The sequence below is a fragment of the Oncorhynchus clarkii genome, chromosome 7 (assembly GCF_045791955.1).
Source record: "Oncorhynchus clarkii lewisi isolate Uvic-CL-2024 chromosome 7, UVic_Ocla_1.0, whole genome shotgun sequence".
Taxonomy (NCBI): Eukaryota; Metazoa; Chordata; class Actinopteri; order Salmoniformes; family Salmonidae; genus Oncorhynchus; species Oncorhynchus clarkii.
Genome location: NC_092153.1, coordinates 57,805,111 through 57,877,199, shown reverse-complemented (window position 1 = coordinate 57,877,199; position 72,089 = coordinate 57,805,111). Strand labels below are relative to the sequence as shown.

At 42.5% G+C, this 72,089-nt stretch overlaps 2 protein-coding genes across 3 annotated transcripts; one reads left to right on the top strand and one right to left on the bottom strand.

Moving 5' to 3' along the window:
• Positions 1 to 13,125: 13,125 nt before the first annotated feature.
• On the bottom strand, positions 13,126 to 32,701 carry LOC139413543 (ras-related protein rab7-like). Of its 2 annotated transcripts, none has more exons than XM_071161042.1 (6): positions 32,386 to 32,701; positions 25,428 to 25,490; positions 24,255 to 24,381; positions 15,375 to 15,593; positions 15,024 to 15,152; positions 13,126 to 14,575 (listed from the first exon to the last, which is right to left on the bottom strand). In XM_071161042.1, exons 2-6 carry the CDS (start codon positions 25,478 to 25,480, stop codon positions 14,480 to 14,482), a joined length of 624 nt encoding a protein of 207 aa, XP_071017143.1. In that variant the 5' UTR covers positions 25,481 to 25,490; positions 32,386 to 32,701; the 3' UTR covers positions 13,126 to 14,479. The 2 variants fall into 2 exon arrangements, with proteins under 2 accessions (XP_071017143.1, XP_071017144.1); XM_071161043.1 differs by having other exon boundaries at positions 15,447 to 15,593; positions 32,386 to 32,693.
• A 1,105-nt stretch (positions 32,702 to 33,806) lies between these two features.
• LOC139413542 (fibroleukin) lies at positions 33,807 to 40,270 on the top strand. Its single transcript, XM_071161041.1, has 6 exons — positions 33,807 to 35,974; positions 36,800 to 36,995; positions 37,409 to 37,486; positions 37,674 to 37,786; positions 38,314 to 38,576; positions 39,412 to 40,270. Exons 1-6 carry the CDS (start codon positions 35,705 to 35,707, stop codon positions 39,740 to 39,742), a joined length of 1,251 nt encoding a protein of 416 aa, XP_071017142.1. The 5' UTR covers positions 33,807 to 35,704; the 3' UTR covers positions 39,743 to 40,270.
• Positions 40,271 to 72,089: the final 31,819 nt, after the last annotated feature.

Below are 72,089 nucleotides of genomic sequence, written 5' to 3'. Positions count from 1 at the left end.
GAGAGACGGAATCTAAAACAAAAATCCAGAAAATCACATTGTATGATTTTTAAGTAATTAATTAGCATTTTATTGCATGACATAAGTATTTGATACATCAGAAAAGCAGAACTTAATATTTGGTACAGAAACCTTTGTTTACAATTACAGAGATCATACGTTTCCTGTAGTTCTTGACCAGGTTTGCACACACTGCAGCAGGGATTTTGGCCCACTCCTCCATACAGACCTTCTCCAGATCCTTCAGGTTTCGGGGCTGTCGCTGGGCAATACGGACTTTCAGCTCCCTCCAAAGATTTTCTATTGGGTTCAGGTCTTGGAGACTGGCTAGGCCACTCCAGGACCTTGAGATGCTTCTTACGGAGACAGTCCTTATTTGCATGGCATATCTAACATTTCACAACGATACACACAAATCTAAAAGTAATACATAAATATATAAATATTAGATAAATATTAGATAGAGCAATGTAGGAGTGGCATTGATTAAAACACAGTAGAATAAACACAGAATATACATATGAGATGAGTAAAGCAGTATGTAGACATTATTTAAACATTATTTGGGAAAGGCGTGCCGCTAGCGGGACACCTCGACAACATCCGGTGAAATTGCAGAGCGCGAAATTCAAACGACAGTATTATAAATATTTAACTTTCATAAAATCACAAGTGTAATACATCAAAATAAAGCATAACTTCTTGTTAATCCAGCCGCTGTTTCAGATTTCAAAAAGGTTTTACGGTGAAAGCAAACCATGCGATTATCTGAGGACAGAGCCCCGCATACAAAACCATTGAAAACATGTTTCAACCGGGCAGGTGCGACACAAAAGTCACAAATAGCGATATAATAAAATGCTTACCTTTGATGATCTTCTTCTGTTGGCACTCCAAAAGGTCCCAGTTCCATCACAAATGGTCCTTTTGTTAGATAATGTCCTTCCTTATATTCACAAAAACTCAGTTTAGCTGGCGCGCTTCTGTCAATAATCCACCCAATTTCCCTCCATCAAAATGCATACAAAATGAATCCCAAACATTACTAATAAACTTTTCCAAACAAGTCAAACAACGTTTATAATCAAACCTTAGGTACCCTAATAGGTAAATAAACGATACAATTTAAGAAGGAGAATCGTTATTGTCTTTACCAGAGAAAAATACCAAAGAACGCGCTCTCCTCCACGCGCTTGGAAACACTACAGCTAAAATGGGAGCCACTTTGAGAAACTACAATTTCTGGCTCATTTTTCCAAAAACCAGCATGAAACTCTTTCTAAAAACTGTTGACATCCTTGGAACTGCAATCTGGGAGGACTTCACCTCAATAATAAAAGTGATAGCCATTGAAAATAGTGGTAAGCTGAATTTTTGTTTTTTGGGATGGTTTGTCCTCGGGGTTTCGCCTGCCATATCAGTTCTGTTATACTCACAGACATACATTTTTTTTTTTTTGTTGAATTTTTCCCCTTTTTTCATGGTATCCAATTGTTTTAGTAGCCACTATCTTGTCTCATCGCTACAACTCCCGTACGGGCTCGGGAGAGACGAAGGTTGAAAGTCATGCGTCCTCCGATACACAACCCAACCAAGCCGCACTGCTTCTTAACACAGCGCGCATCCAACCCGGAAGCCAGCCGTACCTATGTGTCGGAGGAAACACCTGGCCACCTTGGTTAGCGCGCACTGCGCCTGGCCCGCCACAGGAGTCGCTGGTGCGCGATGAGACAAGAACACCCCTACCGACCAAGCCCTCCCTAACCCGGACGACGCTAGGCCAATTGTGCGTCGCCCCACTGACCTCCCGGTCGCGGCCGGTTACGACAGAGCCTGGGCGCGAACCCAGGGACTCTGATGGCACAGCTGGCGCTGCAATACAGCACCCTTAACCACTGCGCCACCCGGGAGGCCCACAGACATAATTTTAACAGTTTTAGAAACCTTTGAGTATTTTCTATCCAAATCTACCAATCATATGCATATCCTAGCTTCTGGGACTGAGTAACAGGCAGTTTACTTTGGGCACCCTTTTCATCCGGACATCAAAATACTGCCCCCATTCCAAACAAGTTTTAAAGTGGCCAAGGCTATTTATATAGAGCAGCAGCCTCTAAGGTGCAGGGTTAGGAAACCAGCTGGAAGCCGGCTAGTGATGGCTATTTGACAGTCTGATGGCCTTCAACTTCAGCCCCCTGAGGTTGAAGCCAAGATTGTCTGTGATGTGTACGCCGAGGAACTTGAAGCTTTCCACCTTGTCCACTGCGGTCCCGTCGATGTGGAGAGGGGCGTGCTCCCTCTATTGTTTCCTGAAGTCCATGATCAACTCCTTTGTTTTGTTGATGTTGAGTGAGAGGTTGTTTTCCTGACACCACACTCACCTCACCTCACCTCCTCCCTGTAGGCTGTCTCGTCATTGTTTGTTATCAGGCCTACTCCTGTTGTGTCGTCTGCAAACTTGATGATTGAGTTGGAGGCGTGCGTGGTCACGCAGTCATGGGTGAACAGGGAGTACAGGAGGGGGCAGAGAACGCACCCTTGTGTGACCCCTCTGTTGAGGATCAGCGAGGGATGTTTCCTACCTTCACCACCTAGGGGCGGCCTGTCAAGAAGTCCAGGACCCAGTTGCACAGGGCAGGGTTCAGACCCAGGGCCCGATCTTAATGATGACCTTGGAGGGTACTATGGTGTTGAATGCTGAGCTATAGTCAATTAACAGAATTCTTACGTAGGTATTCCGCTTGTCCAGATGGGATAGGGCAGTGTGCAGTGCGATGGTGAATGCATCGTATGTGGATCTATTGGGTTGGTAAGAAAATTGAAGTGGGTCTAGGGTGTCAGGTAAGGTAGAGGTGATATGATCCTTAACTAGCCTCAAAGCACTTCATGATGACAGGAGTGAGTGTTATGTGGCCATAGTCATTTAGTTCAGTTACCTTTGCTTTCTTGAGTACAGGAACAATGGTGGAGATCTTGAAGCAAGTGCAGACAGCAGACTGGGATAAGGAGAGATTGAATATGTCCGTGAACACTTCAGCCAGCTGGTCTGAGCATGCTCTTCAGACGAGGCTAGGGATGCTGTCTTGGCCGGCAGCCTTGCGAGGGTTAACACAGTTAAATGTCTTACTCACATCGGCCACAGAGAAGGAGAGCCCACAGTCCTTGGTAGCGGGCCGCATCGGTGGCACTGTGTTATTCCTCAAAGCGGGCAAAGTTTTTGGTTGGTTTTTCCTTTATAGTCCGTGATTGTCTGTAGAACCTGCCATATATGTCTTGTGTCTGAGCCGTTGAATTATGTCTCCACTTTGTCTCTGTACTGAAGTTTCAGTTCAGCCATATTTCCAGTCGCCTTTCCACAGTTTCTGGTTTGGGTAGGTTTGAATAGTCATAGTGGATACAACATCTCCTATACACCTCCTGATGAAGTCGGTCACCGTATCCATGTATTCATTGATGTTATTCGTGATCAAAATAATCTTGAAGCATGAATTCCGATTGGTCAGACCATCATTGAATAGACCTTAGCACAGGTACTTCATGTTTGAGTTTCTGCCTATAAGAAGGGAGGAGCAAAACAGTGTCGTGATCTGATTTGCCGAATGGAGGGTGGGGGAGGGCCTTGTAGGCATTTCGAAAAGTTGAGTAGCAGTGGTCCAATGTTTTTCCAACACGAGTACTACAGTCAATGTGTTGGTAGTACTTCGGTAGCGTTTTCCTCAAATTTGCTATGTTAAAATACCCAGTTACAATAAATGCGGCCTCAGGATATCTGGTTTCCAGCTTGTATAAAGTCCAGTGTAGTTCTTTGAGGGCCATTGTGGTATCTGCTTGAGGGGAAATATACACAGCTGTGACTATAACCAAAGAGAATTATCTTCGGAGATAATACGGTCAGCATTTGATTGTGAGGTATTCTAGGTTGGGTGAACAAAAGGACTTGAGTTTACTTTATTATCCATGAGCTCGTCTACTTTATTATCCAGAGACTGAACATTAGCGAGTAATATACTCGGAAGCGGTGGATGTTATGTGTGCCTCCTGAGTCGGACTAGAAGTCTACTCCGAATACCTCTTCTCCACCGGCGGTGTTTTTGGAGCAGCCTCTGGAATAAGGTAAATTGCGCTGCTGGGTACGAACAAAGGTTCCAATTTGGGAAAGTCATATTCCTGCTCATAATGCTGGTGAGTTACCGCCGCTCTGATATCCAAAAGTTATTTCCGGCTGTATGTAATAACTCAAAACATTTCCTGAGCTAATAATGTAAGAAATAACACGCACAAAAACATAGTTGCTTAGGAGCTAGAAGCAGAGCAGCCATATATGTTGGAGCAAATGTTTACATACTGTTTTACCCATTTCATATGTACACAGTACCAGTCAAAATCTTGGACACACCTACTCATTCCAGGGTTTTTCTTTATTTTTGCTATTTTATACATTGTAGAATTGTCATGACTCTCTCCTGGGTGAGGATCAAAAGTGCCGGATCAGCTAGGCCAATGGCTGACAGATAGCCAAACCCTCTCTCCTGGGGGAGTTGGCCCGGTTTTATGACTTAACAACCAGATCGTAAATACCTTCCAGAAACTCTGCCCTTGGCTCTGAGTATTGAGAATGGAATGTCTGAGTGTTACACAGAGAGATTCGGGCTAAAAAAATTTAACATCAAATGACTGGACACTTGTACATTAGTTTTGAAATCCAGATGTTTGGAATGGTTGGTGGGGATCCAAACAATAATCATGTCATATAATTTAGTATTTTGTGATGTCATTACAGATGGTATAACTATAAATAACTGTATCTCTGAAGGTGTACGCATTCTAGTTATCAGGTTTGCATCTAAATGTTGTATAAAATAAATTATTACGTATAAGAATACTTTTGTTTATATAACAATGTGATTTTAGCCTTCTAAATTAGATAATTGTTGTCATATAAAGTTTTATCCAGTCAGTAACCACGCCCACGTGAGCACAGATATTATGCCGGCGTGATGGAATGCACCCTTTGAACCAGAGTGCTTAAAAAGCCCCAAAACGTGCAGGGTTGCTGCCAGTGTGTAAAGTGGTCCTAGCTGTATCCCGAATAAACAACCATTGAGGCCAGAGAATGTGAGGACCAGTCAACACATGTTGAAATTGTTTCAAACTACCAGACCAGAAAATGGTAAAATCCTCTGAAACTCTCAAGTGAAGAAGATACAGTGCCTTGCGAAAGTATTCGGCCCCCTTGAACTTTGCGACCTTTTGCCACATTTCAGGCTTCAAACATGAAGATATAAAACTGTATTTTTTTGTGAAGAATCAACAACAAGTGGGACACAATCATGAAGTGGAACGACATTTATTGGATATTTCAAACTTTTTTAACAAATCAAAAACTGAAAAATTGGGAGTGCAAAATTATTCGGCCCCCTTAAGTTAATACTTTGTAGCGCCACCTTTTGCTGCGATTACAGCTGTAAGTCACTTGGGGTATGTCTCTATCAGTTTTGCACATCGAGAGACTGACATTTTTCCCATTCCTCCTTGCAAAACAGCTCGAGCTCAGTGAGGTTGGATGGAGAGCATTTGTGAACAGCAGTTTTCAGTTCTTTCCACAGATTCTCGATTGGATTCAGGTCTGGACTTTGACTTGGCCATTCTAACACCTGGATATGTTTATTTTTGAACCATTCCATTGTAGATTTTGCTTTATGTTTTGGATCATTGTCTTGTTGGAAGACAAATCTCCGTCCCAGTCTCAGGTCTTTTGCAGACTCCATCAGGTTTTCTTCCAGAATGGTCCTGTGTTTGGCTCCATCCATCTTCCCATCAATTTGAACCATCTTCCCTGTCCCTGCTGAAGAAAAGCAGGCCCAAACCATGATGCTGCCACCACCATGTTTGACAATGGGGATGGTGTGTTCAGGGTGATGAGCTGTGTTGCTTTTACGCCAAACATAACGTTTTGCATTGTTGCCAAAAAGTTCAATTTTGGTTTCATCTGACCAGAGCACCTTCTTCCACATGTTTGGTGTGTCTCCCAGGTGGCTTGTGGCAAACTTTAAACGACACTTTTTATGGATATCTTTAAGAAATGGCTTTCTTCTTGCCACTCTTCCATAAAGGCCAGATTTGTGCAATATACGACTGATTGTTGTCCTATGGACAGAGTCTCCCACCTCAGCTGTAGATCTCTGCAGTTCATCCAGAGTGATCATGGGCCTCTTGGCTGCATCTCTGATCAGTCTTCTCCTTGTATGAGTTGAAAGTTTAGAGGGACGGCCAGGTCTTGGTAGATTTGCAGTGGTCTGATACTCCTTCCATTTCAATATTATCGCTTGCACAGTGCTCCTTGGGATGTTTAAAGCTTGGGAATTTTATTTGTATCCAAATCCGGCTTTAAACTTCTTCACAACAGTATCTCGGACCTGCCTGGTGTGTTCCTTGTTCTTCATGATGCTCTCTGCGCTTTTGACGGACCTCTGAGACTATCACAGTGCACGTGCATTCATACAGAGACTTGATTACACACAGGTGGATTGTATTTATCATCATTAGTCATTTAGGTCAACATTGGATCATTCAGAGATCCTCACTGAACTTCTGGAGAGAGTTTGCTGCACTGGAAGTAAAGGGGCTGAATAATTTTGCACGGCCAATTTTTCAGTTTTTGATTTGTTAAAAAAGTTTGAAATATCCAATAAATGTCGTTCCACTTCATGATTGTGTCCCACTTGTTGTTGATTCTTCACAAAAAAAGACAGTTTTATTTATGTTTGAAGCCTGAAATGTGGCAAAAGGTCGCAAAGTTCAAGGGGGCCGAATACTTTCGCAAGGCACTGTATATATATATATATATATATATATATATATATATATATATATATATAAACAGTGCCTTTGGAAAGTTTTTGTTACTGTCACATATACTCCCTCACTGGCCTCTAGGTCACCAGGCTGCTGATTATCCCGCACACCATCGTCTCGCGCACCTCCGCCTCATGACACCCACCTGGACTCCATCACCTCCTTGATTATCTTCCCTGTATCTGTCACTCCCCGTGGTTCTTTCAGGTGTTATTGACTCTGTTTTCATGTCGATGCGTTGTTTGTGTTTCGTATTTATTTATTAAAACTCTCACTCCCGGGACTTGCTTCCCGACTCTCAGCGCACTCGTTACAGTTAAGTTACAGCCTTATTCTAAAATTGATTAAATTGTTATTTTTCTTCTCAGCAATCTACACACAATACCCCAAAAGTGACAAAGCAAAAACAGGCTTTTAGACATTTTTGGAAATGTTTTAAAATAAAAAACAGAAATACCTTATTTGCATAAGTATTCAGAACCTTTGCTATGACACTCGAAATTGAGCTCAGGTGCATCCTGTTTCCATTTCTACAACTTGATTGGAGTCCACCTGTGGTAAATTCAATTGATTGGGAATGATTTGGAAAGGCACACACCTGTTTATATAAGGTCCTACAGTTGACAGTGCATGTCAAAGCAAAAACCAAGCCATGAGGCCGAAGGAATTGTCTGTAGAGCTCTGAGACAGGATTGTGTCGAAGCACAGATCTGGGGAAGGTTACCAAAACACTTCTGCAGCATTGAAGGTCCCCAAGACACAGTGGCCTCCATCATTCTTAAACGGAAGAAGTTTGAAACCATCAAGGCTCTTCCTAGAGCTGGCCGCCCGGCAAAACTGAACAATTAGGAGAGAAGGGCCTTGGTCATTGAGGTGACCAAGAACCTGATGGTCACTCTGACTGAGCTCTAGAGTTGCTCTGGGGAGATGGGAGAACCTTCCAGAAGGACAACCATCTCTGTAACACTTCACCAATCAGGCCTTTACGGTAGAGTGGCCAGACAGAAGCCACTCATCAGTAAAAGGCAAATGACAGCCCGCTTGGATTTTGCCATAAAGCACCTAAAGACTCTCAGACCATGAGAAACAAGATTATCTGGTCTGAGGAAACCAAGTTTGAACTCTTTGGCATGAATGCCAAGCATCATATCTGGAGGAAACCTGCCACCCTACGGTGAAGCATTGTGGTGGCAGCAACATACTATGGGGATGTTTTTCAGCGGCAGTTACTGGGAGACCAGTCTGAATCGAGGGAAAGATGAACGGAGCAAAGTACAGAGATATCCTTGCTGAAAACCTGCTCCAGAGCGTGTAGGACCTCAGACTGGGGTGAAGGTTCACCTTCCAACAGGACAGCGACCCTAAGCACACAGTCAAGACAATGCAGGAGTGGCTTTGGGACAAGTCTGGACGAGTTTCAGAAGAAAGGTCTTTTGATTCTGGCCATTTTGAGCCTGTAATCGAACCCACAAATACTGATGCTACAGATACTCAACTAGTCTGAAAAAGGCCAGTTGTATTGCTTCTTTAATCAGAACAACAGTTTTCAGCTGTGCTAACATATTTGCAAAAGGGCTTTCTAATGATCAATTAGCCTTTTAAAATGATAAACTTGGATTAGCTAACACAACGTGCCATTGGAACACAGGAGTGATGGTTGTTGATATTGGGCCTCTGTACGCCTATGTAGATATTCCATAACAAATCAGCCGTTTCCAGCTACAATAGTCATTTACAACATTAGCAATGTCTATACTGTATTTCTGATCAATTGTATGTTTTTTTAATGGACAAAAAAAATGTGCTTTTCTTGCAAAAACAAGGACATTTTTAACCTCTCTGATCTCCCCATCCCGGATCCGGTATCAGGAATACAGACTCAAGCTCATTACTATAACGCAACGTTAACTATTCATGAAAATCGCAAATGAAATGAAATAAATATGCCATCTCTCAAGCTTAGCCTTTTGTAAACAACACTGTCATCTCAGATTTTCAAAATATGCTTCTCAACCATAGGAAAACAATCATTTGTGTAAAAGTAGCTAGCTAGCGTAGCATTTAGCGTTAGCATTAGCGTTAGCATCCAGCACGCAACATTTCAACAAAAACATAAAAGCCTTCAAATAAAATAATTTACCTTTGAAGAACTTCTGATGTTTTCAATGAGGATACTCTCAGTTAGATAGCAGATGCTCAGTTTTTCCAAAAAGATTATTTGTGTATTAGAAATAGCTCCGTTTTATACATCACATTTGGCTACCAAAAAAAAACGAAAATTCAGTCCTCAAAACGCGAACTCCATAATATCGACTGAAAACATGGCAAAAGTTGTTTAGAATCAATCCTCAAGGTGTTTTTCACATATCTCTTCGATGATATATCGTTCGTGGAAGCATGGTTTCTCCTCTCAATCAAATGGAAAAATACTTGCACATGGCTTTGCGCACCAGTTTCAACGCAGGACACCAGGCGGACACTTGGAAAATGTAGTCTCTTATGGTCAATCTTCCAATGATATGCCTACAAATACGTCACAATGCTGCCGACATCTTGGGGAAACGGCAGAAGGTCTAAGCTTATTCCTGTCGCATTCACAGCCATATAAGGAGACATTAGAAAACAGAGCTTCAGAAATTCTGCTCATTTCCTGTTTGACGTATCATCTTGGTTTCGCCTGTAGTTCTGGGCACTTACAGACAAAATATTTGCAGATTCTGAAACTTCAGAGTGTTTTCTTTCCAAAACTGTCAAGAATATGCATAGTCGAGCATCTTTTCGTGACAAAATATCGCGCTTAAAACGGGAACGTTTTTTATCCAAAAATGAAATAGCGCCCCTAGAGATGCAACTGGTTTTAAGTGACCCCAAACTTTTGAACGTGTGTGTGTGTGTGTGCGTGTGTGTGTGTGCGTGTGCGTGTGTGTGTGCGTGTGCGTGTGCGTGTGTGTGTGTGTATACTCCGACATTGCTCGTCCGAATATTTCTTAATTCCATTCTTTTACTTTTAGATTTGTGTATTGTTTGATAATACTTCACTGTCGGAGCTAGGAACACAAGCATTTCTCTACACCCAAAAAACATATTCTAAATATGTCTATGCAACCAATAAAATTGAATTTGCTGGTATTCTTTTTACTTGTAAGGAAGGTAATGTGCGTTGTACACATAACCACCGACTGTAGTTATCTAGCTAATTTTCATAAGCATCTAGCTAACCACAAATCTTTGACCTAATCAAAATAGCTTGTTAGCAGCTAACAAACAGGGCTTACCTAATCACACGGCTCCAGTGATAAAATGCACGTGTGCTTATCGTAGTAGTCGTTACAATCTGGTACATAGCACAGAACCATCCTAACTTAAGGTTAGCTAGCTAGTTAGCTACAAAGACCAGGGTAATAAAAATAATTATAGTCATTTAAAAATGCTACGGTAGGTCAATTGGAAAGATGCTAAACAACAATACACACGAGAAACACACATACATTTTTTAAATATCTACTAGTTATTCTATTTTACTTGCTAGGTTCCTTGCTACTTGTTCCTGAGAGTTTGCATGGATAAATGTTAAGGTTTTTCCCACCCTGCAACACTGCCTTGAGTCATGATGTCAAAGCTTGCGACAGGATGTGTAGTTCTCACATTAGTGGTAATTAGCATTTCATTTTTGGGGGGTAATTACAAGCGAAAAAAGTTCCTTTGTCCGTGAGATATTTACGCGGTAATCAAAACGTCATGCCAGGGTGACTACATGAAACACAGACCTTATATGAAGTATGGAAAAATGAAGAATGGAAAAACGATTGGAACCATTTCCGGGTTTTACCGCTAGGTTTTATGGGTATTGTAGCTCATACTGGGGTACTCAATATGTAAAAACCGTAGCACCAAATAGAAGTGGGGGCGTCCACTTCAGGAGCAACTTACTTGAAAACTGCAAATTATTTGACAAAATAACTTCTTGCAAACCAACAGTGTAGAGTATGGCCAATTGAAATTGACCAATGCTTTTCCTTTTAAGTGAACTACCACTGCAATACAAAACGTTTAGTTCATGTAAACTAACACAGCAAATGCCCTCGCATGGCAGCCTATTAACAAGTCAGACCATATTGTGCCTCATCACGTGGGGCCCTGATACTATTAGATAAGAATTCTCAAACATTCCTTACTTAATGCCCACAATTAAGCAAAATAGTTTAAGAAAAATATGTAACTCCAACTTCCAATCATACAACTTGTAGCGTAAGGGAGTTGGCAAGAAAGTAGCCATTAAAAAATGATTGTAGGCCTATATGATGACTGGGGTTTTTAAAAGAGTACTTTAATACATGCTATCAGTTAAACATGCTTTCCCAAATTAAACTTTATTTGAGTAGCAAAATGGAAATGGCTAAATTCAGTCTTCATAAATGCAGTCTTCATTGGGCGGCAGGTAGCCTAGTGGTTAGAGTGTTGGACTAGTAACTAAAAGGTTGCAAGATCGAATCCTCGAGCTGACAAGGTAAAAATATGTTGTTCTGTCCCTGAACAAGGCAGTTAACCCACTGTTCCTAGGCTGTCATTGATAATAAGAATTTGTTCTTAACTGACTTGCCTAGTTAAATAAAGGTAAATAAAACACTTTTTTTATTTGATTGAACCTTATTTAACTAGGCAAGTGAGTTAAGAACAAATTCTTATTTACAATGACAGCCTACCGGGGAACAGTGGGTTAACTGCCTTGTTCAGGGGCAGAACAATAGATTTTTACCTTGTCAGCTCGAGGATTCAATCCAGCAACCGGTCCAATTCTCTAACCACTAGGCTACCTGCTGATGACATATTCTAAATAAATATATCCCATTAACTCCAGTGGCGTGTATTCATGGATGCCAAGGGAAGACAGGCTTCCCCAAATATATGACCAATAAAAAATGTAAAATTATTTATATTTAGTCTCTCTGTGTTTTCATAATTTTCTGTCAATTTCGCAAGTGGCTGAATCTCACCGGATAAATAATCAGAGTAAGAGAAACAGCGTCCCTCTGTCTCAGAATTTGTAGCTCATGTATCTGATGCTGTCTGGACCAAAAAAAGTATGACATTGCAACTGTAGCATTTGATTGTCAGAAAGTATAATTTAAAAAATAATTAGCCAATGAGCGTTGAGCTGAGCTCAACTGTGGGTTGTCCTGGTGCAGCAAAATGCCCCCAAGGGAGGCCAGTTTGGATTTGGCTTCACACCAATCAAATCACATCCTAAGCAAATCTTCATTTTCATTTCTGGTCTGCTTGTGTTGATATCCGGCAGTAGGTTGCTTGCTAAATCGTCCCTTTCCTAAGCTAAGCTATGGATGGAGATGGGGATTTGGACTTTGACTTAATTATCTCTACAGGCCAATGATTACGATGGCAATTCTGATCTAACCATAAATTAATATATTATGCCACTGGCCTGATACGATTGAAGTTCAATAAGTATCCTAGATGTTGCCTATCCCTTTTAGGCTTACATTAACTAGCTAGCTAACTTAGCTGGTTCATTGTTGCCCATGCGAGGAAGTTAGGCTAGCAAGCATTTTAGCTAGGTAGCCTATGACAACAAAAACTAAAAGTGTACTGTATGACAGAGCCATAGACCGTATTGCCAACATGAAAAAGAGGAGGATGGCATTGACATTCAACTAGTCTACAAGTAGGGTGAGTCCAAATGTTTTACTTGTGCACGCACAGACAGAGAAATCAGTACCATGGACAGCCACATGATATTTAGGAACATTGATTGGACTAAATCATTTTTGCTATCTTTGTTTTCAGTGTATTAAACTATATATTGCCTTGCGGATTTGATCATATCTAAGTTGAAATGGTGCTGAAATATAATGCTCCCGTTGTCTTTTTACTGACTTGCGTGTTTCTAAATCAGTTTAGTAAACTGTCTAAAACATTGAACTTCCTTGACCATGTTGCAGGTCATAACAGTTTGTTACATGCAATATTTGCTTTGTAGATTTCACTGGACAGATGTTGCTCTCTGGTTTTGTGATGAAACAAATGTGGGTAATTTAATCTATTGCACCACTGTGTGACTTTTCTTTTTGTCACAGCCTTATTGTATATCATGCTGGCATATGAACAAATGGGTTAAAGAGCAAACACAATTACAGTAGTTTGTAATATGGATTTTTTACTGGCTTGGCTTCCTCAGTGACTTTATCCACACACCCATACTGTTTAACTCACTCACCAGCATTTTAAAACACATGGCAGTAAAACAATCATACATTTTTTTATATTGAATTACTTTTTATTATCATTACTTTTGAAATCCCAATACTCAACAACTGAATTGGCATAGCACTGATTATTTCGTGAAGAGGAGGAGTAATACCAGGGCAAATCCTTGGACTGTTTCTTTGTGATTGATAGAAATAACATCCAATTGTTTAATCTCTCATCTTTTCCCCACTGTTCCTGTTATACCCACACTCAATAGTAGTACACAATCTGTTAAGTCATATTAAGCACTTATTAACAAACTCTTGCCAACCTGAGCTACCAGCAGAAAGGAAGATACAGTATAGACAATACAGGCATAACAGTGGACATATGTAGAGGATCAGAACTGTAATTGTAGTGTTGAAACACATTGGCTGACAAAGGAAAGGACATATAGAACATAGTAGTAGCAGTAGTTCTAGGACTATTAATATCTTAATAAGAACTTTCTCCATGTCTTCCATTGTGTTTGCGTCATCAGCTTTTCTCTCTTCATCGCCTACTTATGAATATTTCCCCTGCAACATAAGCTACTAAACCAACCAATGCGCACTCCCAACAAAAGGGAGCCAGCCACCTGTGCATTTTTTTTTATAGCATCAACAGGCTTCCTGGGGGTAGTAGAGAAGGATGGTGGGAGCAGTGTTGTTGTTAATGGCTTGTTGTCAGTCAAGCCCAAATAAGAGTTTATAACAAAAAATATCAGTAAAACCACAGTGCAAAACCAAGTATAAGCTTCCGATTTGGCTTAAGACTTAACATCGACAGCCAATACGAACAAAAAATTATAGTACAGCTAATTATTTGTTAACAGTAAGTTAGGCAATATAGAACTTCAAGTCAAAACAAAACAATTATGAAGAACAGAAAATACAGAGGATTAAATGTTTCAGGACAATGAGACAAAGATATCATCATCATAATCTCATGTCAAGAAGCTTCAGCCATCACTTTAGAGTTCTCCACTGCACTCCTATGACATGGCTCCATCTGGACCCCCCAATGTGAGAGACAGAGAGGGGACAGAGTCAGACAGGGTGGGCCAGGCTGTGGGTTCACTCATGGTATGGATTCAGGAACGGGCAGTAATAGTGGAGTCTACAGGGGTGTACCAATTCTTCTCTAAAGGCATTGGATTCATCAAGATGTGTATGTGTGGGAGTGAATGAATGTGTGTTAAAGGTGTATGTATACACCCATCATGTGCAGTACATGTAAATAACTGGACACTCGTTGGGATTCTGGTGGGAGGGGAATGTGACATGGGTGCATGCAGAAACCAGAGAGGCTGTCCTTTCCTGTAGAAAGAGAGAAGGGGTTTGTTCCTGAAAGCCAGACAGAAGATAGTCCATGTTGTGCCTCAGCAGCTGCAGGCCTCTGCTGAAGGCTTTGCTCGATCATTCCTGTCCAGCTTGATGGGTTCCGGGAATTCGTTATACAGCTCCACCTCCGTCTCCTGATAAAAATAAAAGAGGGAGAAACAATGAGAAGATGGAGAAACTGGGATCTAAGTTTTGCTCTTCTACTTAAGTAGTCCTCTGAAAGAACAGTCAACAAAACCAAGGCCTGTCTCCCACTTGAATCTTCTCTTTATGCCAGACTGGGTTCAAATGCCTTCTGTTTCATGGTTCTGTATCTGTCTATATATTTTCGCTGCCCTAGGGATATAATTATTGTTTGGATAACCTTATTTAACTTATGTGTTGATATTTATTGTTTAACTCTTTATGCGATGCGCACTGAATTATCACAGGGAATTATTGTAATGTTTGTTTATGTGTCAATTAATCCCATAAGGAATGGGTTGCCAACTGGCGATTTGACACAAAAATAAAATGTAATTCATTCACCAAAACCCCCAATTCCCTCCTGTGAGCTGCCATGATGATCCTGGCCCAACCCACCTGTTTGAGGGCATTGCGTGCGATGGTCTGGAAGGCCTGCTCTACGTTGATGGCCTCCTTAGCACTGGTCTCAAAGTAAGGGATGTTGTCCTTACTCTGACACCATGCCTGAGCTCGCTTGGTCGTCACCTGGGTGTGTAGGGAAAGACATTCACAAACATCAGATGAGATCTATGAGGAGACCCCAATATTGGTGAAAAACACACATTAGATCGTACCCTGCTACTGAGAAACTTTGAATCATATGTATGGAAACTCCACTGCAGATGACATTAGCATTAGGGCCAATGACTGTAGTACTAGAGGTGGTAACATTAGATGTGGTAACGCCTATAGTCATCTGTCACCCACCTGTCTGTTCTCCAGGTCGATCTTGTTGCCTAGCACCACAAAGGGGAAGTTCTCGGGGTCCCTGGGACTGGCCTGGATGAGGAACTCGTCCCTCCAGCTGTCTAGAGTCTTGAAGGTGTTAGGAGCAGTCACATCAAACACCAGCACACAGCAGTCTGCCCCGCGGTAGAACGCCACACCCAGAGACTGGAACCTCTCCTGCCCTGCCGTGTCCCAGATCTGACCATGTGGACAGGTGGAGGGAGCGATGGAGGGAAGAAAGGAGGGAGGGAAAACGTGAAAGAAAGAGGGTTAACTATTGCTGGGAAACATGTTTTCTTCTGAACTAAGATCTTAAACTAATCGCACTGTCATCAGACTTGTTTGGTTGCCACTTGAAGTTTGCATCAGTGTTACCAAAAGCGTACTCCATAATTAACTGTTGATCCCCCATTGGTATGACAAGTTGTTTGCATTTCCTTAGTATGTAGCCTAATCTGAAAACAAGACTCCCTAAATTTTATCAGCATATGCTAATCTGAAAACAAGACTCCCTAAATTTTATCAGCATATCGATTGCGCAACCAGGGGTGGAAAGACCTTGGATCATTGTTACTCTAACTTCCGCGACGCATATAAGGCCCTGGCCCGCCCCCCTTTCGGAAAAGCTGACCACGACTCCATTTTGTTGATCCCTGCCTACAGACAGAAACTAAAACAAGAGGCTCCCACGCTGAGGTCTGTCCAACGCTGGTCCGACCAAGCTGACTCCACACTCCAAGACTGCTTCCACCACGTGGACTGGGACATGTTTCGTATTGCGTCAGACAACAACATTGACGAATACGCTGATTCGGCGTGCGAGTTCATTAGAACGTGCGTTGAAGATGTCGTTCCCATAGCAACGATTAAAACATTCCCTAACCAGAAACCGTGGATTGATGGCAGCATTCGCGTGAAACTGAAAGCGCAAACCACTGCTTTTAATCAGGGCAAGGTGTCTGGTAACATGACCGAATACAAACAGTGCAGCTATTCCCTCCGCAAGGCTATCAAACAAGCTAAGCGTCAGTACAGAAACAAAGTAGAATCTCAATTCAACGGCTCAGACACAAGAGGCATGTGGCAGGGTCTACAGTCAATCACGGACTACAGGAAGAAATCCAGCCCAGTCACGGACCAGGATGTCCTGCTCCCAGGCAGACTAAATAACTTTTTTGCCCGCTTTGAGGACAATACAGTGCCACTGACACGGCCTGCAACGAAAACATGCGATCTCTCCTTCACTGCAGCCGAGGTGAGTAAGACATTTAAACGTGTTAACCCTCGCAAGGCTGCAGGCCCAGACGGCATCCCCAGCCGCGCCCTCAGAGCATGCGCAGACCAGCTGGCCGGTGTGTTTACGGACATATTCAATCAATCCCTATACCAGTCTGCTGTTCCCACATGCTTCAAGAGGGCCACCATTGTTCCTGTTCCCAAGAAAGCTAAGGTAACTGAGCTAAACGACTACCGCCCCCGTAGCACTCACTTCCGTCATCATGAAGTGCTTTGAGAGACTAGTCAAGGACCATATCACCTCCACCCTACCTGACACCCTAGACCCACTCCAATTTGCTTACCGCCCAAATAGGTCCACAGACGATGCAATCTCAACCACACTGCACACCGCCCTAACCCATCTGGACAAGAGGAATACCTATGTGAGAATGCTGTTCATTGACTACAGCTCGGCATTCAACACCATAGTACCCTCCAAGCTCGTCATCAAGCTTGAGACCCTGGGTCTCGACCCCGCCCTGTGCAACTGGGTACTGGACTTCCTGACGGGCCGCCCCCAGGTGGTGAGGGTAGGCAACAACATCTCCTCCCCGCTGATCCTCAACACTGGGGCCCCACAAGGGTGCGTTCTGAGCCCTCTCCTGTACTCCCTGTTCACCCACGACTGCGTGGCCACGCACGCCTCCAACTCAATCATCAAGTTTGCGGACAACACAACAGTGGTAGGCTTGATTACCAACAACGACGAGACGGCCTACAGGGAGGAGGTGAGGGCCCTCGGAGTGTGGTGAAAATAACCTCACACGCAACGTCAACAAAACTAAGGAGATGATTGTGGACTTCAGGAAACAGCAGAGGGAACACCCCCCTATCCACATCGATGGAACAGTAGTGGAGAGGGTAGCAAGTTCCTCGGCATACACATCACAGACAAACTGAATTGGTCCACTCACACAGACAGCATTGTGAAGAAGGCGCAGCAGCACCTCTTCAACCTCAGGAGGCTGAAGAAATTTGGCTTGTCACCAAAAGCACTCACAAACTTCTACAGATGCACAATCGAGAGCATCCTGGCGGGCTGTATCACCGCCTGGTACGGCAACTGCTCCGCCCTCAACCGTAAGGCTCTCCAGAGGGTAGTGAGGTCTGCACAACGCATCACCGGGGGCAAACTACCTGCCCTCCAGGACACCTACACCACCCGATGTCACAGGAAGGCCATAAAGATCATCAAGGACATCAACCACCCGAGCCACTGCCTGTTCACCCCGCTATCATCCAGAAGGCGAGGTCAGTACAGGTGCATCAAAGCTGGGACCGAGAGACTGAAAAACAGCTTCTATCTCAAGGCCATCAGACTGTTAAACAGCCACCACTAACATTGAGTGGCTGCTGCCAACACACTGACACTGACTCAACTCCAGCCACTTTAATAATGGGAATTGATGGGAAATGATGTAAATATATCACTAGCCACTTTAAACAATGCTACCTTATATAATGTTACTTACCCTACATTATTCATCTCATATGCATACGTATATACTGTACTCTATATCATCGACTGTATCCTTATGTAATACATGTATCACTAGCCACTTTAACTATGCCACTTTGTTTACATACTCATCTCATATGTATATACTGTACTCGATACCATCTACTGTATCTTGCCTATGCTGCTCTGTACCATCACTCATTCATATATCCTTATGTACATATTCTTTATCCCCTTACACTGTGTACAAGACAGTAGTTTTGGAATTGTTAGTTAGATTACTTGTTGGTTATTACTGCATTGTCGGAACTAGAAGCACAAGCATTTCGCTACACTCGCATTAACATCTGCTAACCATGTGTATGTGACAAATAAAATGTGATTTGATTTGATTTAAAGGTTAAGAGTGTTGGGCCAATAACCGAAAGGTTGCTGGTTCAAATCCCAGAGCTGACTAGGTGAAAAATATGTCAATGTGCAATTGAGCAAGGCACTTAACCCTGTAAGTCACTCTGGATAAGAACATCTGCTAAATGACTCAAATGTAAATGTAAATCAGACAAAACAGGTGTATCCGTTTGGCACTTCTCAGCCTGAAAATGGTGTGTATCTTTGTAATTACAGGGCTCATTTTTAAAAAGTGACCTTGGTCTCAACATTACTCCTTGTCAAAATGAAGGGTATATATAAAAATAAAATGAAGTGCTCCAATGATATACTGTTTATTAGGGCTAACCTCATTTAGTCGACTGGTTGATTTTTTTGGTCAATAGGCTGGTGGTTGACCTACATTTCTTTAGACCGACATTTCTTTAACAATTTAGAATTTTTCTAATGGTGCACAAGATACCTGTCTGATTCGCACCTCTCTCAGTGGACTAATCCATTGCGGAGACCACGGGGATGGCATAGTCCATCACTCCATGTGATACTGAAATTGTATATGGTTAAATTATACAAAAATAATGGTGCAACACTAATAAATGGAATATTATTTAAAACTTTCTCCCGCGTTGGATATGGTCGCTGTCCGCGGTTCTGAAAAATAATCTTCAGTATGCCATAGAACTGGTGCCTTTCCCCATGTTAATACGTGCATAATTGCAAAGTGAACAAGCATATTGGGATTGAGAACAATGCAGCGGAAGCGGCAACAGCATAGAAGAGGAAACAGCCCTTGCCTTAGCCTAACTGTCTAAGAAAATGAAGAGGAAACCCCAATTTAATTACAGTTGAAGTCGGAAGTTTACATACACTTAGGTTGGAGTCATTTAAACTCGTTTTTCAACCACTCCACACATTTCTTGTTAACAAAATAGTTTTGGCAAGTCGGTTAGGACATCTACTTTGTGCATGACAAGTAATTGTTCCAACAATTGTTTACAGACAGATTATTTCACTTATAATTCACTGTATCACAATTCCAGTGGGCCAGAAGTTTACATACACTAAGTTGACTGTGCCTTTAAACAGCTTGGAAAATTCCTGAAAATTATGTCATGGCTTTAGAAGCTTCTGATAGGCTAATTGACATAATTTGAGTCAATTGGAGGTGTACCTGTGTATGTATTTCAAGGCCTACCGTCAAACTCACTGTCTCGTTCCTTGACATCATGGGAAAATCAAATGAAATCAGCCAAGACGTCAGAAAAAATAATTGTAGACCTCCACAAGTCTGATTCATCCTTGGGAGCAATTTCCAAATGCCTGAAGGTACCATGTTCATCTGTACAAGCAATAGTACACAAGTATAAACACCATGGGACCACGCAGCCGTCATACCGCTCAGGAAGGGGACGCATTGTCTCCTAGAGATGAACATATTATGGTGCGAAAAGTGCAAATCAATCCCAGAACAACAGCAAAGGACCTTGTGAAGATGCTGGAGGAAATGGGTACAAAAACATCTATATCCACAGTAAAACGAGTCCTATATCGACATAACCTAAAAGGCCGATCAGCAAGGAAGAAGCCACTGCTCCAAAACAACCATAAAAAAGTCAGACTACGGTTTGCACATGGGGACAAAGATCATACTTTGGGTTTACTTGATAGCTACCTACACAAATAGCTAGCTAGAACAAAGTGTTAATAAGATAAATTCATTTAAAAAGGATTAAAAGCAATACAAATAAGTTATCCAGAAGATCATACTTTTTGGAGAAATGTCCTCTGGTCTGATGAAACAAAAATAGAACTGTTGGGCCATAATGACCATCGTTATGTTTGGAGGAAAAGGGGGACTCTTGCAAGCCGAAGAACACCATCCCAACCGTGAAGCGCGGGGGTGGCATCATCATGTTGTGGGGGTGCTTTGCTGCAGGAGGGACTGGTGCACTTCACAAAATAGATGGCATCACAAGGATATATGGATATATTGAAGCAACATCTCAAGACATCAGTCAGGAAGCTAAAGCTTGGTTGCAAATGGGTCTTCCAAATGGACAATGACCCCAAGCATACTTCCAAAGTTGTGGCAAAACGGTTTAAGGACAACAAAATCAAGGTATTGGAGTGGCCATCAAAAAGCCCTGACCTCACTCCTATAGAACATTTGTGGGCATAACTGAAAAAGTGTGTATGAGCAAGGGGGCCTACAAACCTGACTCAGTTACACCAGCTCTGTCAGGAGGAATGGGCCAAAATTCACCCAACTTATTGTGGGAAGCTTGTGGAAGTCTTCCCCAAATGTTTGACCCAAGCTACACAATTTAAAGGCAATGCTACCAAATACTAATTGAGTGTTTGTAAACTTCTGACCCACTGGGAATGTGATGAAAGAAATAAAAGCTGAAATAAATCACTCTAATCACTCTACATTTCACATTCTTAAAATAAAGTGGTGATCCTAACTGACCTAAGACAAGGAATTTTTACTAGGATTAAATGTCAGGAATTGTGAAAAACCAAGTTTAAATGTACTTGGCTATGGTGTATGTAAACTTCCGACTTCAACTGTATGCATTCCTCTTGTCCAGAGTGTCTCCTGACCCCTCCTGTCTCAGCCTCCAGTATTTATGCTGCAGTAGTTTATGTGTCGGGGGGCTAGGGTCAGTTTGTTATATCTGGAGTACTTCTCCTGTCCTATTCGGTGTCCTGTGTGAATCTAAGTGTGCGTTCTCTAATTCTCTCCTTCTCTCTCTCTCTCTCTCTCTCTCTCGGAGGACCTGAGCCCTAGGACCATGCCCCAGGACTACCTGACATGATGACTCCTTGCTGTCCCCAGTCCACCTGGCCGTGCTGCTGCTCCAGTTTCAACTGTTCTGCCTTATTATTATTCGACCATGCTGGTCATTTATGAACATTTGAACATCTTGGCCATGTTCTGTTATAATCTCCACCCGGCACAGCCAGAAGAGGACTGGCCATCCCACATATGCTCTCTCTAATTCTCTCTTTCTTTCTCTCTCTCGGAGGACCTGAGCCCTAGGACCATGCCCCAGGAATACCTGACATGATGACTCCTTGCTGTCCCCAGTCCACCTGACCGTGCTGCTGCTCCAGTTTAAACTGTTCTGCCTTATTATTATTCGACCATGCTGGTCATTTATGAACATTGGAACATCTTGGCCATGTTCTGTTATTATCTCCACCCGGCACAGCCAGAAGAGGACTGGCCACCCCACATAGCCTGGTTCCTCTCTAGGTTTCTTCCTAGGTTTTGGCCTTTCTAGGGAGTTTTTCCTAGCCACCGTGCTTCTACACCTGCATTGCTTGCTGTTTGGGGTTTTAGGCTGGGTTTCTGTACAGCACTTTGAGATATCAGCTGATGTACGAAGGGCTATATAAATACATTTGATTTGATTTGAATAAGGCAGTGTGCAGTACGATGGTGATTGCATCATCTGTGGATCTATTGTTATATTGTATTGCAGGTAAAAATGACTACGACAGAGGGCTGCCTCGCTTCTAGTTCTTAGGATTTTCTTGTTGTTCAACAAGCATTTTGCTACACTTCTCCACTCTTTAAATGCAAAAGAAATGCCATAATGTCTTATTCCAGCCAGACGCAATTTAGATTTTGGCCCCTAGATGGCAGCAGTGTATGTGCAAAGTTTTAGACTTATCCAATGAACCATTGTATATCTGTTCAGAATGTGCCTAATTGGTTTAATAAAACATTTTCAAGTTCATAATTGTGCACTCTCCTCAAACAATAGCATGCTATTCTTTCACTGTAATAGCTACTGTAAATTTGACAGTGCAGTTTGATTAACACGAATTTAAGCTTTCTGCCCATATCAGATATGTCTATGTCCTGGGAACTTTTTTTGTTACTTAGCCTACATTAGCTCAACCGTCCGCAGGGGAGGCACCGATCCTGTGTAGGTTTACTAGCCTTTCAAAGCAAGTGAGTGGTAAGGGGCGGTAGTCATTTAGTTCAGTTACCTTCGCTTTATTGGGTACAGGAACAATGGTGGACATGTTGAAGCAAGTGGGGACAGCAGACTGAGATAGGGAGAGATTGAATATGTCCGTAAACACTCCAGCCAACTGGCCTGCGCACGCTCTAAGGATGCCGCCTGGGCTGGCTGCCTTGCAAAGGTTAATACACTTAAGTCTTACTGTCGTCAGCCATGGAGAACGAGAGCTGACAGTCCTTGGGAGCGGACCATGTTAGCGACACTGTGTTATCCTCAAAGCTGGCGAAGGCTATCTTGTCCGGGAGCATTACATTGGTGTCTGCGAAGTGGCTGGTGTTCCCCTTCATAATCTGTGATTATCTTGAGTCTGTCACATACGCCTCGTGTCTGAGCTGTTGAATTGGGAATCCACTTTCTTTCTGCACTGACGTTTTGCCTGTTTGCCTTACTGGTCAAATTCCCAGTCACCTTGCCGTAGTTAAATGTGGTGGTTCACACTTTCAGTTATCACGAATGCTGCCATCTATACACGGTTTTTGGTTTGGATAGGTTTTAATCGCCACAATGGGAACAACATCCCCTATACACTTCCTGATGAACTCAGTCACTGTATCAATATATACATCAATGTTATTCTCAGAGGCAACCTGTAACATGTCCCAGTCCACGTGATGAAAACAGTCTTGAAGCATGGATTCCGATTGGTCAAACCAGCCTTGAATAGACCTTAGCATAGACCTTAGCTGTTTGAGTTTCTGCCTATAGGAAGGGAGGAGCAAAATGGAGTCGTGCTCTGATTTGCCAAAGGGAGGGCGGAGGAGGACCTTGTAGCCATCCCAGAAGGGAGAGTAACAATGGTTAAGAGTTTTTGAAGCACAAGTACTGCAGGCGATGTGTTGATATAACTTTGGTAGCGTTTTCCTCAGATTTGCTTTACTGAAGTCCCCAACTTTAATAAATGCGGCTTCAGGATATGCAGTTTACACAAGGTCCAGTGTAGTTCCTTGAGAGCTGTCGTGGTATCGAATTGAAGATATACACACGGCTGTGACGATAACCCGAAGAAAATTCTGTATGGAGGTAATGCGGTCGACATTTGATTGTGACATATTCCAGGTCGGGTGAACAAAAGAACTTAAGTTCCTGTACGTTACCACAATCACACCATGAGTAGTTAATCATGAAACATACACCTTCGCCTTTCTCGTTCCTGGAGTACTATATTCCTATCTGCATGATGTACTGAAAACCCAGCTGGCTGTATGGACGGGGACAGTATATCCAGAGAGAGCCATGATTCTGTGAAACAGAGTATGTTACAGTCCCTGATGTCTCTCTGGAAGTAGATTCTTTATTTTCTCCACAGACTGAACATTCGTGACTAGTATACTCGGAAGCGGTGGATAGTGTGCACACCTCCTGAGTCGGACTAAAAGTCCACTCCGAATACCTCTTCTACGCCGGCGGCGTCTTGGAGCTTCCTCTGGGATAAGTTCAAATGCCTTGGATGGTACGAACAAAAGATACAATTCAGGAATGCAGGTGAGTTACCACCTCTCTGATATCAAAAAGTTATTTCCAGCTGTATGTAATAATGCAAAGAAAGTTTTGGGCTAATAACGTGAGAAAGAACATTATAAAAACAAAATACTTCAAAGTTGCTTCGGAGCCTGAAACAAGGCGGCCATGTCTATCGGCGCCATCTTTATTATTGGATATTGTGGCTGTGATGGTGGTGCTGTAGCCATGTTTCTGTACCTGCATTGTGACGAGCCGATCGTCCACCATCACCTCCTTGGTCAGGAAGTCAGCTCCTATTGTGGCTTTGTACTGGTTACTGAACTTCCTATTCACATACTGGTTCATCAGGGAGGTCTTCCCAACTCTGAGAAGGAGAGAGATATGAAGGGAAAGAGAGGTGGACAACAAGCAGGGGAAAGAAAGGTGTTAAAGATAATTATTCATCTATTTACATGGCTGCATTATTACATCTATCCATTCAGTTCTAACGGTGAAAGAGGAACCATGGGCAATGGCTCATGAGCCAAACTCAATGAGGAGCAGAGAGATCAGACACCATTAAAACCCCATTAGAGGTGCTCTGATGCAATACTGTGGACACTCACACTCTCTAGTTCTCCTCTGCAGTGCTGAGCATGCAGTGACACAATGAGAATAAAGCAGCATCAGATTACACAGTGTGAGGGGATGGAAAGTGAAATAAAAAGTACAGTCATAAATCAAATGGAGACATACAGGAATAACAGAACAAAATAAAGGAAACACCAACATAAAGGGTCTTAATAGAGCGTTGGGCCACCACGAGCCGCCAGAACAGCTTCAAAGTGCCTTGGCATATATTCTACAAGTGTCTGGAACTCAATTGGAGGGATGCGACACCATTCTTCCACAATAAATTCCATAACTTTGTGTTCTGTTGATGGTGGTGGAAAATGAGGTCTCAGGTGCCGCTCCAGAATGTCCCATAAGTGTTCAATTGGATTGAGATCTGGTGACAGACATACACTCACCCTTTAAACCCCCTATGCTCCTTTGAGACCCCTCTTTCAAAGTCACTGAGCGCTCTAATTCTAGCCATGGTAGCCAAAATAATGGGCAACTGGGCATTTGTATACATGACCGTAAGCATGACGGGATGTTTTAATTGCTTAATTAACTCAGGAACCACACCTGTGTGGAAGCACCTGCTTTCAATATACTTTGTACCCCTCACTTACTCTAGTGTTTTCTTTATTTTGGCAGTTATCTGTAGATGTGTGGCACAACCAAACAGCAGTCTGATTGTACAGGAAGACTGTAGTAGACTGCAGTTTCTAATGAATCTGGAATACCCAAACAGCAGTCTATTATCAAAGTGGAAAACGAAACGCTGGTCAAACAGGAAGAGAACACAAATACTCGATGACTAACCCAGAATCACCAAGGATGATGACTTTCAGGAGCACTTTCTTCCTGGACGTCATTCTGTCGTGTCTGAGGAGAGACCACACACACAAAATCAGGCTGGAGTCTCAATCTCTCCTTCCTCCTGAAGTGTGCACTCGTTCACTACTCCCTAAACATTTAAAAGCATTGTATTGATGTAGGCCAAGAGGGAGTTTCCATTTACCAGTCATTTCCTTTCAAATCCATACTTTGGGAGAAAGTTGATTATTTGGATGCAACCCAGGACTTGGACTATGCACGCACGCACACGAGATGATTTAATAAGGCCTGCCATGATGTCTTAGTTTAAAAATTATATATATTTTTTGTATAATTAGTTTCTTCCAAATGACTAAAACCAAATCGAAACTGTGTAGACATTATAATGTCTTCATCAATCATCAAAACTAAAGCTAGACAGTAAGGGAGCATCTGAAATTCCAGAAATGATGGATAGCGGATCATTATTTGCACATTTTGACGGCGAGGAAATAACACATTTTCAGCGTGGCCCTACCGGGGTCCAGACCATGGTGAAGACCAAACGGGCCCCCTTGGGAAATTAGTTTGACACCCCTGCCCTACCTAAACACAAAAATATGCACACACCTGGAAAAAAGTTGTTCTTGCAAGTATATTGACCTGATTTCTCTAGACATTTTATATTTTTCAAATAGTTTCAAACTGATCGCTGGGGTTGAAATCCATAGCTCCGCACCATGAACGTCAGAAAATGCTATAATGTGTGTGATTTAGCACTGTGTGTACTGTAGAGTGAGTGCTATTCCACTGGGCATCAGACTTGAACTCTTCATTCCAGTCATGTGTTCCCTAATCTCTCTCACACACACACACACACACACACACACACACTGAGGACTAGATCGTGTTTCACATCAGAGGCGAGAGAACGACACAACCATAAAACTCTACTCTTTCCCAATCACTTCCAGGGTGGCCGTTCCCAAACTGCAGTTTTAATAAGTGCTTAGGCTTCAATACTAATGGCAAACATCCTAACTTTGAGGGCACATTCTCTCAATGGAGAAACCTAGGTGAGATCTCTCACACACCTGGTGCAGTGTCATGGGAAAGAACCCAGCCCAGTCCTATCTGGCACTGACTGAGATAAGGGATAATAGAAAAGCCCCCCCAATGTTATACTGAAACAATGACGAGAGTGACCCATTCAAATCCATCTTGTGTTTATCATGGGAAACAACAACGTAACAGCCAGGCCAACAGTCAGATTAATGAGTACAACAGCCTTTGTCCGGCCTATTACCATCAAGATATATGTCCGTCTAAACAAAGAGAGTAACTTGCCAGTTAGTAAGGAGGATAGGCCACCGCTACACAATCCCCAACATTCCCCTGCATGTACTATCCATTAGGCTTGGGCGGTATACAGACTGTCATACCAACCTGGTGCCATGCCGGGATATTCAGTAATACTGGCACTGGACACAAGGGGCACTACTTTCAGACCACACAGCCTCGAATCCGAAGGTTAACAATGCTAACAAATACGTATACAATCCCATAGAGAACTCTAGCTAAATGCTAACGAGGACAATGTGAACATTTCATACAGTCTCTGACAAACTATTTGCAGGTAGAGATGGGCATGAGTAATTGAGTACTCAAGTACTTGAACGGATGTCAAATCTCGATCTTCAACCAGAGATTTTTTTATCCAATACTGTAAAACTATTTGGTGGAATGTGATTTGTGGCTGCCCGAACGGGCAAGTGAAATTGTCTTGACAACATTAATTTGCTTTGACTTTAGTGTTCCATTTGTACATGTGCATTGGCAGGCAGGGCAAAACCAAAATGAAAACAAGTCAAACATCACACCGTTCTTCCCCCTAAATTTTCTTTCCCCTCTGTGTCTCATTCACTCACGTGTGCTGAGTACGCACACAAGCTCCCGTTAGGCCAACAGAAATAAATGCCTATAAAAACATATTTAACTAATGGGATACAGGAGCAACATTCCTTGCCCCTTGGTTAGCGTACACTGCGCCCGGCTCGCCACAGTGCGCGATGAGACAAGGAGATCCCTACCGACCAATCCCTCCCTAACCCGGACGACGCTAGGCCAATTGTGCGTCGCCCCACGGACCACCCGGTCACGGACGGTTACGACAGAGCCTGGGCACGGTGTAGCCTCCGACACATTGGTGCGGCTGGCTTCCGGGTTGGATGCGCGCTGTGTTAAGAAGCAGTACGGCTGGTTGGGTTGTGTATCGGAGGACGCATGACATTCAACCTTCGTCTCTCCCGAGCCCGTACGGGAGTTGTAGCAATGAGACAAGATAGTAGCTACAACAATTGGATACCACGAAATTGGGGAGAAAAAAGGGAAAAATTCAACAAAAATACAAAAAATAAAGAAAATGTGTTCCAGCAACAAGCTGCGATTTTTGAATAATTGCATTCCATCTATTTTCCTCTTAAGCTACTTTGCAAACTGCTAGTGCCATCTAGAATTGGTTAGCCTAGGCGAATAACCCCCCTAAACATAGACCGGTTCCACACTAAAAATATGCAAAAACATTAGTTTGATAAAGACAGAGCATATTTATCAGAATCATTAAGTCTGGGCCTACTCACCAAGCAGATGCTGTGGCCGTAATTCATCCCCATGCAGTGTTCAATGTGGAATCGCTCATCCATTTTGAAAACTCCAAAGAACAGGCAGAATAAACTAAATCGAATATCTGTATATTGAAAAGACAAATTTTGGTTTGTATCACTGAAAAAAATTGTCTTTCAACTCGCTAAATTGAGACCCGTTTTAAATGATCACAGAGAATAACTGTTCCAGGCACGAGATTAGCATCACTTTGCACTGGAAACTTTTTTTATTAGGAAAAATATTCTAGTCAATTTAATTCTGCTATATTAAATCATATGTTTTTTACTATAAAATAGCTGTGACTTGACTGTGACAAGTGCTCAGGAAAAAACTAAATTAACAAAACAAGGCTATGCCACAGCACAGCCATAGTCCTCTACAAACAAGCGCCACTGCTGAAGTTGCTGCCTTTTTGAAGATAGTGTTCCACGATATACACTACCGGTCAAAAGTTTTAGAACACCTACTCTTTCAAGGGTTTTTCTCTATTTTTACAATTTTCTACATTGTAGAAACTATAAAATAACACACATGGAATCATGTAGTAACCAAAAAAGTGTGAAACAAATCAAAATATATTTAATATTTGAGATTCTTCAAAAAGCCACCCTTTGCTTTGATGACAGCTTTGCACTTTTGGCATTCTCTCAACCAGCTTCACCTGGAATGCTTTTCCAACATTCTTGAAGGAGTTCCCACATATGCTGAGCACTTGTTGGCTGCTTTTCCTTCACTCTGCGGTCCAACTCATCCCAAACCATCTCAATTGGCTTGAGGTCAGGTGATTGTGGAGGCCAGGTTATCTGATGCAGCACTCCATCACTCCCCATGGTCAAATAGCCCTTACACAGCCTGGAGGTGTGTTGGATCATTGTCCTGTTGAAAAACAGATGATATGGGATGGTGTGTCGCTGCAGAATGCTGTGGGATGGTGTGTAGCTGCAGAATGCTGTGGTAGCCATGCTGGTTAAGTGTGCCTTGAATTCTAAATAAATCAGTGTCACCAGCAAAGTACCCCCACACTATCACACCTCCTCCACCATGCTTCCCGGTGGGAACCACACATGCGGAGCTCATCCGTTCACCTACTCTGCATCTCACAATTTACCAGATTGACTGACCTTCATGTCTTAAAGTAATGGACTGTCATTTCTTGCTTATTTGAGCTGTTCTTGCCATATTATAAACTTTGTCTTTTACCAAATAGGGCTATCTTCTGTATACGCCCCTAACTTGTCACAACACAACTGATTGGCTCAAACACATTAAGAAGGAAAGAATTTTCACAAAATAACATAAGACACACCTGTTAATTAAAATGCATTCCAGGTGACTACCTCATGAAGCTGGTTGAGAGAATGCTAAGATAAATAAAGAAATAAAGAAAAACCCGGAATTGAGTAGGTGTCCAAACTTTTGACTGGTACTGTATATGTATACTACCGTTCAAAAGTTTGGAGTCACTTAGAAATGTCCTTGTTTTCGAAAGAAAAGCATTTTTTTGTCCATTAAAATATAAAATTGATCAGAAAGAGGATGTAGACATTCTTAATGTTGTAAATGACTATTGTAGCTGGAAACGGCAGATTTTTTTATGGAATATCTACATAGGAGTACAGAGGCCCATTATCAGCAACCATCACTCCTGTGTTCCAATGGCATGTTGTGTTAGCTGATCCAAGTTTATCATTTTAAAAGGCTAATCGATCATTAGAAATCCCTTTTGGAAATATGTTAGCACAGCTGAAAACTGTTGTTCTGATTAAAGAAGCAATACAACTGGCCTTCTTTAGACTAGTTGAGTATCTGTAGCATCAGCATTTGTGGGTTCGATTACAGGCTCAAAATGGCCAGAAACAAAAGACATTTCTTCTGAAACTCATCAGTCTATTCTTGTTCTGAGAAATGAAGGCTACTCCATGCGAGAAATTGCCAAGAAACTGAAGATCTCGTACAGCGCTGTGTGCTACTCCCTTCACAGAACAGCGCAAACTGGCCCTAACCAGAATAGAAAGAGGAGTGGGAGGCCCCGGTGCACAACTGAGCAAGAGAACAAGTACATTAGAGTGCCTAATTTGCAAAACAGATGCCTCACAAGTGCTCAACTGGCAGCTTTATTAAATAGTACCCGCAAAATACCAGCCTCAACAGTGAAGAGGCGACTCCGAACGGTATAACGCCCAAGCCTTCTCTCTCTCTCTTATATATATATATATATATATATATATATATATAGAGAGAGAGAGAGAGAAACTAGGTCTCTGGATCTGTACTCATAATTACAACCCATAGGCGACCGCCAGCAGACATCTAACTACAGACAACTGCTCCACCTGTGAGACTTTTAAAGATTGTTTAGCCATACTCATAAATCCAACATTAATATGATAATGACAAATGGTGGCTATATTTACAAACAGTCTTAACTTACATCACTGCACAGACATCAGAGTTGGCCAAACACTCTAGTTCTCGTCTGAGTACAAGAAACCCTTCAGTGCTCCTGCTCTGCTCTCCATTAACTAGTGAAGTGTGGTCAGAGAAGCTAGGGGTCAGGTAGCCTAGAGTTCCAGTATGTATAAAACTCAACTTGTCGTGTTTGGAAGACAAAGAATGCTGAGTTGCATCCAAAGAACACCATACCTACTATGAAGCATGGGGGTGGAAACATCATGCTCTGGGGCTGTTTTTCTGCAAAGGGACCAGGACGACTGATCCGTGTAAAGGAAAGAATGAATGGGGCCATGTATCGTGAGATTTTGAGTGAAACCTCCTTCCATCAGCAAGGGCAGTGAAGATGAAACGTGGCTGGGTCTTTCAGCATGACAATGATCCCAAACACACCACCAGGGCATCGAATGAGTGGCTTCATAAGAAGCATTTCAAGGTCCTGGAGTGGCCTAGCCAGTCTCCAGATCTCAACCTCATAGAAAATCTTTGGAGGGAGTTGAAAGTCCGTGTTGCCCAGCAACAGCCCCAAAACATCACTGCTCTAGAGGAGATCTGCATGGAGGAATGGGCCAAAATACCAGCAACAGTGTGTGAAAACCTTGTGAAGACTTGCAGAAAACGTTTGACCTCTGTCATTGCCAACAAAGGGTATATAACAAAGTATTGAGATAAACTTTTGTTATTGACCAAATACTTATTTTCCACCATAATTTGCAAATAAATTCATTAAAAATCATACAATGTGATCTTCTTTCTCTCATTTTGTCTGTCATAGTTGAAGTGTACCTATAATGAAAATTACAGGACTCTCATCTTTTTAAGTGGGAGAACTTGCACAATTGGTGGCTGACTAAATACTTTTTTGCCCCACTGTACACCCAGATACAGCGACACATACAGACACAAACAAAGTCTAAATATAGGCTAGATGTGTTGTGCATAATTAACCCTGATGAGATTAACTCATTTCCAAACATGTCACATACTTAACACCCTCAATGCTACCAGGTTGACAGCTGCACCTGAGTCCCTGCTAGTGTGACTCCCGCAGCTGGAGATACTGTGAGTGTGACACAGTGATGCTCTAACGCGGAGAAAGGTCATCTCTATGCTGACAAAATGTCTAGCTGGAAAGCACAGTATCATGCCTATGTTGTAGTGGAACTATAACCAACACTGTAACTGAATATAACCAACATACAAATGAATAGTTGTCATAATATAAACCAGTATAATTGTTAAATTGTATTTAGGAATCCTACTGTAAAAAGTGAGTTGTTACTGTAACAACCCCAGTCCTCGCCTAATCTGCAACCCATGACACTGCGTTATAGAAGTCAGATCACATGGGAGAAAGATTTCCACAAGCTCAGGACCGACAAGACGTTTGTTTTACAATCGACTAACTGGGATCCTACGTGTGACATATCTAACAAACAATGCATGAATCAATCTTCTGTACAAAGAAATTATATGTAATGTTCCATAAAATGTTGTTTTGAAACATGGAAGCTTAGCTATTTGGAATGTCCTGAACCTTCAATTTGCGGCGTCGTTGTTGTTCAAACTCCATTTCAAGAGGTTATTAATGGACAACAGAAAATATTTTCGGTCATGTCCACATTAGAACGCAATGTTCACTCCGTCGGAGCTGACAGGACAGAAGGCCCACGGCTACACCGTCCCCGACCTATTGCTCAATTCGTCTGCAAGAGGCCGCCCCACTGTGACGGTCGCCCATTTCTTGTATTCCCCCGGTAACGTTAGACCATGAACAAAAGCTTTCCGTATGAAATAATGTTATATTATGTCGCAGTCATTAGCTATTTAATTACATCTCAGAGCTTACCTTCAACTTCCAACACACCAGACCGCTGTATCGACTCAGATGAGCCTCTTGTTGAATTTGAATAACTGTCACGAGCAAAATAGATAGCTAGTTAATGCGTTAGCTAGATTACCCAGTTAAAATGTTAATGTATCAAGTTGGTTTCTGCAGCTTGAGATGCTTATCTCTCTTTGATATTCAGATTCCCTTCACATTAGTGTAAATACGTATATTTAGCTATATAATTTTTGTTCAGATTTTGTTGTCTTGTCTTTTGCCCTGGTTTCTTTTCGCGACTGATTTTTTCTCTCTCACTTCCTCCAAAACAACTAGTCTTGCGTCACCGCGCTGTAACGTAATCACGCACAAACAGGATACACCACGCCCACTTACTGCACCAGAGATGGATCTATAGTAAGTTTGTAAAATCCTTGTTTTTTTATTGTACAAATTAATCTATTCTTAAAGTTCTCCAAATTGCAATAGCTCATTTGCTCTGATACAACATGCCAGGCTAAAGAACACCATGAGCAGTAGGAGAGAAGCAGACAGCACCTAAACATGTTTTTATGGAAGATACATTTTGTTTGGGAAAAAAGAACAGCATACCTGGCATGACTGTCTATGTTCCATAAAACAATGGCGTATTATGTTACCCAAAGCAGACTGTCTCGAAACATACCACACATTTGCAGTCTATAGTCCATAGCATAATATCTCCCCTAGCCTAATATCTGGAATAGTATTTGGTTTTTTATGTTTTTTATGTTTTAATGTTTATGTAGCCTAATATCTGGAAGTGTATTTGGTTTTTTATGTAGGGCTGAAAATTTAATTTAGGATCCCTATTGGTTATTATCACATTTCTGTGATGAAGACAGCAAATATGAGCACCACTAGAGGGCAGTCTTCGTTCATTTCTGGCAGAAGCTCTGAATACTGGTGAAGAGGGCGTTCTTGTGCAGGCCAAAAATCATCTCCAATACTGATTTTTTTTTGGGGGGGCCTATTGAGAGAACTGATCTACTCATAATTACTATCTTGCCTGAGCATCATATTCACCACAGATGTTGAGGAGCTACTCTCTGTTGTATCTATTGTCTGTAGCTGAATGATTTGTATAATGAATCTCATAAGTCAAATACACAATTATATTCAATCAAGGCTCCATAATAGAACTCTGTGATTCTAACTCAAGGTTCTGTTCTGTGTCTGTTTTTTATATATCTAGAATGCAGCTGCTCAGCCCTGTACTTCATCATCAAAGTGCTGTTGTGTCCAATCTTACCCGGATATTTTCTGAGATTCTGAACTCCCTGAAGACATTCAGTCCTCCATGCTTGTCTGTGCATTCAAAGAAGGGACACTGGGACAGGGATGATGGACTGCTCTCCATTCCTGACTGACTGAACACGTACTGGGGGGGGGGGGGGGGGGCAGACTGTGTGTCCGTGGGTGTGTATTCTGTTGATGCGTCCATTTGGCACATCCTAATGAGCAGTGGTGGGAAAAGTACCCAATTGCCATACTTGAGTAAAAGTATAGATACCTTAATAGAAAGTTACTCAAGTAAAAGTGGAAGTTTTTCCTTGAAGTACTTCTTGAGTAAATGTCAAAAAGTATTTGGTTCTAAGTATCAAAAGTAAATGTATAAATAATTTCAAATCACTTATATTTTAAGCAAAAGTACGTACAGCCAGGGGCACACTCCAAAACTCAGACATATTTTACAAAAGATGCATTTGTGTTTAGTGAGTCTGCCAGGTCAGAGGCAGTAGGGATGACCAGGGATGTTCTCTTGATAAGTGTGTGAGTTGGACAATTTTCCTGTCCTGCTAAGCATTCAAAATGCAACGAGCACTTTTGGGTTTCGGAAAATGTAAGGAATAAAAAGTACATTATTTTCTTTAGGAATGTAGTGAAGTAAAGGTAAAAGTTTCCCAAAATATAAATAGTAAAGTAAAGTACAGATACTCCCAAAAACGACTTAAGTAGTACTTTAAAGTATTTTTTACTTTAGTACTTTACACCACTGCTAATGAGTCGGGATGGCCCTAGTGTTAATGGAAGAATTCCTGACTGCTCTACACTATTGAGTGCCTAGTCTTTAAGACCTGGTAGGAACTCAGTTGGTAAACACGTCCAGCAATAAACTAAAGGTATGGGGGGAGGATATACAAGAGAGGAAGAAAAGATTTGGCCTCTTGGAGGAAAAGCGTCTCAAATATACACATACACATTTTTCACACATACACACGTTAACAGGGGAGAGTTAAAGGCAGGCACTGACTGTCAGAGGGAGAGAGAGAGGGAGAGAGAGAGAGAGAGAGAGAGAGAGAGAGAGAGAGAGAGAGAGAGAGAGAGAGAGAGAGAGAGAGAGAGAGAGAGAGAGAGAGAGAGAGGTAGGTAGGAGGGGGAGGAATATGTGACTTGAGCATGTGTGTGAGATAAGAGACAAATGGAGAGGCGAGTAAAAATCCAGTCTACTGAAAATGTCTGTTCATTTGAGATAGGGATGCAACTCTACAACAAGCTCCTCGAACACTCCTCTGATTTCTGTGTCCATAAACTGTGGGAGAGAGGGAGAGTGAGAGAGGGAGAGGGAGAGAGAGGGAGAGAGAGTCAGAGAGAGAGAGGGAGAGAGAAAGAGAGAGAGTCAGAGAGGGAGAGAGAGAGAGAGTCAGAGAGAGAGAGAGAGAGAGAGAGGGGATTGGTCAAGGAGATGGATGGATTGTGTGTGACCATGTGTCTGTGCGTGTGTGTGTGTGTGTGTGTGTGTGAGAATCAGGAGGTGTGTGCGTTAGTGCGTGCCAGACAGCAAAGAGAGGCGCAGTTATCTAGGATTTTGAGCCAAAAGAACCTCACTAACAGAAAGAGAGAGAGAAAGAGAAACAGAGGGAGAGAGAAAAAATAGGAAGAGAAGTCGAGAGGATGAAATTGGTATATAGATAGATAGAAAGAGACATACACAGAGATCGGGATTACAGTAAGATTAGATTAAAAAAAGAGATAGACATGGAGAGACAGAAAAAGATGAAGTTCACACAGAAATAGAAGAAGGTTATATGGGCAGAGAGTGGAGGGACACCATCCAAGGCTTCAAACAAAGCATCAAGCCGACAGACTCAGGAGTGGAGTAGAAACCCATCAAGTACAAAAAAACAATTTTTAAAGGACAAGTGGCACCAAAGAGGTGTGGGCACCCAAATCCAAGAGGCTGGCAAGGCGGAACTGCTTTAAGGTGAAAACCGGTGTCGGGAGGCACAGTAAACGACGAAACTCAGAGGTGTCTGAGAGACTGAATTCTGCCAGCTTTTCAAATTCTTTTAGGAGTTTTCCCATGATTCTACTGGGCTCAATCGGCGTGGTCCCACTGCTGCTGTCCCTGTGTGTGGGGGCCGTGTTGTCCCTCCCAGACGCAGACCCAGTCTGTCCCCACCCCCCTTGCAGGGACAGTTTGGTGGCCGCTCCGCCTGCGAGGATAGGGTCAGGGGGGTGTGAGGGGAGCCCTGGGACAGCGGGCTGCAGGGTGGTGGTTGCCCCCCTGGCTGGCTCCGACCCCCCTCTGAGGGAGGAACACAGACAAGAAGTCCGACAGGTCCAGCCCGAGGTGAGTGACATCACCAGGTCAATCTGAGGTCATTTCCTGTGCTTTTCCCAGTAGAATGAGTGAGGTATTGATATAACGGACTCAGGTATTGTACACACCAAACAATGAGTATTCTGAGCTGGGTGGCACAGAGGAAGGCCTGGACAATGTTTGCTCGGTAGGGGTGATTAGATAATGCTGGTGCAGAGTCTCTGAGTCTGACACACCATGTCCCTCTGGTTTGTGTGGCAGGGGTGTAAAGTTTAGGCCGCTGAAACAGTGACTATGGACATAACGTCACTCAGCCAATTGAAATGGAATTGAGCCCAACTCTGTAGCATAGTGGCATAGACACCCACTGGGTACACATTGGTTGAATCAACGTTTCCACATAATTTAAATGAAATTATGTTGAACCAACGTGAAATAGATGTTGAATTGACGTCTGTGCCCAGTGGGTAGTATCTGGTGTCGTAAGCATTAGTGTCAGTGGTATAGTATGTGGAGAGCGGGCAACAGGTCCCTACTCTGGGGATTAGGGGCACTCTTCACTTGGCACCACTTGACAGATGCTTTCCAGAGATAACAATCAAAGTGGGAGTAAAATTAGGCTTGGGTTTATAAATGTCCTCATCATATGGCTTTGCTGAGCTCATGCAATGACAGGTGTTCCACTGACATGGCTAGGAGGGATGTAAGCGTGACTGAGTGATTGAGTCTGTGGCAGTCATCTACTTTGCATGCCTTAGTGTCGGTTTGTGTTTGTGTGATGTGACTGTAAATGCTGGTACATGCATGTGTGTGTGTGTCATGTCATGACTGTAATGCTGTGTGTGGTCTCTGCAGGCAGGGGATGTGTCGGAGCGTCTGTTCCAGTTGCAGCGATGTATGCATTCCTTCCAGGAGCCGGGGGCCCCCAGGGGCCAGGCAGGCCAGGGAGGGGACACGCTGGGGGCCATTCTGGCTCTGATGGCTGCAGTGCTGACAGAGTGTGACCTTCACTGTCACAGCCAGGCCCTCAGGGCTATGGCCAGACGACTGGGTGAGGAGCATGGCGAACACACACACACATACACACACACAGATGCACACCTTGTTACTACCTATCTTCTCTCTTTCTGTGTATCCTCCTGTTCATTCTCTTGAACCCTCTCCACACAATGACGGTGTATCTCCTATCTCTTAAGAGGGCCACACACACTCACAGTTAACAAAGTCGTAGTGAGGCCTGGTCTGTGTCGGTCAGAGGTGAGTGCACAGGAATGCAAGGCTCTGTGTGGGATGAGTAAGGCAGATAGATAGTTCACTGGTATCTCACAACCCAGTGCACAACTCTTTAACCTTCACAAAACCACCATATAACTTCTACAACAGATCAGAAGATAACTGCTATATGTAACTACAGTGGGATGAGTCCTCAATCTCACACAACCTCTTCTTGTTTTATGTGTTTAGAGGGGGCAGCGGTTGGGAGAGAGGGAGAGAAAGACTTGCTACTACTATTGAGAAGCATCACACAACACCCTCCAACAGGTGAGAGCAGTGTGTGTGTGTGTGTGTGTGTGTGTGTGTGTGTGTGTGTGTGTGTGTGTGTGTGTGTGTGTGTGTGTGTGTGTGTGTGTGTGTGTGTGTGTGTGTGTGTGTGTTTACTTGAGTGCTTGTGTGCGCATGTGCGTACAAAATATACAGATGTAAGAGCGCAAGTGTGTGTGTGTTGCAGTTGCCCCCTCAGTGAGGCTGCATCCTCAGGACTGTGCTGAGATCTATCGTTTGGGGATCCGAGAGAACGGAATCTACACCATCCAGCCTGACCCACACAGACCTGCAGTCGAGGTACCACATAATACTTACACACACAAAATGCAAACAACCTGTTTGCTGTATGTGTGTTATGCACCATCTGTAGAGCTTGGAGGGGAACATGCAGCGAGAAAAAACAGACAAGGAGGGAGCTAATGTTACAGATTACAGTAAAGCAGCCTTGTTTGTGCAAGCCAGAACGGCTCGCAGGAGCCCAAGGCAGCTTGATGTACAAGTACACCCTCTGGACAGGATGCTAGTCTATCACAGGGCCTTACCCCAAATATATCTCCTTACTGCTGAGTGCTAAGCAGAGATGCACCGTGTTCCATTTTTACAATCTTTGGTATGACTCGGCTGGGGATGGAACTCCTAACCTTCCAATCTCATGGCGGACACTCAAACCACAAGGCCACTGATTACAGAAAAATGTCTCAATGCGTTACATACTGTATCTCAATAATCACCCCGTATATTCTCTCTACTATTGGCAATGGTCAGGGAAACGTCATCATTATTGTGTCGGATGTCCAAGAGTTGTTACCTTTGCCCCTCCCCAGGCAGAGTGTGACATGGAGACGGCAGGCGGAGGGTGGACGATGTTCCAGCGTCGGAGAGATGGCTCGGTGGACTTCAATCGGACGTGGCAGGAGTATCGCGAGGGTTTTGGTTCCCCACAGGGAGAACACTGGCTGGGGAACGCAGCGCTGCATGCTCTCACCAACACTGGTCAACACCTACTGCGTATTCAACTGGAGGACTGGCACCAGCAGAAACGCCAAGCCACCTACAACACCTTTAGAGTGGCAACAGAGACACAGAAGTAATGGAAACACAGATAGATAGGCAGACTAAGATGTACAGTGTATATTATGCACAAATTAAATAAATTGTTTAACTCAAAATCAAAGATGACCAAATATATATATATATATATATATATATATATATATATATTTTTTTTTTTACAAAAGTGGGATAATGTCAAGATCAGTTCAGGTCCCACGGCATCTGAATGTGAGGATAGGCACAGCCTGAAATTAGACAGTGCCTATCTTTAATGCATGTATCTGGATCTACACAACTGATGGAGTATGACGTGGACTCATCTCAACATAAGACCTCTTTGGAAGTCAGTAAACATCTGACAAACTTTGATTTTGGAGTGAACATATCTTTTTAACATAAAATAAACTAATACACTCATGGTGTTATGCTGTGTTCATAACCAAGTGGGAATGTGGCAATTTCCAGTTGTGAAGTAATAAATATGAGTTGGATGCATTCACATGCTTTGAACTCATTGAGATTGGCTAATGGTAAACAAGTTGCGGCAACTATCAACTAAAAGTACAGCCGTCGTGCTCGCAAACAAATTCTATTGTTCAAAAACACTTTTAATAGATAGCTTTTTATAAATTGTATTTTGTTGTTGGATGTAACTTCCGAAAATGCTGTTATTGAGGTAATTTCCTTAGTAGGTGACATCAGAGGTCAGTATGTGGGAGAAGACAGAGATCAGGGATGATAGACGAGTGTCCCACTAGTAATTACCAGTTGGAGGGGCGTTCAAGTGTATTTTCCTAGTCGTGTGTGGTAAATACCACCTTCTCACTTGGTTATGAACGCTGAGTAAATGTTGTCGCTCCTTCTCCCAGGTACCGTCTGACAGCACGGGAGTACTCTGGTGACGCGGGAAATGCCCTGAGCTACAGCAAACGCTACAACCACGACGGCCGAGCGTTCAGCACCAACGACCGTGATCATGACCGCTACACCTCGGGGAACTGTGCGCAGTACTACGGTGCGGGCTGGTGGTTCGATGCCTGCCTAGCGGCTAACCTGAATGGACGGTACTACCACGGGCGCTACAGCGGGCTGACCAACGGCATTTACTGGGGCACCTGGTACATCCTGACAGACAGCCGCAGTGGAGAGCGCTACTCCTTTAAGAGTGTGGAGATGAAGACACGCCCACGCAACTTCTAATAATGAATGACTGGGGAGCAGATTGAAATGGGACAGTTAATGTGAAGTAGCAATCTATAAAATGTAGGCCTACTACATACTCTGAGTCAGGTTCTGTATATATAAATCTAGCCTGGTCCCAGATCTGTTTGTTATGTGCTCCAGCCAGGGAAACGCTCATCTGGTTGCAGAGTGTGTGAAGGTTATTGTTAACCAGCTGATGACTGGATGTTTGATTCACTGGATGATGTTGGGATAGTGAGAGCCACTAAATCACTTCTTCCAGGTGTAAATATAGTGCTAAATGGAAAAGTGGTTAGATGTCTCTGTCCTTATTTATAATTCAAGTATGTATTGAAGAAGTTGAATTACACCATTAACCAGCAGAATATGTGATCATAAAGGCTCATGGGTTCCTCACCCCTGCTTCATTTGTATTATCCATCATTCAAGCCATGTACTTTGCCACCCGCATCTTTTTGTAGTTGTGATGTTTAAACGGCAGTAAAGTTTTCAGACAGTATGTTACGCAAATCTTTCCACAAATTTGAAATATAGAAATGTACATTGACAATCATGGCTTTAGTATAGAGAAATTATTATTGAAATACATTTCTATAACATTTGTAACCACTGACTTGAGTTATTGTGTCTCTGAATATGGTTTACCAGTATTATTTTGGGTAAATAAGATATGTCAACATATAAAACACAAAAGATGAACAGATTCTGCCTGAAAATCAGTTTGAAGTTATGTAAGAAAGGTACTTGACATCCAGGTGTCCTGTTAGGTCTACACGTATCACATTCTACACAGGTTTAATTCAATCACCCAAACAAGCATATTCATTTCATCCATCTGATAATCTCTTATGGTGTCCATATTAGGAATGCCTCAGTCTCAGCAGGAGTTGTTAATAGATCCAAACCAGGGAGAATTAGCTGACCAGGAACCTAAGTAAAGACCCTTCACCCTAAGCCTGCATCATGTAGCAAATTACAGTATGTATGTACTCATACAGTATGAGTATGTGACAGTACCTGTCAGTTGAGTACAGTACTTTAGCAAAGCACCTCTTAATTTTTCAGGTCTGTAGTTTCACAAAAAAATCTAAGTTACACTATAAAACTTAGATAGTCAGAGTTTCATGGTGGCTGCTTCTCCTGTTCCCTCCCCCCTGGATATAGGGTCAGCTGGTGCCAGGTTCATGCAGAGGGGGATCAGTTATCAGTTGGGTGATACTCAGACCCCTCAAAGCCATGGCCCGATAACATGCTAACGTGCTAATGTACAACAGAGGGGCAGCCGACAGCCAACTCAGCGCTCTCTACCCCTAGGTCTCCAGGCCCCTGTGTTCTGACTCCAGCTGTGGGATTGCTCAGCCAAACCCTAACTGTCTTTTTGTTTGAAATGATGCTATGACAGTCAACAGAGAAGAGCTCAGTTTTGGTAACGGGCCTCCCCTTCTCCTACCACAAATAACCTGTCACAGCTTTCACACTGTCCCATACCAAAGTCCCACACAATGATGGCATTAGGAGCTCACACACTTTCTGACACACAGAGAGAGAAAGACACACACACATACTCAAATATTCGCACTCACACACACACACACACACACACACACACACACACACACACACACACACACACACACACACACACACACACACACACACACACACACACACACACACACACACACACACTGACCCCCGGCTGGCCTTTGGAGTTGGCGTCAGACGGGCGGCTCCCTCTGGCTGTGGTTTACAGAGCTTTTTTGGGAGTTTAGAGTGTGTGTGTGAGCAGTGTGTGTGTGGGGGGGGGGGGGGGGGGTTGCAGAGTGTGTGCGGGGATGTGAGTGTGTGTGCGGGGATGTGAGTGTGTGTATGGGGGATGGTGAGGCTATGTGGGGGTGGTGTGTGAGGGGGGTGTGTTAACTGCTTTGCCCGTTTTAGCAGTGTTCGCGACGAGCTGCCAGTCTGAGTGGCTAATAATAACAACGAGGTGGGTTAGACGGACGGACATACCGCAGGTAGGCAGGCTCTCAACTAGCCACAGTATTTCACACACACTACCTATACACACAAACCAACAAGCACAAACACATACTGCCTGCAGCAAAGCAAACACAAACACTGTCATCAGCATAGCAGACACTATATGCAGTGCAGTTCTTAAATACGCAAACTTGACCACACAGTACTTCTGCATAAACACTACTTCCAGAAAAGCACACACACATTCATGCTCATGCACGCACATACAAACATGCACACACGAATGGGAGGTGCATGATGTGCTTGGCTTAATAAAGACAAGCCTTTATTAGAGATGAAAAGGCTTCAAGCTGGCTTCTCCCCTCACAGACATGGTTTGATCATACCGCCTCAGTTATCATTATCTCTCTATCTATATATCTCTCACACACACATACCCACACATACACACACACTCCTGTGATGTCTCTTTTGCCATGTCATTGATTGACAGTTCTGGCTTTAATGTAACTTGATGTGGGATAAGAGACAATCTGCCCCCTTGTGTTTGGAGAGAACTGATGATCACTGATACCTGGGTTGAGTTATAAATAGTAAAACCAAACCAGGCATATTGTTCTCTATGAGGTTCATTAGCTATTAGTACTGACAAACTCAGACCTGAAAATATTTAGTTAGGATCAAAACCTAACAGGTTCACTGCCACTGGTACAATCAACATTACATGACGTCAACGGAAATGTAGTATAATGGAGTTACAGTAATATTCAAGGGCAATGTTTTGTGGGCCTGCAAGAATCGCTGAACTGAGTTGAACATGTGGACATTGAGAGGACTATCTCAGAACATATGAACATATGACAATGGAATATTGGATCACTACACACAATTAAGATCCCTACATTGATGATTAAAAACACTTGTCACTCAGTAACTCCTCATACCTGTAAGCATCTCTCTCCCCTTCTCCTCGCCTCCCATCAGTGTTGTTTTTTTGTGACCAATTGATTTATTTATACATTTTTTTCATTGAGGGGGCTTACAGGTTGAATATACAAATTCATATAGTTTCATATTTAGTTCATATCATATCTCCACCCCCAACCTCTCATCCCATCCCCTAAAACTAATCCAACCAACATGTTGTCCTCAATGAGGGGCAGTCATTTACGAGATGCCAAGGTCACATTTTTCCATATTCTGTTCCAGTTAAATGGCTGTTCAGATTCACTTACATTTGTGGTCCATACTTTGTTAATGGCTAGCTGAGAACATGAGCTTTCCAAAAGTTGTTTATATATTATAGAAATTAGTCCTTTTGGTAGCCCAGATAATTTGTTTATGAATCCCATCATTGGATGGTTTGGTAGTTGGGTTTCCCAAGGGACTCCATAGACCAGCATAGCTGACCTAAGTTGTAAATATAGAAAAAAAATGTGTCTTGTAATGTTTGTATCTTTCAAATCTTGTGAATGTTCTCAAAAATTACTCTCCATGATATTGGCAATGGTACGGATTCCACATTCTGACCATTTGGGGGATGCAAGACATTACTGAGTGATATATATACACGTTTGCAAACATTTCTAAAAACCTGTTTTTGCTTTGTTATTATGGGGTATTGTGTGTAGATTGATGAGGGGGAAAAAATAATTTAATACATTTTAGAATAATGCTGTAATGTAACAAAATGTTGAAAAAGTCAAGGGGTCTGAATACTTTCGGAATGCACTGTACCTGGTAAAAATAATGGTGATTTTTCCCAAATTATGTTTCATATTTTCCTAAATTATGTTTTCTTGTTTATATATTTTCTCAATAGCCAGAAGGGGGCGACATGGGAAACATTGAACTGCACAAATTCAACCATAAACATATTCATTTGGACAACAGATATTCTGCCGGTTAAAGGAACTGGAATGTTTGTCCATCTACTGAGGTTGAGTTTCATTGATTTGTGCGCTCTGTTAAAGTTTCTGGCAACGGTTTTACCTAAGGGAGGAAATATATCTACTCCCAAAGATTTAAACGAAACTATTGGGATTCCATAAGTAGAGATGAGTCCTCCATTGGGGGTCTTGAGCGACAGTAGGGCTAATTTGAGATGAATCTGAATTTATCCTATGATCCTCAAAGCATTTTGGAGAAATTGAGATACATTGCCTAGAAAAAGCTAAATAATGTCAATGTATAGTGAGATGAAAGGATCAGTGTATTTAAGGGAAATGTGTGTTATTCCCTTTGATTGACGAAGTGCCTGGGCCAGCGTTGCCATGAATAATAAAAATAGTAAAGGAGAAATTGGATCGCAGTCTGCTGCTTCTAATGATTCTGAACAGAGCAGAGCAGATATTGCCTGTTATAATTATGGATGAGGGATTGGCATATACTATTTTAATCATATTAATGGAATTGGAGCCAATTTCCCATATTCAGTCTTGTTGACATGGGAGGAACCGAGGGCCCAGGGCTGTGTCACCACAGTATCCTGGCACGGTGTCTGGAGTGGGATGATAGCGTGGGTGCTGGAGGGCGAGAGGGGCACCTGTGGGCTTAGCTGCCCAAAGGCCGGAAGCCCAGCCTGGGCAGCGGTTAGCCAGCAACATCCCCCCTGAGAACCGCCATATGCCGCTGGGGGAAGTAGCACATGTGACCCGCGCCGTTTCAACAGCTCTGGAGCACAGAGTACACAGTGTTACAAACAACAACCTGCCTCACCTCACTTCGACACTGGTACTAGATAGACATTGGGCTACAGTGACCATGAGAGTCAGCAGACAGGCGCTCTCACAACCCACTCTCTTCTGGTTCTGTGCCAACATTACCATGGTAACCTCAACGCACTACTGGTGATGTTCAAGAGCAATATATGATCAAGAGGGACTCAGTGTTACTCTTTTTCTGATGTTCTTGTATTAGATAGAACCTTTTGGGTACACGTGATATAAGCCTACATTCAGTTGGCCTGTTTAGTTGTGTAAAGTCCAATACATACTGAAATACTGTCAAATAGAGCGAATGTTATACAAAGACACCCAACACAATGAAACTCATCCTGACCCAAACAGGCCCAATGAATGAATGGGCCTAGATTTGAAGCATGATTATATATCCAGCCTTCCATGGAGCTGTATCCTGACACACCCAGCAGGTCTGAACACACTAACCCCCCCCCAAGAGCAGATCTCAACACCAGATGGCAGTGTTGCTTGGGGATGACGCTTGAAGTCAAGAGAAGGTTCTGGAAAAAATAATCTCTTTCTGATTTGTACCAAAAAAAGAATTTGGGAAAAAACTAGCCAAAAGGCCTAAAAGGTTCATGCGAATACATAGAGGCACGGTGCCGCTACGTGCAGAGGCACAATGTGTAAGAGAGGTCTCCGTCACCAGACAATAGAAATGGTGTTTTGTAGGAAAATAAACAGTAAGGGAACATACAGTGCACACACAAAACGGCAGTGTGTATAAGAAACACATTGTGGCGGAGCAGAGTGGAGGGCGACAGGGGACATGATCAGTGCCTCTCTATTGGAATAAGAGGCTGTTCCCACCACACTGGGTCTTGACGTCGTGAGAACTCTGTCCTTATGGTTCTCTGGCTGTATCATAGCCACAGTGGACGATCAGCTTAATATGATACCATCCTATAGCTATTGTACAGAGATTTGAAGAGTATTTGAGGAAAATACATTCCAAACCTTTTAGTGCTGGGAATGACACACCCAATAATCGTGTGACCCTCTAAATAATCTGTATGTCAGAATGCAGTTCAACCACGACACACCAGTGGGTCCTAATGCGATCTTTAGGAACTGTTGAAAGTATGTAAATTCATGAATATTGAATAGCCATGACAAAGTCATATGATAATAGCTGAGGTTGGCATTCCCACATCCAATCCTGTAGATATAGAGTTTAGACTATCTTGCCTATGCCGTTCTGTACCATCACTCATTCATATCTTTATGTTCATATTCTTTATCCCTTTACACTTGTGTGTATCAGGTAGTAGTTTTGGAATTGTTAGGTTAGATTACTCGTTGGTTATTACTGCATTGTCGGAACTAGAAGCACAAGCATTTCGCTACACTCGCATTAACATCTGCTAACCATGTGTATGTGACAAATACATTTGATTTGATTTGATTTGAAGCTTCTGCTGACATGAGTCATGCTAAACCTCATCTCAACACTTGGGGCACTAGACCCTGGCCTAAGGGTCATGAGGAGCGCATAAAGTGAGGGGATGGTAAGAGAGCGTGGTGACGTGATTCAGAGTCCCTGGGCCTCAAACCCTTATTGTCCTAAGCTGAGAAATGAAGCCTTGGCTCTCAGCTACAGAGGCAGAAGAGGAGTTGTGAACAGAAGAGGAGATTAGAAAAGGGGATACAGAGAAAAGCAAAAAGAAAGCTCAGTATGTGAGAAGCAGCAGTTTCTCTTTTTCCCTTTAAGATCTTTACTGTGTAAAGATCCTTATGAAGGGATGCAATGCACTCTGGGCCGCAAGCAAGATGAGGTGAGTGAATTTGGGGAGGGAGGGAATGTGAGTGTGTTGTGTGTCGGGGGGAGGGGTGGGGGTGTTAGTAAGGTGGTGGGGGGTTAAGAGTCCGTTAGGGGTGCCCCTCCCTGACCACCAGCCCACTGAGAGGGGACGGATGTGTCTGCTAATAATACCGGGCCTGCGGCAAACCAGAGCAAGGCAGCATTCCGTTAGAAACCGGATCCCACCAGAACAAGTGTATCCTGATGTGGTGAGTAGAGGGGGTAGGGGAGGGAGGGAAGGAGAGGACAGGGGCGCCATATGGCTGGCATCACTCTCCTTCTTTCTCTGTTTCTATCGCTCTCTCTGCATTCACAGAGGTGGCAGATGGGTGGAGTGAAAGAGGGGAGAGGTGTGGTGGAAGTAGAGGGGCTTTTTTGCGGGAATGGGGGTTGTTTTGTTGTGTAATTGGTCGGTAACATCGAGTAAACCCTTCTCAAATCAAATGTGTGCAGTGTATCTCCAACCACAAACTCCACAACAGGCCTTCGCTTATGAGTGCTTCGTCTGGTGAGCTTGAACCAAATCCATGAACAGAGTTGTTCTCACACACTGGAAATGACTGCTAGCCAAATGAATGATGACACATACACACACATACACACACACCACAGGAGGTTGGTGGCTACTTAATTTGGGAGGGCAGGCTCATGGAAATGGCTGGATCAGAATAAGTGGAATGGTATCAAATACATTAAACACATGGTTTCCATGTGTTTGATGCCATTCCATTCGCTTCGTTCCAGCCATTATTATGAGCCGTCCTCCCCTCAGCAGCCGCCACTGACACACACATACTGTATATGAAGACAAGACTAGATGTCGTAAATGTTGTGAGCACTGATAGGGTGAAAGGAAGGAGTTTACTAGAATGTGCTGCTTTTCTCGCTAATAATCCAGTGCTCAACTGTCGTCTGTCACCTTTACAAGAGAGAGGAGGAAAGGGAGGAAAGGAGAGGGTAGGATGAGGCTAAATCTAATCCTTATATCAAAGTGATGTTTTGCTTAGCCTGCCCTGAAAGACACAAACACACACACATAGGGACTGTTGGCAATGGCACTCACTGCTAAATGGAAGGCACAGAAAATACACTCAAATGAAAAAGAGTACATAAAAACACCACCATTTTACACACATTTTAAACATGATTAACATGGGGGTGGTCAACATGATCAACCATTAACAAATGTAATCATATACACAACATTCTAGTATCAAAACATTAAACTTTACTCACCACACACACAGATTGATTTGGTGTATCTGACCCCCCTAGACCCAGCCAGGTCACCTGTGATACAAGTCAGTATTTGACATCCATCCATGTCTGAGGATGTCAGAAGATGATGGAGAAACCAGCCACTAGAGGCAACAGTGAGCTGTTGCAGTGCTTTTGACTGCTGTGCGACACGGGACCCTGTCTGCCTCTGATTCCTAAGGTTGCAAGTTCAAATCCAGAGCTAGTTGCTTTGCAGATTTTTGTTTTAAGTCTATCCCAAACCTTAACCCTTACCTTAACCACTGGGGGTTAATGCCTAACCTTAAGACTTCGTTGTTAATGCCTGAACTTGACCTTAAACACTTTGATATGTGACGTTCGCAACAACTACGAAATTTGAGGTTTGAGAAACATGGATAAACTTCTAATTCTGACGTGAGACTGTAAGAGCTAGTTGCCTACATCACCACTAGGGGTCAGGAGTAGCTCAGAGGAATCAGAATAAGAGACAGGTAGATGGATTATGGAATGCATTGCACCGGCAAAGCATGACCTTTTTCAATAATCATCCACAGACCAATCAACACCACCGTCTTCAGTGACAGTAGCCCCCAGACCACTCCCCTTGTCTTTCCCCACCAGCATGTATGTGCAGGTGTGTATGTTGGGGAGGGACGGAGAGAGAGGTGGAGGATGAAGGATGTGGTAAAGTAGCACAATGGCCAACTGTGTCTCTCTCTCTTGCACCTGCAGGGCCTGGGTTGGCTGTGGCTAAAAGAAAACAGACAGAGAGTCAGAGAGAGAGAGAGGGAGAGTCCCACACACATACAAACACAAACACACACACACACTGAGTGGGAGAAAGACTCACTGACTGACTGATACAGTAACTTCAAACAGAGGAGAGGATTTATGTGAGGAGAGAGAGCGACATACCGTGGCAAAGAGAGGAGAAATAGATGTATGCTGAAGAAGGTGGGCGAGGGAGGAAACAAACTTTGTGTGTGTGTGTGTGTGTGTGTGTGTGTGTGTGTGTGTGTGTGTGTGTGTGTGTGTGTGTGTGTGTGTGTGTGTGTGTGTGTGTGTGTGTGAGTGAGTGAGTGAGTGAGTGTGTGAGTGAGTGAGTGGGTGAGTGAGTAAAAAATAAAGTTGATAATTTATTTAGATGCTTATGTAAAAGACCAGCTTTAGCTTAACTTCAATCATAATCTCACACACACACATAAATAACCGCCCCTTCTCCTCACGCACGCACACACACACACACACACACACACACACACACACACACACACACACACACAGATCTGCATCTTATTTACTCCCTGTCTGCATGTGTATAGAGTGAATATGACAGGCAGGACCAGTTGTTGCTGGTGAATCAGCTTAAGAAGCAGACAGACAGTCACAGTTCCCTGCAGGAGGACGACAGTCTGCTGGGGATTTAAGTCTTACCATCAACCAAGATCTACTGACAGACCAGACATAAAGATATACAACACTTTACAAACACCCTCAATTCTCAGGTCAATTCACTTTAAAATCAAACTTTGTCATGCATGTTCAGACTTCAAAAGTGGTTGAATGTTGAGATGAATCCATGACCAAGGCCATCAGTTGTTGCAAATCTCTCTCTCTCTCTCTCTCTCTCTCTCTCTCTCTCTCTCTCTCTCTCTCTCTCTCTCTCTCTCTCTCTCTCTCTCTGGCAAGTTAAATGGCAAGTTAAATTACTTACATTGTCAAAGTACACATAAAACAACAAAGGTGGGACCAACAGCAATAAGTCATCAATAACAGTAGTAGTAGTGGAAATGGTATTACTATTAACAACGAAAAACAATATTAATGAGAATAATAATAAATGAAAGCAATAGTAGCAGGCCAGTCTCAACATGACTGAAAAGCTACATGGCATGGTATGAAAGCCAAAACAAAAAAGCAAATATTATTGACGTTACATTGCACTTTTCACTCCTTCGCCCTCCATTTGGCAAATCTGACCATAATTCTATCCTCCTGATTCCTGCTTACAAGCAAAAATGAAAGCAGGAAGCACCAGTGACTTGGTCTAAAAAAGTGGTCTGATGAAGCAGATGCCAAACTATAGGACTGTTTCGCTACCACAGACTGGAATATGTTCCGGGATTCTTCCGATGGCATTGAGGAGTACACCACATCAGTCACTGGCTTTATCAATAAGTGCATCGATGATGTCGTCCCCAAAGTGACCGTACGTACATACCCCAACCAGAAGCCATGGATTACAGGCAACATTCGCATTGAGCTAAAGGGTAGAACTGCCACTTTCAAGGAGCGGGACTCTAACCCGGAAGCTTATAAGAAATCCTGCTATGCCCTCCGACGAACCATCAAGCAGGCAAAGCGTCGATACAGGACTAAGATAGAATCGTTCCACACCGGCTCAGACACTCGTCGGATGTGGCAGGACTTGTAAACTATTACAGACTACAAAGCGAAGCACAGCCGAGAGTTGCCCAGTGACACGAGCCTACCAGACGAGCTAAATAACTTCTATACTCGCTTCGAGGCAAGTAACACTGAAACATGCATGAGAGCATCAGCTGTTCTGGACAACTGTGTGATCTCTCCACAGCTGGTCAACATTCACAAACAGGTCAACATTCACAAGGCCGCAAAGCCAGACGGATTACCAGGACGTGTACTCCGAGCATGCGCTGACCAACTGGCAATTGTCTTTATTGAGATTTTCCCTAATTAATTTTCCCTGATTCTTCAAAGTAGCCACCCTTTGTCTTGATGACAGTGCGCAAAGCTGTCATCAAGGCAAAGGGTGGCTACTTTGAAGAATCTCAAATATAAAATATATTTGGATTTGTTCAACACTTTTTTGGTTACCACATGATTCCATATGTGTTATTTCATAGTTTTGATGTCTTCACTGTTATTCTACAATGTAGAAAATAGTCAAATTAAAGAAAAACCCTTGAATGAGTAGGTGTGTCCAAACTTTTGACTGGTACTGTAGCTCCGTGGCACCCTGTGTTGTTTGGCACCACACCTTTCTCGTTTTGTGTCAAGGGAAAAGTTTATTCTCCTGAACAAACTTCGCATTTGAGTCCATCAACAGGACGATGTAAGCCAGTGTGTCTTCCGGACTGGAGGTGGTAGAGTGGAGGCTGGTGGGTATTGGAGCTAGGGTGGGGCTGGTCTTTGCCGGCGCTACAGTCAGTGGGATGCTGTTTTGTGAGCTGAGGGGAGGGGAGGCATGCAGCAGGCAGGGCTGGGGAGGCCTGGATGGATGGGGTGGGTTCATCTGCCGTGTGAGGGCAGTGCACAGAGTGGTGATCTAGCTGCTCCTGCAGTCTGCCCTCTGTTATCTTTCTCTCCTGCAACTCCTTTCTTAGTGTGGTCAGCTTGTTATTACTGTTTTCCCTGTCTTTATGTAGCTCTGTCACCTCCTTGTAGCTCTGTCACCTCCTTAATGCTCTCTCCTTAATCTGCCTTTTACGTTCAGATTCCATCCATTACAGATTCCCTCTTTCTTTATGGATGGGTAGTGATAGCAGACTGCTGAGCACCATGTAAATGGCTGGTCAGTGAGAAACATGAGATTACACACATCACCGTTTTTGTAGAGTTTCTGGCCTCCCCTTTAGTAGTTTCTGTTTGTGTCATTTTTTGACGTGGGGTAGAGAATGGACCCAGTGCTGAGGTGCCTGTGGGCTCTGCTGCTTCTGCTTTGTTCTGCCACAGATAAACCAATGAGCCAGATATTTTACTGGATGTATAAGTGGGAAGCATCCGGTTGGCGTTTCCACTCACTACCAAAAATCGTGATGAAAGGAAGCCCAGTGGCCTGCAAGTAGGAAAAGATGGAGCAAGATGGATTTTGTCTGACATTCTGCTAATTTTCTCATCAATGATACATTTGATCTCAGTACAGTTTCTGTTCCCAAAACTAGAATATGTTATGTACATAGTCGACTAAGTTTTGTAGATTTAGTGTTAGTGTTTATCTAATTTGAAAAATGGTTGGGTAACCATTTCTCTTTCTTTCTCTCTCTCTCTGTATGATGGGCTTGTTGGGAGGATGGGGCACTTCCTATCGGCTGCTGATTGTGGCCTGTGTCTCCCAGGGCACCCAAATTCCCCTACTGAAACAATGATAGGAAACTAGAACTGTCGGACTGATGGAGCGATATGGAGAGAGAGAGAAGGAGAGAGAAAGAGAGAGAGGTTGTTAATCAACCACTTTTCATTCATCACCTTTGTTCTGAACCATCCAATACAATCCTTGCCCTATTTTCCTGTTTGGTCTGGACTCTCTCTCTCTCTCTCTCTCTCTCTCTCTCTCTCTCTCTCTCTCTCCCTCTCTCTCTCTCTCTCTCTCTCTCTCTCTCTCTCTCTCTCTCTCTCTCTCTCTCTCTCTCCCCCTCCTCTCTCTCTCTCTCTCTTTCTCATACCCTCTGTCTCTGCACCTTACTAACTAACGTATCTCTGCACAACCCCACATTCATTATTATGGATACTGTTACATCCAGGTGAGGTGAGAGAGGGAATGTGAAACTTGGTACATTCAGTACTTGCAATGAGGATGAGGAGATAGGGAAAATACAGGGAAATATGGAGAGACAGAGTGTGCGATCTCAATTCGATTTCAATTCAAAACGCTGTATTGGCATGGGAAACATATGTTCACATTGCCAAAGCAAGATAATAAACAAAATTTAAATAAAAATCAGAAACGAACAGTAAACATTTCACTCACAAAAGTTTCAAAAGAATACAGACATTTCAAATGTTATATTATGGCTATGTACACTGTTGTAACAATGATCCCTCTCTCTCTCAGCCCTGTACCCTACCGGAACATACTTCCTTTATGGACTCCACATACTTCCTGGCCAGCCACTGGGCGTTAATTCTGGAACATTCTTGCACGTTGTTACAACGAATGGACACGTGCAAACAAACACACACACACACACACACACACACACACACATACATACATACATACATACCCATGTATTTTGTTATTTTTCGTTTTTTAAACAACTAATTGACCAAAGTCGGTTCAATTATTTTTTAAATCCATTTCATTCTGTTTTTTTCTGTGAGCTCTATGTGAACATTGCAAATTTTCTCTAGAGATAAATCAAATCAAGCCCAAACTGTGCAATGTAGTAGGGAGTTGTATTTTCCAACAGGCCAATATTGTCACGACTTCCACCAAAGTCGTTTCCTCTCCTTGTTCGGGCGGTGTTCGGCGGTCGGCGTCGCCGGGCTTCTAGCCATGGTCGATCCATTTTTCATTTTCCATTTGTTTTGTCTTGTTTTCCTACACACCTGGTTTCAATTTCCCTCATTTATTGTTGTGTATTTAACCCTATGTTCCCCCCATGTCTTTGTGTGGAATTGTTTGTAACATGCTTGTACACATGTTACTGGTGCGCGTCGGGTTTTGTACCCATGTTTGTTGATTTCGTCATGCCGTTGGTTTTACAATTAAACTGCCTCAGCTATTCGGCTAAACTCTTCTGTGTCTGACTTCCCTGCCACCAGTTACGCACTTCTTACAAATATTCTACGTAGTTTAGGACAGAAAACATAATGGACTATAATCCATTGTGCGCCTACTTGTCCATCTGTGTTTCTTTTATGCTACTTAAAGGAGACAGATGAATTCAAAAGAGACAGAAGAATGCTGATCAAGAGGGACAGAGAGCAGCTGCTTTGCAAGGTATCTCTACCTGAAAATACATGACCTAAGTGATTGATAGTTGGTATTCAGCAGTCATAAAGTATGCCTTATTTACTTTTAAGAACTACTAAAATAGTGATTTTGTCAGACAGCTTTAAGCAGCAGCTCTATAGAGATGAGATGATGACTTGGGATGAAATAATAAAGTCATCAAATAAAACAAATGTAATAACAACTGAAATATTTTATTAAAGTAAAGTAATGTGAATTAGTTATGGTTAATACGTGACAAGCAGTAATGGGCAGTCACTACCATCATGGAACTTTTATTAATGGATTTATTCTGTGTTGTTTCAGCATTCAACCACATAATGCATAGTGCATTTCTTGTTGAAAAATTATTGAAACCGAAATTGAAAACCTTGATAATTGTCCAATAATCAAACTGAAACTGAACTGGCCTCAAAAACCACTAATCTAATTGTTCAGCACTAATACTAACACTGGTAGTGATAGCAGTGTCACTCCACGAAATGAGTGCCTTTTGTGAAATCAGATGTTTCATATGAATAAAGGCTTCAGCATTTTGTCCCTCCTTCAACCCGTGTCACTTCTCTGAAGATTTCAACCCACTTAATCCAAAGGTTTCTCCCAGGTTCACCATCATTGTAAAGGTCTAGTTATTGTGCTGCTATGACAGTCATTTCTGAAGATGATTATTTATATTCATGTGATTAGTGATGCATTCACGTCTGTCCCTCATTTGAAGGCCAACCCTGTTATGCAAACAATTTGCCCCTTTAAAATAATGGACCATTCCACTAAGTTAAATGATTCACAGCAGGTGACATTGTTTGGGTCCTCTGAACAGCATGGTGGAGAAGGTAGGAAGTCTTCTCCCCCTTTCTGCTCAATTTTATTTACAATTGTTTAACCATCTTTGACTGGGGGGGGGGGGGGGGGGGGGTCGTGGTCAACAGTCAATCCTGTTCACAATTCATTTAAGGAAAACTTGAATTGATTTAACTTTGTGTGGAACATATGTATAGTTCCTAATTTAATGAACACCTTGTGGTCCCATGCTCTTTCACCACATGAGGAGTAATGGCTGATCGTCACCTAAAACCTTAACTCTGTTATCGGCAACCCTGTTAAAGGCCCAACGGTAACTTTATCAGTTACACTTGATCAATGATAAAATATTGGATTTATCTCAAACATGCTTTTAAATAATAGTTTGGCAGTTACATAAGTGTCTGTAACAGGGTTGACAGACAGTGTGGTACAAGTGCAGATAAAATGCTTTTATTTCATAGGATTTTAATGCCTGAGATGGGAAATGTGTTTTCCCATAGGCTTAACATGTACTCCATGCAAGTGAATGTTAAAAGAAGACATATTTCAAAGTTAATTTCTTAAAAGTTTGCCTGTCGTGGAACGTCCCAGCAACATGAACACAAGTTGTATAGAGGTATGTGGTAACCAAGAGGAGACAGATAGACAGACAGACAGATGAAAGCTAACAGGCTGAGTTACATTTTGGAATTCTCCAACTCCCTAGATATGCTCTGTGAAAGCCAGTGTGATTGACAGGTTGTCAGTGACGAGATGCTGTAAACGCAGACTTCCTGTTGCACTGTGGGAAGGAAGTGAACTAGTGACCTCTAATGAATTAGCACAGCCACTTCTCAGAAAGGGGGATGGAGAAGGAGGGATAGAGATATTTGAATGTTAAAGGCCCTGTGCAGTCAAAAACGTGAATGTCCTTTGTTTTATATATACACTGCTCAAAAACATAAAGGGAACACTAAAATAACACATCCTAGATCTGAATGAATGAAATATTCTTATTAAATACTTTTTTCTTTACATAGTTGAATGTGCTGACAACAAAATCACACAAAAATGATCAATGGAAATCAAATTTATCAACCCATGGAGGTCTGGATTTGGAGTCACACTCAAAATTAAAGTGGAAAACCACACTACAGGCTGATCCAACTTTGATGTAATGTCCTTAAAACAAGTCAAAATGAGGCTCAGTAGTATGTGTGGCCTCCACGTGCCTGTATGACCTCTCTACAACGCCTGGGCATGCTCCTGATGAGGTGGCGGATGGTCTCCTGAGGGTTCTCCTCCCAGACCTGGACTAAAGCATCCGCCAACTCCTGGACAGTCTGTGGTGCAATTTTATGGATGTGGATGGAGCGAGACATGATGTCCCAGATGTGCTCAATTGGATTCAGGTCTGGGGAAAGGGCGGGCCAGCCCATAGCATCAATGCCTTCCCCTTGCAGGAACTGCTGACACACTCCAGCCACATGAAGTCTAGCATTGTCTTGCATTAGGAGGAACCCAGGGCCAACCGCACCAGCATATGGTCTCACAAGGGGTCTGAGGATCTCATCTCGGTACCTAATGGCAGTCAGGCTACCTCTGGCGAGCACATGGAGGGCTGTGCTCACCGCCAAACCGGTCATGCTGGAGGATGTTGCAGGCAGCAGAACGTTCTCCACGGCGTCTCCAGACTCTGTCACGTCTGTCACATGTGCTCAGTGTGAACCTGCTTTCATCTGTGAAGAGCACAGGGCGCCAGTGGCGAATTTTCCAATCTTGGTGTTCTCTGGCAAATGCCAAACGTCCTGCACGGTGTTGGGCTGTAAGCACAACCCCCACCTGTGGACGTCGGGCCCTCATACCACCCTCATGGAGTCTGTTTCTGACCTTTTGAGCAGACACATGCACATTTGTGGCCTGCTGGAGGTCATTTTGCAGGGCTCTGGCAGTGCTCCTCCTGCTCCTCCTTGCACAAATGCGGAGGTAGCGGTCCTGCTGCTGGGTTGTTGCCCTCCTACGGCCTCCTCCCCGTCTCCTGATGTACTGGCCTGTCTCCTGGTAGAGCCTCCATGCTCTGGACACTACGCTGACAGATACAGCAAACCTTCTTGCCACAGCTCGCATTGATGTGCCATCCTGGATGAGCTGCACTACCTGAGCCACTTATGTGGGTTGTAGACTCCGTCTCATGCTACCACTAGAGTGAAAGCACCGCCAGCATTCAAAAGTGACCAAAACATCAGCCAGGAAGCATAGGAACTGAGAAGTGGTCTGTGGTCACCACCTGCAGAACCACTCCTTTATTGGGGGTGTCTTGCTAATTGCCTATAATTTCCACCTGTTGTCTATTCCATTTGCACAACAGCATGTGAAATGTATTGTCAATCATTGTTGCTTCCTAAGTGGACAGTTTGATTTCACAGAAGTGTGATTGACTTGGAGTTACATTGTGTTGTTTAAGTGTTCCCTTTATTTTTTTGAGCAGTGTATTATATAATCACTCTTTGAGGTTGGAATAATACTGTGAAACTGTGAAAGTACTATAATGCCATTTTAGTGTACGAGCTGTTTAAAACGACGCCTGACATTTCAGCCTGTTTTGGTGGGATGGAGTTTTGGCCTGCCTGGTGATGGCAGGTGTGGACTGGAACAAAAATTCAACCCTGGCATTTCAGAAGCTGGCCTCCCCAGCTTCTCCTTTACCCAAATCCAGATAGCAGATGTTCTGAAAGAGCTGCAAAACCTGGACCCGTACAAATCAGCTGGGCTTGACAATCTGGACCCTCTATTTCTGAAACTATCCGCCGCCATTGTCGCAACCCCTATTACCAGCCTGTTCAACCTCTCTTTCATATCGTCTGAGATCCCCAAGGATTGGAAAGCTGCCGCAGTCATCCCCCTCTTCAAAGGGGGAGACACCCTGGACCCAAACTGTTACAGACCTATATCCATCCTGCCCTGCCTATCTAAGGTCTTCGAAAGCCAAGTCAACAAACAGATCACTGACCATCTCGAATCCCACCGTACCTTCTCCGCTGTGCAATCTGGTTTCCGAGCCAGTACACACATGTATATATTTCCTTAAACATCTTCTGTTGTGTGCTTGTTCTTTTACCAGGCACAGCAGGAATGTCTACCAATTGCATACCCATCTTTTGTGAGATGGGTATGCAAAAATACTTTACTAATGATTAGTAGATGGTCTATTAATGTGGGAGTAATGATTAATAAATGGTGAACACACAATTTATAAATGCCTTATGAATGGTTTATTATTGACCCTTAAAATAAAGTGTTACCCCGTTGGCTGGTATATAATAACAGAACAGCCTACTACACATTTCAAATAAGTGCATTTCAAGTGTTCCCCCTGCCCACTTTAGAAAAGTGTTTAAATATTGTGCTACATATAATTCAATAGAAGAAAACAGAGCAGAGTAGAGAGAGACAGCCAGTCCCTTAATGTTTTGGCTGTAGCCAATGGCTATATTAAGGAACAAGCAGTCTCTCTCTCTCCCGCTCTGTTTTCTTCAATTTAATTCAATATACAACCTTATGTGTTCGTCAAAGAACGATGCAGGGATTAGTTTATGTTGATGCGGATACATTTCCAGCGTTGTGATTCGTTTGACAGTGCCATGCGTGTTTGCATTTCTTTCTTCCAAGAAGTGACTGGCCTTTCAGTGAGATTGAAATTAACGGGAGATAGGTGGGACTTTCCAGCCTTCAGTGCAGTGGCTATGTAATGTAATCCCACACCAGAGTCACTTGTTACGACAGCTCATAAACTCACTAGCTGGGCTGAAGAGACTGAGATACAGAAGCGAATACACATTGGTAAAACCATTAAAATACACAGAAAGTCTGCAAAAGGATCTTTATTGTAATACATGATGTCGTGTGATATGTAAAAAGCACTGTATACATGTCTAGTAGCTGGCTATTGCCTTACCCAGGCCTGGGCAACTGTGGCCTGATTGGTGTCACACTTTTGCCCCAGTTAACACACCTGAATCCAATAATGAACTAATCATGATCTTCAGTTAAAAATGCAATTAGTTTAAATCAGGTGTGTTAGCTAGGGGTGGGGGAAAAGTGTGACACCAATCTGGCCCCAGAGGACTGGAGTTGCCCAGGCCTGGGTAAGGCAATAACACGGGGTTCCCTCAGGGGTGTGTGGCTAGGAAACCCCTGTACTCTCTATGCACCCAGTTTGCTGACGACACAACAGTGGTAGGCCTGATCACTGACAACAATGAGACAGCCTATAGGGAGGAGGTCAGAGACCTGGCAGTGTGGTGCCAGGACAACAATCTCTCCCTCAAGGAGATGAATGTGGACTACAAGAAAAGGAGGGCAGAGCACGGGACGGGACTTTAGTGGAGCAGGTCATTCGCTTCAAGTTCCTTGGTGTCCACATCACCAACCAACTATCATGGTCCAAACACACCCAGAAAGTTGTGAAGAGGGCACGACAACACCTTTTCCCCCTCAGGAGACTGAAAAGATTTAGCATGGGTTCCCAGATCCTCAAAAAGTTATACAGCTACACAATTGAGAGCATCCTGACGGGTTGCATCACCGCCTGGTATGGCAACTGCTCGGCATCTGACCATAAGGCGCTACAGAGGGTAGTGTGTGCAGCCCAGTACATCACTGGGGCCAAGCTTCCTGCCATCCAGGACCTATATACTAGGCGGTGTCAGAGGAATGCCCCAAAAATTGTCAAAGACTCCAGTCACCCATGTCATAGACTGTTTTCTCTGCTACCGCACGGCAAGCTGTACCGGAGCACCAAGTACAGAGTGCCCCCCCTTGTTTTTACACTGCTGCTACTCACTGTGTATTACCTATGCATATTCACTTTACCCCTACCTACATGTACAAATACCTCAACTAACCTGTACCACAGCACACTGACCCCCTGTATACAGCCTCATTATTGTTACTTTATTGTGTTTCTTTTTCCTTTAGCTTTTTTTTCCTTTAGTTTATTTAGTCAATATTTTCTTAACTCTTAAAACTGCATTGTTGGTTAAGGGCTTGTATGTAAGCATTTCACCTGTTGTATTCGGTGCATGTGACAAATATAATTTGATTTGATTTGATTAAAAACAGGCTATAGGCTACATGTGCACCAGTAGGCTAAGTTATGAGGGGGAAAGGGATCAAATTATTAGGGTGAGGTACATGGGCTACTAACAACTTACTACACAACATACACTTTGTATTACTTTCTTAGCTACAGTAAACATATCTCTCTGGCATATTACATCATTTATGCAGAAGCATACATTACATTTTTGGACCCACCTTGTTGTGCTGTGCTCACTTGAACAGGAAGGTGGTGCTTGTTGGTCCTTTTGTGGGAACATTTTGTCATCAAAGTCTGGCATTCTCTGGATTTATGGTGCTATCAAGAGAACTGGGAACTCTGAAAAACACATGGTTGAATCATGACGTCGGTGATCTTCAGGTTGGAGCTCTAGAAAGAGGCCGAAAGAGGTCTTGGAATTCCAAGTTGGATGACCGTTCAATTTTCCCAGTTGGAGCTTGTTTTTTCCCCGAGTTCCCAGTTGTCTTGAACTCACTGAAGTCTGAGATTTCCCAGTTCCAAGTTTCCAGTTGTTTTGAACGCGACAGAAATCATGCTGGATTGACAGCATGGTCAATGTATTCAACCTTTTATGGCCTATGGCATGTGAATGTTTATCCTTTTATGCTTGAAAAAGAGACCCATGAACCCAGACTTGGCCCACACACCTACTCCACTGAATAGCAGGCTAGTGATTTATGTTTTATGTATAATTTATCTTCGTATGGAAAGGATGGGAAAAGATTTGCCAGTAGATTGTCAAAGTGCTTCATGATGTTGACTGCTTCTCTAGCTTGCTAGCTAAGATTTTGAAAATATGATGTTGACATGATCAATCCAATCAAAGCTACAGTAGATATAACGTGGTGATTTGAAATTATTTTATCTGTGGCCAATGACCGTGACCCTTCTTGGATGGACACCTCTAATGTAACTCTATGGCAGCAGCCAAGGGGCTTGAATTTTCGAGCTCTCCCAGTGGATTTTGCGGTGAGGTAGTGACCCCATGAGTGACAGAATGCTGAGCCGATCACGGCGCAACTACAGAACATTACCAACCCCTTCGCTTCGTATTTTCCGCTGGCTGCCCCACCACCATAGAAATAACTGAGCTAGGCTGAAACACCTGCATTTTGGAGCTGCCTTACTCAAGAAAGCAAAATGATACGTGATACATATTAATGCCAAAATAACATGCGAAACAGGCATAAATAAATAAATAAATGTTATTATTATTATTTCAACCACAAAAATGCTTAAAAGGTGGGGCTCAAAACAGGCTGGGCTCTGCCCCACCTTACCTAAATGACAGATTGCCACTGTGCGCTACACATTATGGTTTGGGGGGTGCTAATGTGAAACATGGCCTTTAAAGTTTGAACACTTTTCTGTCATACTAAAAGCAACCCAGGCAAATACAATTGAGCAATGGGCAGTGGAATGGATCAACCAATTGTGTGTTAAATACCAACCACATATGTTTGCTTGTCACCCCCTCATTATCATGTTGGAGGAAGAAATACACAAATAAAATAAATTGAGAAATAATATAAATGAATAAACTGAAAGAAAGTGAGATTCATTATTTAAATATGTATCTATTTATGTGTGCATTCGTGCATCCATTGATGCATTTATCTATTTATGTGTATATTTATTTATTTTATATTTTATTTCTAATTATGGCAGGTTTGGTCCTCCATAGACACAGCACTCGGAACCAGCAGAACCAGAACCTTTAGCAAATCAATCTGTTAATTTCACACATTTAGCATTACCGGCCTAAAGACCCCTTTTTTGGTCTCTGACTTTTTCAGCACCACTTCCTTTTTTTATGCTGAGTGACTGATAGAGTCAGAGAGGGTCTTACTCGCTCTGATGATGTGTGTTTGATTTTGAATGTGAATTTGCGCCACCTCAGCTCAGCCAATCAGAAAACCGAGCCGGCCCGTCTTGGTAGTGGGACAGGCCGCTGCCCACTGGTCAGCCAAATGCTCAATATAGATGATTATGACAACAGAGAAATCGTGCAAAAGTCATTAAAAAAACAGGCTCATGGGCCATCGGCCGTGTCCATTATTTATTTACTTTTATAAATATATTATTTTATGTTTGTCAAGTTTGACCACCCCACACCAATAAAAGATGGTCTGGCCATTCTGGCCTTTGCCAGAACTGTCAGAGGGCCAATATGCCCTAAATTTGTTAATAGACCAATAAGAGAGTTCCAAACCTCTCATGATTGAGAACTTATTGTTTGCTAAGAAGCATTTGTTTCTTATTTTTTGCCAGTTTAATGGAAAACCATAACCGTAGGGTACTTAATTGTTATCCAGAATATTTGATATTGAGATAAAAAGGGCTGCATTGGACCTTTCAGTGAAAAGACAGGCTGTATAGAGTGCATGAGGCTTAACCTCTACTAATTATCCCTGAACCGCTGGTTGTAGGACTGTCTGTCTTGTATATAGATATAAAAATATATACAATTGAATCATTCAAATAGCTTTCCTGGGATTTCGATATGAGAGAGAAGGAAGATGGAAAGGGGAGCCGAAGAGAGTGAGACAAGAGAAAAAGAGGGGGAGTGAGAGTAAAGAGAAATGGAGGAGGGAGCATTCCCCCTGGTATGACCTCTCTAACTTTCTACAATAACAAACATGAGGTCTATAACCCGTGTCCCCAAGGGCTATGGACTACAATCCTCCAGTATCCTCTTTCTGACACCAGCAAGATCACTGGATGACTGTTTTATATATATATATATATAAACTATATATATATATATATATATATATATATATATATATATATATATATATATATATATATATATATATATATCACATCGAACCTAAACCTTCTACTGCTCGGCTAGGAAATACTCTAAATAATCTTTAGACAGAGGGGTTTTCACCATAACCCTGTTGAGTTACATAACATCGCCCCATCAACGGACAAAACAACATGCTTCATTTGAAATAGTGAGTTAAACAGTACGCAAAATGTTGTGTTGGCCACATCCTCTCCACTGGGTGTCACTGTCCGTCAGTTTATAACCATATCTCCTCAAGCACTGCCTGGCGCGCACACACTTTCGCACCATAATCATATAAACGGGAATAATGCATATCTCAATGCCGCCATTGGGATAATGACACACACATTGGCGCGTGTTTATATTTGTTAAATCTTTATTACATGCGCTGAAACCGTGAGAAGAGCTGTTTCGGGTCACAGTGATTCTCTCAAAGGAACTTAACAAGGGTCTTTAAATTATATTAAAACAGAATGATGAGAGGACGAAGAAAATAATTTGCACCATCAAGTGTAGGGATGGAAGAATACTTGAGGTTTCATAACTTTGTTTGACCTTTCCCGGAAGGAGAGCCAACCCCGGAATATAATAGATTCTGGCTAGGATATGGAAAATGTCTGGAACGTTATCAGTGTTACCCGGGAGACCATCAGCGCGCAGATGCCTGGTTATAAGGCACCGACTTTGTTTATATTGAAAAATGCCACTTTTCTCATAGGGTATCACTCACAGACACTCATACATAATGTTGCAAGAGCGATAATAAGTGGATGCCCCTTTTTCATGCTCTCACATAAGTCATCGTGACATGCACCCGTTTCGTTTTTCCAGAGTGCCTGAAGAATGTAGGCCTACATTTCTAGAGCGGAAATGTGGAGGACTCCTTTTTCATTACTTAAGCTACTTTTCGTAGATGAAAGATTTTCACAGGAAATACTATTCCCACTTGGCACAAACGTCAATTCAAAGTCTATTCTACGTTGGCTCAAAGTATTTTCATTCAACTGACGTGGAAACGATGTTGATTGAACCGGTGGGATGGTTAGATCCATTCGTGATCATTGGGCATGGACAGTGGTTGGAGAAGTACCCAATTGTCGAACTTAGGTAAAATCAAAGATACCTTAAAAGAAAATGACTCAAGTAAAATTGAAAGTCACGCAGTAAAATACTATAAATATACTTAAGTATAAAAAGCAAATGTAATTACTAAAATATACTTAAATATCAAAAGTGAAAGTATAAATCATTTCAAATTCCTTATATTAAGCAAACCAGACGGCAACATTTTCTTGTTTTTTTAATGGTAGCCAGGGGCTAAGCATTTGTGTTTAGAAAGAACTAAATAAAGGTTCAAATATAATAATAAATAACTAAGCATTTGTGTTTAGTGAGTCCGCCAGATCAGAGGCAGTAGGGATGATCAGGGATGTTCTCTTGATAAGTGTGTGATTTGGACCATTTTCATGTCCTGCTAAGCATTCAAAATGTACTTTTGGGTGTCAGGGAAATTATAAGGAGTAAAAAGTAATACAATAAAATAAAAAATGTAGGACTGTAGAGGAGTAAAAGTAAAATTTGTCCAAAATGTAAATAGTAAAGTAAAGTACAGATACCCCCCAAAACGACTAAAGTAGTACTTTAAAGTATTTTTGCTTAAGTTCTTTACACCCCTGGGCATGGGGTGGGCTTCGCAGGACATACGGTTGAAGTTGGAAGTTTACATACACTTTAAAACTAGTTTTTCAACCACTCCACAAATTTCTTGTAAAAAAAACTATAGTTTCGGCAAGTCGGTTAGGACATCTACTTTGTGCATGACACAAGTCATTTTTCCAACAATTGTTTACAGACAGATTATTTCACTTATAATTCACTGTATCACAATTCCAGTGGGTCAGAAGTTTACATACATTAAGTTGACTGTGCCTTTAAACAGCTTGGAAAATTCCTGAAAATGATGTCATGGCTTTAGAAGTCAGTTGGAGGTGTACCTCTGGATGTATTTCAAGGCCAACCTTCAAACTCAGTGCCTCTTTGCTTGACATCATGGCAAAATCAAAATAAATCAGCCAAGACCTCAGGAAAACAAATTGTAGACCTCCACAAGTCTGGTTCATCCTTGGGAACAATATCCAAACATCTGAAGGTGCCACGTTCATCTGTACAAACAATAGTACGCAAGTATAAACACCATGGGACCATGTAGCCATCATACTGTTCAGGAAGGAGACGCATTTTGTCTCCTAGAGATGAACGTACTTTGGTGCGAAAAGTGCAAATCTCAAGACATCAGTCAGGAAGTTAAAGCTTGGTGGCAAATGGGTCTTCCAAATGGACATTGACCCCAAGCATACTTCCAAAGTTGTGGCAAAATGGCTTAATGACAACAAAGTCAAGGTATTGCAGTGGCCATCACAAAGCCCTGACCTCAATCCTAAAGAACATTTGTGGGCATAAAAGCGTTTGCGAGCGAGGAGGCCTGCAAACCTGACTCAGTTACACCAGCTCTGTCAGGAGGAATGGGCCAAAATGTATCCAACTTATTATGGGAAGCTTGTGGAAGGCTACCCGAAATGTTTGACCCAAGTTAAATAATTTAAAGACAATGCTACCAAATACTAATTGAGTGTATGTAAACTTCTGACCCACTGGGAATGTGATGAAAGAAATAAAAGCTGAAATAAATCATTCTCTCTACTATTATTCTGACATTTCACATTCTTAAAATAAAGTGGTGATCCTAACTGACCTAAGACATGGAATTTTTACTAGGATTAAATGTCAGGAATTGTGAAAAACAGTTTAAATGTATTTGGCTAAGGTGTATGTAATCATCCGACTTCAACTGTATCATCTTGGCCAGCTCATTATTGCAGAAAGCAAATTACTTAATTAATGGAAAGGCGATCACTGGCCCAACCTGGTCTCAGAGCATTTAGTTTTATTCTGTACGTAAATTTGAGACACTCCAATTAATATGATATGTTACATTTGGTATGGTTACATAAGAAAGAGTGTTGCTTAAGGAAAAAACTAAAGGATGGTGGTTAGGTGGTTAGGTGGGTGTATAATGTGAATGTCTTGCAACCCGAAGGTTGTGAGTTTGAATCTCATCACGGACAACTTTAGCATTTTAGCTAATTAGCAACTTTTCATCTACTCACTAATTTTTAGCTACTTTGCAACTAATTATCATGTTAGCTAACCCTTACCCTAACCCTAACCCTTTTAGCTAGCTGTTCCCTAACCCTAATCTTAACCCTTTAACCTAACTCCTAAACTTAACCCTAACCCTTTACCCCTAGCCTAGCTAACGTTATGCACCTAGCTAGAATTCGTAACATATCATATGTTTTGCAAATTCATAACAAATAATGCGAATTATAATTCCTAACATACACTGCATGGCCAGAAGTATGTGGACACCCCTTCAAAGTAGTGAATTTGGCTATTTCAGCCACACCTGTTACTGACAGGTGTATAAAATTGAGCACACAGACTTGCAATCTCTCAGTGACTTTAATCATGGCACTGTCATAGGATGCCACCATTCCAACAAGTCAGTTAGTCATATTTCTGCCCTGATAGATCTGCCACAGTCAACTGTAAGTGCTGTTATTGTGATGAGGAAATGGCTAAGAGCAACAACTGCTCAGCCGCGTAGTGGTAGGCCACACAAGCTTACAGAACTGGACCACCGAGTGCTGAAATGGGAAACGCATAAAAGTTGTCTGTCCTCGGTTGCAACACTCACTACCTAGTTCCAAACTGCCTCTGGAAGCAACGACAGCACAAGAACTGTTCGTCGGGAGCTTCATGAAATGGGTTTCCATGGCAGAGCAGCCGCACACAAGCCTAAGATCACCATGCGCAATGCCAAGCGTCAGCTGGAGTGGTGAATCACGCTTCACCATCCATACAGAAATGGTTTGTAGAGATCAGTGTGGAAGAATTTGACTGTCCTGCACAGAGCCCTGACCTCAACCCCATCGAACATCTTTGGAATTAATTGGAACACAGACTGCGAATCAGGCCTAACTGACCAACGTCCAGTGCCCGACCTGAGTAATGCTCTTGAGGTTGAATGGAAGCAAGTCCCCGCAGCAATGTTCCTCTTCTAATGAAATAGTTCCCAGAAGAGTGGAGGCTGTCATAGCAGCAAAGGGGGAAACAACTCCATATTAATGTCCATGATTTTGGAATGCGATGTTTGATGTATCTCGGCTTTACTTACAGAACAACTCTGAGACCAGGTTGACTGGCCACACCAGAGCGTTCATAGAGCAGGTGTGGGTGGCACCTCCATACCCTGAAATGTGAACATCACAGCACATGGCTTTGATTCGAGGAAATCACCAACCAAAAGTAGGGTACCATGTTATGCAAAAGGTCTTTGAAGGTGTATGGATTCTGGATTCTCAGATTGAAAAATTGAAAACCTTTTGGGTTTCATGGTGGTGCATGACACAGAGTTGAGTAGCCTGTAGGCTATTCACTCATTCATTCAAGTTAATTATTCTGATATTATACCATGGCATTAATGAATACTTGCTTCTGATTGGCTTGAAGGACATTCTAGGGTGTGTATTATTTAAGCAATAATGCCCGAGGGGTTGGGGTATATGGCCAATATACCACGGCTAAGGACTGTTCATAGGCACGATGCAACAGTGCCTGGACACAGTCTGGGTGGTTCAAGCCCTGAATGAGGATTATTTTACATTAGATTTGTGTATTGTTGTGATATGTTAGATATTACAGAACTTTTGAAGCTTGGAACACAAGCATTTCCCTACATCCGCAATAACATCTGCTAAATGTGTGTATGCGACCAATAAGATTTGATTTGATTTGATAGACGTGGTATATCAGACCATATAACATAGGTATGACAAAAAAGTATTCTTACTGTTCCAATTATGTTGGTACGGGTGTTGTGGTATATGGCCAATATATCACGGCTAATGGCTGTATCCAGGCACTCCGCATTGAGTCTGCTTGAGAACAGCCTTTAGTCATGGTATATTGTCCATATATTACACCCCCTAACGCACAGCAATGCGAATTCAATGGCTATAGTTCATTCTTACATGTGCTATGTTTGAGCTCCTTTTGAAACAATAATCGAAATGAAAACATTATTGGCATTGTTGAATTCGAGTTTCATAATAGCAAGCTAGGACTGATGGTTTGGTTAACTAAACTAGCAAGTCTGTTTGTTTGGTTACCAAGGCAACCAAGGCTATCTAGTAAACTTGCTAGCTACTTCAGTGGATGTTGAACACGTTTCTACCTATAAATGAACACATTTCTAGCGGCAAATGTTAAATTATAGCCATGGTATAAAAGGGATCATCAACTACGTAGGTGCTCTATGCGTCCTCCGTAAAATAATGCAACTCTCAGTTCAACTTGTGGAACACACCTTCAACGTCGTTCATTATTATCCATAGAACGCCCCTCATTGATTATCCCTTGCTTAACAAGAACTTAAAAGTCAATAATAAGAAGTAAACAGTGGGCTACATGACATTATAACAGAACACCCTATTGGCCCCTAAATATGCATCCCACTGGGCAAAAAAAAACTGGTTGAATCAACATTGTTTCCACTTAATTTCAACCAAAAAATTAAATGTGATGACGTTGAATCAACATGAGAAAATGGTTGGATTTGAAAAAAGTCCGAAAAATAAGGGAATTTCACCTAACTTTTATCCTAAATCCGATGATATGATGACATTTTTTGTTGATTTCACGTTGAATTCACATTGATTGACAACTCAACCAAAACTAGACGTTGAACTGACATAGGCCTATGTGCCCAGTGGGATCTTATTTTATTAACGAAATGAATTATTAACGAAATTACATTTAAAACAATGCTAATTCTAATCGAAAAGTTTTTTTTTTTTAAATGTTTTTATTGATTTTGTGACATGTTTTAGCATGTTAGCATAGGAAACTGAAAAGTCAACAATTATATTGCAGAAAAAACCCCGAATGTGATTATTTTTCAATTTCTTTCATCCATGGGATGAAAACGGTTATCCAGTGAAATCCAACATCAAATAATTAACTAGTGTGCGATACCACAACGAAGACCATGGTGCTCAGAATTCTTAAGATACAATCTGTAGACCTATTTCAAATTGAATAGAATATGATTGTAAGTAATTGAAATATATAGGCTGTCCAAATACACTGAAAACAATATAAATATAGGGCCTATAATATAGGACCTATAAGCCTTTGCACACGCGGTTTGTTAAACTTGTAAATCCCCCCCCATCCCCCCCTCACACACCCCACCCCGCCCCGCTATGTCTATCATTCGCAGAAATCTCCTCGGGTAAATGATGCATTCGATGCATTGGATGTATTTGTCGTGCGAGTTTGAAAAGGCGGTGATAATCTGGGAGAGGGAGATAAGAAATGCCATTTATTCCGCGGTACTTTGGAGCCTATTTCCCGGGCCGATCAGTCCCTTTCTCCTGACACCTCCAGCAGCTTGCTGATAACGATTAGGCTATTTATTATCTTCACAAGGAACAAAGATTAGCTAGCACCGATGAAAAATTACCCCGGGATGGGTTATAATCAAAAGAAGGAGGACCCAATGAGCATATTTACACACACACACATGCACGCACACACACACACACACACACACACACACACACACACACACACACACACACACACACACACACACACACACACACACACACACACACACACACACACACACACACACACACACACACACACACACACACACACACACACACACACACACACACACACACACACACACACACACACACACACACCAGCCTTGAAATCTCCGTTTCTTCTTCCTATGAATCAAACATTGCCTGTCGCTCACAATATATTGCATAAGGGGTGTCTCCTATCCGCTGCATGGGACAAACTAATGGGAGCAAAACAGATATCTTGAATTTATTTGAATTGGATTATGACCAGGCATAATAATAATAATAATATAATTGCACCAACCTTTAAATAACATTATTAGTGTTGTAATTTACTGCATAAATTATTACCTCTCCCTCTTTCTTCTCCTCTTGTTGTTAGTTTGAATGGAATTACTCATGTCACTGTGGCAAAAGGCAGTGTTTGTGTGTGCGCCTGTGTGTGTTTAGGAGAGAGAGACAGAGAGAGAGAGAGAGAGAGAGAGAGAGAGAGAGAGAGAGAGACGAGTGTGGAGAAGGAGAAAGAGAAAGAGAAAGGGGTGAGTGTGGAGGGATTAATTAAAAAAGTGAGATGGAAATGGATGTTCGCCACTGATAAGGTTTTATCGCGTGCGCATCAAGAGCGCTCCGGTTCTGCCCACCACACCAGATCAAAAGGGCTCGCGCTAAACGCCCATCGCAGCCAACATTGATAGCTCCACATTATCATGCTGATTAGTTTAATATTTGGCACACTTAAATATGTTGGCTGGGTATTGTATCCAAGAATTCACTGCGCACAATGCTGTCACTTGTTCATGCACGATTTCATTTGTGACATTGAGGTTCTCTTCTTTCCTGTCTTTTAAACAGGATTATTTTGAGAGCTGTGGTGGCAGTACCTGATAAGGCCCAACCGAAATATTTCACCGTCATCCGTCCTAACAAGATTACCTGCGTTCAGTCCTATTGTGATTAAGTCGACCAAGTGACATGGACCTCAGGCTTCCAGACTCCACATTGACAACCTAACCTAACCAATGTCTGACATTTGTAAATTGAGTCAGACTAACCTAACCTGATACAAAAACACACCAGAGAAGGAACAACGTTAGCTTTTAATCATTGTTAAATTTATTTTGATTATTGAGAATAATGCTCCAAAACATAGCCTAATAATATTTTTCCTTGAAAAAAAATATGTAGGCCTTCATTATTATCAATGTAAATTGTGATTTTTACCCTTATCATTAGAATATCCAAGACTATACTCCCTCCTCATAACAGTAATAATAATAATCGTTATTATTAACCAATTGTTCAGATAATCATGCGAACAAGTAGGCTAAAGCTCTGTCGTGCTATAGCGGATATAGCGCCTCTTTGAAAGACGAACGGCTGAAATGGGCTCCCTTTCGTTTAAAATGAAAGTCGAGACACACGGACCGCTCACTTGGCCAGTGCACAAAAGAAGAAGCACAATGCCACACGCTTGTACAGATATTGTAATGATGCACATGAAGACGAAAGGACGAGCGGTGTCATTATTCTCATAAATACACAACTGGCACAATGCACCCAGCTTGCGAGAGATAGCTGTCACATAGCAACAGAGAACCGTGGCAACGTTCTCTCTCTCTCTCTCTCTCTCTCTCTCTCTCTCTCTTGCTTTCTCTCAAGAAGGCGGGTCAGAATGACGGAGTAGGCACGCTTCTAAACAATCGTTTTTATTGTACAGGGATAACACACACACACCGGCAAGACCATTTTAAGCGGTAATGGTGAGAAGAAGCTAAATTCTGATGAGGAGCACGAGTAAGATCAATTAAAATGGTTATTAGGCTAGGCTATAACCCTATGATCATTAACAAAATCTCAACATTCTAAATGATTCTGTATATAATTCTTCTTTGCAATGATCATGCAGCTCACATCCAACTCCAAATCCATCCAACCACAAGACGAAGGTAAATGAGGGGCCCTTTAGGCAATTGAGAGCAGTCACCTTTGCTTCCAGTATATTTGTATTGTCTTATTCTGAAATGGGTGCATTTATTTCAGTAAACGTTTTTGTTTCTTGGATACTTTTGTTTTTGTGTCTGTTACCCTTTGAACCCGGGGGACGTGGGCATTAGACACTGTAACAGTGCACTCAAGCATCTTCCCGGCGCCAAGAGCACATGGTCTCCTGAGGCAGCTTTGCAAGGGCTTAGTGTGTAGTAGGCCATTTGCCATAGGCCTATGTGACGTGTAGGTTATGTGTGAAGGAGATGAATGGAGGAGTAAATGGTGTATTTTATCATCACAATAACCAAGGAGGGGAAGTAACTTCAAAGAAGGCCTGATCCCAAAATTAAACAAGGTCACCTGCATCACCTGATTGGGCAGAATTTGTCAAAGTCCTGTCTCATCCATCCATAGGCTACAGTAAAATGAGAAGATACATGAATCTAAATACCGTCAGGTCAGCCTTGGTCAGTCAGGTTTATGGTTATGATAGCCAAGAGATAGGCCTATAGCTAATGGTCTCTCAAACTTGCACCTGCTCACCTGACACCACCGTTTTAAAGATCTGTCAAAATTGTCGATAAATGCAGCTTGGCAAATTATGTTATGTTAGAATTTTTTTTCTCCCAAAATAATATCAAAATTGGCCTCATATCCTTTCCAACGGTCTGTCTTGAGTTTGTGCAGAGTTTAACTATCCAGAATACCAGTGGTTTCTCTGCTGTTGTCCTTGCGTTCAGGCTCTTGAGTGTCTCGTGCGTGTAAAATATGACTCCCCACGAGCACCCGGGTTTGCTCTCTCACAACAGGGACTTGCCCCTTTGCAATCAGTCTCTCTATCCCTCAAAGTGCAGCCTGCTTTCCAGCTTTCCCCGGAATGTAACATACCCTGCTGTCACATACCATGACCCGGAAGACAGAGGGTAGGGGTGAAGTAGGTTGGGTTATCTGACGCATTGTAGGCTATTAGTTTCAAAATACCTGAAATCCAGCTTATCGTCTGATTGAAAAGAGAGAGAGCATTTTTCCGTTAATAATGATGATTGCTTTATAACAATAAAACAATGACGAAACAATAACATAAAGTCTAGTAGGCTATAGTGTGCGTATATAGGCTAGTCTATATGACAATAATCAAATAATAATAATAGCCTAATAATAATTTAATTTGACTTTGAAAAGTTTCATTTGTTTAACCTAATTCAAAATAATTTGATTCCACAAGCATCCCACAAGTCCTCTGAAACGGTGCCACATTCCCGTGGCTGGGCTAGAAACTGTCTGGGCCCTGTTGTGCAGGACCTGCTGCCTCTCTCGCCTCTTCAATCCGGGCAAATTACCAATTACCAGGGAACATCTCTCTGCTGAGCGAACTCACACCGTGGCGCTCTATCTGCCGCGCGCCCCACATGGACAATCGGAGAGCGATGAAGCGCGGTGGGAACAAACAGGTTAGCAGCGCA

Bases quoted from the DNA above. Each gene is read 5' to 3' on its own strand.
- LOC139413543 (XM_071161042.1), bottom strand. From the start codon at position 25,480: ATGACGTCCAGGAAGAAAGTGCTCCTGAAAGTCATCATCCTTGGTGAT. The intron at 15,594-24,254 runs GTACAGAAACAT...CCACATGGTCAG, and splicing joins ATCGGCTCGTCACAATGCAG to ATCTGGGACACGGCAGGGCA. The intron at 15,153-15,374 runs GTGGGTGACAGA...CTACACACCCAG, and splicing joins TCGACCTGGAGAACAGACAG to GTGACGACCAAGCGAGCTCA.
- LOC139413542 (XM_071161041.1), top strand. From the start codon at position 35,705: ATGATTCTACTGGGCTCAATCGGCGTGGTCCCACTGCTGCTGTCCCTG. The intron at 35,975-36,799 runs GTGAGTGACATC...TGGTCTCTGCAG, and splicing joins TCCGACAGGTCCAGCCCGAG to GCAGGGGATGTGTCGGAGCG. The intron at 36,996-37,408 runs GTGAGGAGCATG...TTATGTGTTTAG, and splicing joins GGCTATGGCCAGACGACTGG to AGGGGGCAGCGGTTGGGAGA.